This window comes from Tiliqua scincoides, chromosome 3 (assembly GCF_035046505.1).
Source record: "Tiliqua scincoides isolate rTilSci1 chromosome 3, rTilSci1.hap2, whole genome shotgun sequence".
NCBI classification, from domain to species: Eukaryota; Metazoa; Chordata; class Lepidosauria; order Squamata; family Scincidae; genus Tiliqua; species Tiliqua scincoides.
The window spans coordinates 15,705,442-15,777,530 of NC_089823.1; the positions used below are offsets into that span (position 1 = coordinate 15,705,442).

The 72,089-nt window shown below is 45.6% G+C and overlaps 2 pseudogenes; one reads left to right on the forward strand and one right to left on the reverse strand.

Annotated features, from left to right (window-relative positions):
- Positions 1-7,410: 7,410 nt before the first annotated feature.
- Positions 7,411-7,524, reverse strand: LOC136646465 (5S ribosomal RNA; annotated as a pseudogene).
- A 3,647-nt stretch (positions 7,525-11,171) lies between these two features.
- On the forward strand, positions 11,172-11,290 carry LOC136646563 (5S ribosomal RNA; annotated as a pseudogene).
- Positions 11,291-72,089: the final 60,799 nt, after the last annotated feature.

Consider the following 72,089-nt stretch of genomic DNA (forward strand, 5'->3'; position numbering starts at 1 on the left):
TCCAATGGGATCTATGGAGTTAGGGAAGAAATCAAATTGGCACAAATGCGTTCAGAAGGGCACAGATAGTTTGGAATGGCCCAGATAGCTTTAAAATGGCCACTGCAAGCTTCAAAATGGTGGCCACGGATTCTGGGATTGCTTTCCAGGTTCAAAAGAGAGCGACTAAGATGATTACTGTGCTGGGGCACCTTCCTTATGAGGAAAGGCTACGGCATTTGGGCCTCTTCAGCCTAGAAAAGAGGGGGGACATGATTGAGACATACAAAATTATGCAGGGGATGGACAGAGTGGATAGGGAGATGCTCTTTACAATCTCACATAACACCAGAACCAGGGGACATCCACTAAAATTGAGTGTTGGGAGAGTTAGAAGAGACAAGAGAAAATATTTCTTTACTCAGCGTGTGGTTGGTCTGTGGAACTCCTTGCCACAGGATGTGGTGATGGCGACTGGCCTGGACGCCTTTAAAAGGGAATTGGACAAGTTTCTGGAGGAAAAATCCATTACGGGATTCAAGCCATGATGTGCATGTGCAACCTCCTGATTTTTGAAATGGGCTATGTCAGAATGCCAGATGCAAGGGAGGGCACCAGGATGAGGTCTCTTGTTATCTGGTGTGCTCCTTGGGGCATTTGGTGGGCCGCTGTGAGATACAGGAAGCTGGACTAGATGGGCCTATGGCCTGATCCAGTGGGGCTGTTGTTATGTTCCAAATGGCCTGGATAGCATTGGAATGGTCATGGAAAGGCGAAAAGAGACTGCAAATGGCGTGAGGAAAGTCACACTCTATTCATGTGGACAAGCAAATCTGTGGGAACAGAGTGTGCGGATACTGAGAATTGACTGCATTTACTGCTGACTTAAACACAGAAATCATCTTTAAATTTCCTTTTGCATATTCATTCTACCCTGACGTTTTGTTGCACCCGCTGCACACAGTGGCACCTTCTCAGTTGTGCTGAGACTTTGGAATTCCTTTCCCTTTCAACTCTGTCTTTCCTCAAATTTCAGAAGAAATAAAGTTATGCGCTTAGTTTGTCAGGCATTGGCTAACAGTCAGAGGAACGATTGTGAAGCTTCTGTCTACTCACATGAAAATCTTTTAAACATGTATTTATTGACAGTATTATGTTTTGCAGTAGTTTCTTTGAACTTTTATGAGTCCAGAACATGATGTTTAGAAAGGCAGCTATAGATGATAATAAGAAATCTCACATTATATCCAAGTCATCTGTTCCTTCCTGAATGCCAGTTGACACTGAAGCATTCTATTCTGTTGCAAACATGTTGTTTCCATTGCTGAGAAAATGTTAATAGAAATTTATTTGAATAAATATAAAGGCACTAGAAAACTGAGAAGGCACCTACTGGAGAGAGTCTAACATTATCTTGACTTACATTCCATATTCTGAGTTATTTGTTGGTATATTTGAATGCCCCAAATCATAGAAGCATAAAATGTATCTGTTTTTAAACAATTAATTGATGTCCCTGGTAGCTTTAGCTGGCTAAAAAATGCTTTCTGGTTGTATCCTGAAAGGTTAAAACAAAGGGAAATAAAAGAACCAAAAAATTGATTTGAATGCAAGTGCTCCTGTTTTCAGCCATGCAATCCTAAACAGTACACACCTCGCTTACTGCCGGCGCACACGGTTGCAAACATGCTATGAGGTATGTCTGCAGCCTTCAGCACTGGTCCATGGCAAGTGCTAGCTCAGTGCGGGCAGGCACCAGTGGACCGCTGCTGCTCTGCCGTTTCATGGTTGCCTGAACCGCCAGATGGCAGAGAGGTAGGTGGGGGCATGGAGGTAGGCAGGGAGGAGGTGTTCTGGGGTGGGGGGGTAGCAGGGGAGGGTGGGGAGTGGGTGGGGAGGAGGCGTGCTGCAGGAGGGAGTGGGGTGTGAGGGAGGCGGGACTGGTGGTGCTTTATTCCACCAGGTCCTGAGCCTCTGCGTCAGGCCACCGGCCCAACATGGAGGTGCTTGATTCTATGGCGACCCTTGGGTTGCCATAGTATCAAGTAGTCCCTTGCAGAGCTACTTGTCTTGCCCAGGAAAAGGGGACAAAAGTCCCCTTCTTCAAAGGAGCTGCAGATGCTGTTTGGGTAGCACTCAGGATGCAGCGGCAGCCATTTTCGGTGCCACTGCAGCCCCAGCCGCCAGGTAGCTCAGAAGTGGGTTGTAACTCATCAGAGTGTTGGCAATCAGTTTTACCTACCATATATGGTCAGAACAATGCAGTTTTTAACCCTGCAATATGTCAGAGGTCCTTGTGCCTGTATGGTCAAGAGCACTGTTTCTCAAACTGTGGGTCGGGACCCACTAGGTGGGTTGCAAGCCAATTTCAGGTGGGTCCCCATTCAATATTTTATTTTGAGTATATTGGACTTGATGCCAACATGGTATATGACTGCATTTGGGGAGTTCTGTACTTATAATAGGATACAATGTATATGCTTTAAACCAGGGATCTCCAAACCCGGCTCGGGGGCCAAATGTGGCCCGCAGCAAGCCTCTTTCTGGCCTGCGGCCAACCTCTTGTCCCCTGAAACCGTCTGGCCCACTCAAGTGACCATGACCAGAACTGTGCTCTGATTGTGTCTGGAGGGAGTTCTGAGGGCCAGAGAGGTTGAATGAATGAGCCCGTTCATTCATTTATTCACTCATCTAAGCTCCATCTTTTATTTATTAAATATTATTATTATTTATTAAAAATATCCTCCACACCATGCCAGATATTTGATGCAGCCCTCTGGCCAAAAAGTTTGGAGACCCCTGCTTTAAACAATGATAGTTAATGGGCTTGCTCCTGGGTAAGTGTGGATAGGACTGTAGCTTAGAATTGTTAAAAATTTTTCCTGCTTGATGATGTCACCTCTGGCCATGACATCACTTCCAGGTTAATGACATCACTTCTGGTGGGTTCTGACAGATTGTCATTCTAAAAATAATAATAATAATACTGGGTATTTATATACTGCCATTCTGGTCATCTGATTACTGCTCTGACTTTATTCAAGGCGGTTCACATAGGCAGGCTGTTTCTAAATCCCCTAGGGGATCTTTACAATCACAGAAAGGTTCTGTCTTTCAAGAACCACACAACCTTCATCTCTACTTGAAAATGCTCTGAGTCTCACACAAAACACAATGGCATTTATTATTTCCACATACCTGATTTCAACTTGTAAAGATATATAAAGAGACAAAAGGGAAAGCTTAATGAGTTGCTTAACCAGTTTAAATCACAAGACAATCACGCAGCCTAAACGCATTCCTTTTATGAAAGGTCTCATTCTGAACATAGGAAATCACAAACTGTGACAACTTCTCTCCTTGCTGGAACAGTCTTGGCAAGCGTTCTATTATTATTTGAGTTAATTTGCTTTAATTGTGTTGTAATTAGCTGCATTAGCACAAACCAAATTATAAATTCCTAGGCCAGGCATGATATTAGATAGCACATTAACTTGTTACATTTGATTCTGAATAAATAGTCATCGGTGCGATTTGGAGATAAGCACGGATCATGTTGTCAGCCCCAGATCAGTTTATCGGTTCTTCGATTCAGTAGGACTTCCCCGTTGTCTGCTAGGAAAGAGGAAAGAATTCCACGTGCCCATGGAGCACCACCAACTATAGGTCGTTGTGTGGCTGTAAAACTCTAGAATAGGTTGGTCCAACTTTGGGCAACTTTATATTCGAGTTGGTACCGAAATTGGGAACAAGTGAAATTTGAAAGAAAGGGAAAACATGTTCAATGTTCATGGGAAGGCACACTTGTTTCTATAGGACATGACATTTCTCAGGGTCTATTACATCTCCATTTTAGAGATACGCTATTTTGGATAAGCTATTACTCTCACCTACTTGCTTTCCCCACTTCCCCATATTCAAATACGCAGTCAGTCTTGCTACTTTTCCCTTTTGAACATTTCCATTGTTCTGTACTTGCATGCCTCTACATATTCTTGCACAGGCATCTCTGCATTCTTCAGCACTGGATTGGAAAAGGAGCAGGGGATAGAGTGGAAACGGGAGCAGAGAAGTGGGGTAAGCTAGACCATCTCCCCATTACCCTCCTGTCTTCCACTTCCTTCTCTGTTCCTCCTTCCTCCTCCTCCTTTTCAAGTCTAGCAATGAAGAGGAGGAGAAGCAGGAGTGATTTTTCAGACCTGCAGGTTGGGTGCCGCTGGGTCAGGGGCGAGATGAACTAGATGTAATAGGCTGTGACTTTCCTTATGAAGTTAGTGGGCAGGTGGAGAAGCAGCAGCTTCATCCACTGTGAGGCCCAGTCCTAACTTGCGCTGGAACAGGCAGGCCAGATGGCCTGCGCTGTATCCAGTGCAGGGTCTGTGGTGGATCCCGTGCAGCTTGGAGTAAGGAGATTTACCTTACCCCACGTCGCCTGGCAGCCACCACAATGGGGCTACTTGGATCTGTGCAAGCAAATCGAGCAACTTAGCATAACTCTGGGCTGCTTGGGAGAGGGGTTAGGATCTGCCCTAAGTGCCAGAGGCTGTACCCACCCCCCTCCCAGGCCCTCTCCGCCCACTAGTCTGCTATTCCCCCATCCTCCACCTGCCCTCCCTTCACCCAAAAGAAAACCGGGTCCACTCTCCCCAACCCCCTGTGCCGGCTGCCCTTGGCTGGTGCAAACTCACCTTAGCTGGGACCAGATTCAGCTCAGGGGGCCAGTGCACCTCCTTGTGCTGCACTCCCCAACTCCTGAGGTGGCACGAATGAGCTTTATGGTATGGTTGTGACACCCGGAAGACGGTGCAAGGTACTTGCGCCAGTTTAAAGGTAGGTCTAGATTGCTCTGTGAATCTACTTCCTGGGGCAACTTGTGAGGCCTTTTCATAGTAGTAACAGGGCACAATGGCAAGCATTGCCATTCCTCTCAGCGACAGGCCTCTGAATTCCAGAATTAGTGACACTCTTCCGTTTAGCAACTCATCACATAAACCCATTTGCATATTTGAAAATGAATTCATACAATGTAATTTTAAGATATTACTGTCTGGGTTTTTTTTTCCATAAAAAATATGACATTAAGGAAAGCAAACAATATTGTTTTGTATAAATGCCAGCCTACACCGTATACAACCGAAAAACCAATAGGATGATGCAATTAAAACCTCATGCAGAGAAGGGAACGTCTTTCAGGAACCTTCATAATTTATGCAAAATGGTTTGAGGGGATTTTGTATTTGGGGGGAAAAAAGTGCGGAAAAACAAAGGGGAATATCTCGGAATAGATAACAGAGCTGTTTGCAAGTTCTATTATTATAACTTCTCAAGGTCACATACTCATAAGAGACAATTATCATATCATTAGCCTTCCCCTATAAAACTAATTTCCTGTTTCAACATTGATGTGAACATCCTTAGCTGATTGAAAGGGATGGAGAAAATTCAGGCTTAATTTTCTTTAATGGGTCGAGTCTAGGGAGTTTACTTTTCATAAGAGAGAGAGAGAGAGAGAGAGAGAGAGAGAGAGAGAGAGAGAGAGAGAGAGAGATTGGAGTGAAGCCTGCTGAAGATATTCCAGGACTCATAACATGGAACTTGATCTTACAAGAGACCCCAAGTCATCACTATTCTGTGTCTGTTTCCCCCGATTCAAGTTGTGTATAGTGATGTCACCAAACAGTATCACAGCCAAAGTTGGATCCAGTAAGAAAGCAATCTTAAAGCACACTCTGAGCGCAAGAAAAGCAATGTGACTCAAGAGCTTAACATCTGAGCTGTAAAGGAATTTAATTCCTGCTGCCCTTCCTCCTGTCCATCAATCCAACCACCACTTCACGGGTCCTCCCGCCCACTCTGACCTTTCCCACTGCCTTTGCTCTAGCAGGAACCCCCTCCCACTTCTGCAATCTCTGATAAACTGTGACAGCTTCATGCAAGGTATAAGGGGTGCTGAACACTGACCCATGTCTCAGTAACACTAGAGAAACTACAATCCCCAGTGCTCCTTGCGTCTAACATGCCACCATTGCTGTATGCCAGGCATTGGAAGGAGACAGAAATCACGCAAGTCTTCTTCTGTCACTACAGCAACAAGAAATGCAAGTGAGGAGCTTGTGGGTTGGCGGGCAGGTCAGATGTTGGAATTTAGCTCCACCAGATCCAGAGTCTCCATGTCAGGCTGGCCACCCAACACAGAGGCTCTGAATTCTACGCAGACCTTCGGGTCGCCTTAGAATTGAGTAGCCCCATTGCGGGGCTACTCAGTTTACCCTGGGGAAGGGGACGAAAGTCCCCTTCTCTCGAGGAGGAGGAGGCAGCAGGTGCTTGGAGCATGCAGGATGCAGTGTCAGCCATTTTCGGTGCCACTGCAGCTCCACACACTGGGCAGTTCAGGATTGGGCTGCCCATTGGCTGAAATCCACCAAAACGTATGGATGCATCTTTAAGTTTCTGCAAACTTGAGTTATTTGCCACAACAGACAAACACAGCTACCCTTCTGAAAGTTACTATATTTGACTGTGGTTTGGGTGTGCTTGCTCACTGTTGCATTATTTATGAAAAGATTTATGTTATTTAGATTAATGTTATTAACTTATGTTATTTATAAAGAAGTTTTTCATTTTGTCAAGTGGTTTGATGTGGATTTTCTTCAGACTTCTGGATTGTCCTCAGATCCTTTCATTTGAAGGACTGAGACTCATGAGGGGCAGAGAAACTGAATGGATGAATGAATGAATGAATGAAACAATGAAGAGGCCATCCAATTAGTGATGATAATGGGCAAGCCATACGGAACAATTGCTCAGATCTTAGTTGCAAAAACCACAGATCTGCTCTTGCACATCAGTGTCCCAAGCACGTGATGGCACCATGTGGAAAAGTTGAATGGGAATGAAAGGAACCGGCTTTGCACACCCCTGTTCAAAGGTTGCCTCTCAAATTATGTTTGATTTATATCTCGGTTATTGTATTGTGAGTTTAATTAAACCCCACTAGCTAATCGAGAAGAGGCACATACTCGAAGTGTTCCGAGGAAAAGGATGGACTGCGCTCCTCATGCAAATGAAGCCGCAATCCTGCATCCTCTGAATGCTTTCCACTCCACGCAGCTGGTGCTATTTAGTCTGACAAATGAAACTCTTCAGACAGTTTCTCAATCCTTGTAATTAAAAAACAGGAAATGGTGAGGTAAATAAAGTAATCATGGGATCAATAAAACATTATTATTTTAATGAAGATCTCACCAGCAGAGAGCTAGGTTTAGAAATACAGGGGGAGGCACTGCGAGTGTACATTGATCTCCAGAGGTGCACTTCAGTGGGGTGCCAAGGAACAGTGGCGCTTAGAGGACTGACTTGGAAATAACCAGGAAATCCCCAGAGGAGTTTAAATGGTTGGCAACCTTCAGTCTCGAAAGACTATGGTATATAAGCCTACAGCACCTGGTATTCCCTGGTGGTCTCCCATCCAAGTACTAACCAGGCCTGACCCTGCTTAGCTTCTGAGATTTGACGAGATCAGGCATGTGCAGGGTAACAGTAGAGGAGTTTATAGTCATTCTAAGGAGGAAAAGACAGATCCAGGAAAGAGGTATTACTGATCGGACACGTGGGTTACTGAATAGTTAATGTGAAATGTGTTGCTTCAATTGAGAAATGCACATGCGCGCTCTCTCTGAATGCAGATGCATGCAGGTCAGGAGTGTGTCTGTCTGTGTCTGTGTCTCAAAAGTCCAGTCCTAGCCCAAAGCCCCGCACTGATGCAGCTTTACAGCACGTGTGCGACAATGCGCACCTCTGGAAAGCTCACTTAGCCAGTGCAAGCCTTCAGTAGGATTGTGCCCTGAAGCTCCTAGCAGGTTCTGGAAAACTACTTCCTGTACCACTTCCTGCCCTGTGGTCTGAGTGTGCCATCTAGGCTGTAGTGCCAACGTACGCACTATTCAGTTAGCCCCATGAAGCACTGGGCCCTGCAAAACTCTAACCTCAGAACTTGCTCTTCCAGACTGGGGAAACTTGTCCCTAGTGTGAGAGCACTGTCTGTGCTCTTGATGGTTCCTCCCTGGTGCATTTTCAACCGATTGGTTGGGTATTCCATAGGAATATTCTAAGACCACCAATTATGCCATTTCAGGAACAAAGATTAAATACTAGTCCAGCTCTTGCCAGTGAATGAAGGCAAATGGAAGACTTGTGAGAAGAATTCAGATTGCAGTAATATTAATAGTGAAGAGTGAAAGAAATAAAGGTTGCCTAGCTTCTTATCGATCCAACCTCCAACTGAGGTCTTTGTAGGCTGAGTCTATTTGAAGGTAAATGTTTTCTGGTCTAATAGGAGGCTTGGGAACTCCTGGCCTTTATAAGAAAGAAGGGATGGAGAATGAGAATTCATTTTTTTTTTCATCATCCATTTCCGGTCTTTCTCTGTCAACCAATTGATTTTGAACAGCTCGTGCTATTTGGAAGAGGACTAATCTTCTAAGACTCATTAATCTTAATTAGGTTTATTTTCCCAAAGAAAGTTGTTAAATGACCTTACTTATGCAAATTAGGCCTAATTACTTCCAGTAAAGGATCCAAGTTCAATTATATGGCATATTGGAGTGCAGCCAGTGTTTGCAATTTGAAATATTTCAACTTTTTTTTTTCTTCCAGTAAAACATATTTGTGGCAACCACTGACCACGTTAGCTTCTGTTCATCTTGCAAGTTACTGGAGATCTCTTGCATTTTCCTTCATACCATTACTACTAGAGAGACTAAAAGCAATGATCAGATCTGCGGCAGACCTGGTGCTGGCAAAATGGGGCAGAGGCCCTGGCACTGAGCCTGCGTGCTTCCAGGACCGCATGAGAAGCCTTACTGAAGGCCCAATCCTAGCCAACTTTCCAGCACCGGGGCAGCCACAATGCAGCCACAAGGTAAGGGAACAAATGTTCCCAGACCTTGAGGAGGCCTCTGTGACTGCCTCCCCACCACAGGATGCAGCGCTTGCCCCATTGGCACAGCAGCACCCACACTGGAAAATTGGATAGGACTGGGCCCTGAGGCTCCCAAAGCAATCGAAAACAGTACTTCCAGTTTTGGGGAAGTGCTCTTTAAGACTGTGGGGAAGCCTCAGAATGCTTCCCCAGTTGGTCCTGGTCTGTTTTGCTGGTAGGTATGGTGGGTAGTGTGGTACGGGGGGGCATCATGGAACTTTGTCCCATGGCGCCTCGAGGGCAGGTCTATTACTGGATTGGATTGACGTAGGCTGGAACTAGATGTTAACAGGAGATGCACAACTACAGAATAGCCTCACTGTGTCTCACTCTTCCCCTCTTCTTGGCAACATCTAATAACGTAAATTATTTAACGTAAGCAGAGTAAGGGAAACGTGCAGTGTATGACCTCATTTCATCTTACTAGGCTTTTACTAGTAAGACCTAACTTACTAGGGAGGAGGTACAGCAAACATGGGGGCATTAGTTTCAGTGGCCTCCAAATATCTGCCGTAACACCTATGTGGTTCTACATGGAGAAGAACTGAGAAAAAATAACGTCTTACTACACTCAGTATATGACCCATGTTCAGAAGGAGCACCTTCTCATGTCTGCTGACTGGGTGCTGCCAGAGAAAGGGGCAGGAATGGCACTTCAAGCATCCAAAGACCCTAGGAGATGACCTCTGATTAAGAATATGCAGAACCTCTGTTCATAATTAGTGTGGTTAATTTTAATTTCTCCTGAAGTGAAAGTCTGAGATAGGTCTGAGGAGATGGGGTAAGGAGGAGGATAGATCAGACATGGGAAGGGGGCAAGATTGGCGGCAGTACCACCCACCAAATCCTAACCCTCTTCGCAGGCCTGATCCAACTTTATAGGTCAAAGCAGATCAGGCCTGAGAGCAATCTGTTTGGCTATAGAGCTGGCCAATGTCCGAGCTGACCCTTGGCAGCTGCTGGAGATTATCCTTGGGCAAGGGAATAAATAAGGGGTTCCTTTATCCCAAGGCGGCCTCAACATGTCAAAACTCCTCCGTGAAAAATAGCAGAAGCCATGTTGGTACTACCGCATCACTGTGCAGCATGTTAAAATTGGGCAGTTGGTTATCTCTTGCCCATACATTGAATTCTTGATGGACTCTCTCCTGGAAGGCCATCTCTCTGTTCTATGGTTCCTAGGAAGCTGGTTAATGATTAAATCCAAAGCAGAAGTTAAGTTAAATCAGATAGTTATACATCGACTGCAAACTGACAAGCTAAATGTCTGAGAGTAAGGTCCATTGAATTCAAAGGGACTTACTTCTGAGTAGATATATATAGGTTTGTACCCTTAGGTGGTTTCATTTCAGAGCGTTCAAGGAATGATAAGCATATTGCCCTCTATTATTCTTGGCATTTTTGTCTCTTACGCGCTTTATTAGTTCTAGTAGTTTAGTAATCGATTTTAGTCCATTTTTAAAATTCTACTAGCATTTTATGTGCATTTTAATGATTTTGATGTCTGCATATTTGACCTTGTTTTGTCAAAAGCAAGACTATATTTTTTCAAAGGCAGATAAATAATTTATCCTTACCAAAATATATTTCTGGATTAATGGTTATAACGCAGAGAACTAGGGAGAAGTAGTCATCTTGTGAATGCAAATGCCTACAGGACCGTTCTGAAGGACACATAAGGGGGACTCCGAACAAAGTTTAGTCAAGACTAAAGCCTACTAAAATTAGTGGAACTTAAGATGGTCACCATGGCAAACTTGTCTCATTTATTTTGATGGCTAGTCCTGACCAACTGCCCAATCCAATTGCAGAATTTACAGCAGTGGGACACTGTTCTGCTGTCATAATTTGGCTGCCACTGACTCGCGGAGTGAGTTGCTGGTAGCCATTTCTGAGCCATCACCACAAGGCAGCAGAATCAGAAGGGCTGGAAGCCTGCACAAGATCAAGTAAACCGCCACAGGGGCGGTTCACACAGTGGCATAGCTCAGGGGCTGCAGGGGGTAGCAATTGCACTGGGCAACAAGGCGGGGGAGGGCAACAAACTGCTTGATACTAGTGGCCAAAATTGTGAAAACCTTAGTATGCATCATAATGATAGATACCATTAGAAAGATAATTTAATGAAGAATGCAATGAAACAAACTGCATTAGAATAACTGTATTTCAAAAGAAATATCTATCGAAAGTTATGGTCAATTAACCAGAAAATGAAAACACAACTGCCACCCTGCACATGCCCGATCTCATCTGATCTCAGAAGCCAAGCAGGGTCAGGCCTGGTTAGTACTTGGATGGGAGACCGCCTGGGAATACCGGGTGCTGTAGGCTTATACCATAGTCTTTCGAGACTGAAGGTTGCCAACCAACCATTTATGGTACAAAAATGAATTTACTTAAGTCAAAACTGACCAATTAAACTGATTGTTGTGAGGGCCAATGAGATGTTATTACAATGCAGCATGGAATCAATAAGGAGTTAATATAAGCCAACTCTCATTTCCATGTATCATATACAGTTATCCCTGCTTAACTAGATAAAGAGGCACTTTTCAAGTGGTGCTGCTCTTATTTTTAGCAGGAGGCAAATAACCATCCTTCTTCACCCCATCATAGTGTCTCTAACTAATAAAGGGCCCATTTTTAAATTTACTTAATTAATCAAATTTGGAGGGGGCTACAAAATCTTCTTTGACCTCAGGTAGCAGATAGATGCCTTAGAGCCCAATCCTGAGCTCGGCAGCACCTGCGTGCACTATCACAAACATGCCATAAGGCACATCAGCGACAGTTACCGCCGGGCTACCACCCACTGACTGGTGCTGGGCTAGTGCCAAGCTAGTGCGGGGCAGGCACCCAGCCTCCAACGCTTGGCGGTCTCAGGGACCGCCAAGCCGCAGCATGGTAAGCGGGATCGGGGTGGAGGCATTCTGGGGAAGGAGGAGGCCGGTGTTGGGCAGGGAGAGGGCAGGTGGGAGGCATGCTGGGGGGAGGGAGCGAGGGGAGGGAGCTGTCTGTTCATGCAGGGCTTGGCACCCTACGTGAACAGCTTTACCTTACTGCCGACCTTTTGGTTGGCGGTAAAGTGAGTAGCCCCATTGCGGGGCTGCTTCTCTTACCCAGGAGAAGGGGATGAAAGGTGCCTCCCATGGCAGGCTGAGGCACGCAGGATGCAACGGCAGCTGTTCTCAGCACCACTACAGCAGCGCCCTGGGGAGCACAGGATTGGGCTGCCTGCTATGCCAGTGGCTGGGGGTGGGAGGTGGCTAAGCGAGAAGGTGGTGAGTAGTTGGGTTTTCACTTTTTAAAAAGCCCGGATGTGATTTCACTTCCAGCTGCGACATCACTTCCAGGGCATCATTTTGAGCTCGGCATCAGGCTACATGACCATAAACTATGCCACTGCTTCATGGGCAGGGAGGGGAAGTAATGGAGCGCATTGGGGGAGGAACCAAGGACATGTCGGGGAAGGAGCAGGTGGATGCAGCAGCAGTCCCACACACCAGATCTTATTCCCCACCCCTTTTGCAAAACCCCTCCACCCCTTTATTTTCCTTAAACATATGCCACCAAAATGGTTGGTGTGTGTCCAAGGAGACCCATAGGTGATCAGTCAGGTTACTGAAAAGTTTATATATATATCCTGCAAGCTATCCGATCCTCCCTCCCCCCATAATTTGTAGCATGTTCTCTTTTGGCATGGCTTCATGCTATGACGTGACAGGGAATAGGATTGGGAACTAAATTTCTTAGGGTGCAATCCTAACCAACTTTCCAGGATCAAGGCTAAGGGCAATGCAGCTCTGAGATAAGGGAACGACTATTCCCTTACCTTGAGGAGGCCTCTGTGACTGCCACCCAACTGAAGGACGCAGCCTGTGTCCCACTGACAGAGCTGTGTCACTGCCGGAAATTTGGTTAGGATTTGGGATGTGTTCCTTCATTTAAATGACAGAGCTGTTCCATTTTGTAGAAACTTTGGTCATTCTGAAAACACTGGAAGTACATTCATCTGCAAGAAAGAATATGTCATGTTCATAAGGTAGTTTTGCCCCTAGTAGAAATGTAGGGCAGGGACATGGCAGTCCAGGGGTAGCAAGTGAGGCTGAACTGCCCCTTCATTGTCCGTGGAAAAGCACTACAGCTGCCCCACCTCCTTACACCTGAGTGTTGGCAACCATCAGTCTTGAAAGACTATGGTATCGCGCTCTGAAAGGTGGTTCTAGAACAGCGTCTAGTGTGGCTGAAAAGGCCAATTTGGGAGTGACAATCCCTTCCACACCGGGAGCAAGTGCAGTCTGTCCCTGTTCTTTCTCCCTGGCTATGGGCCTTCCTTCTTTGCCTCTTAGCCTCAGACTGTTCAAGTTTCTCTTCAAACTGGGAAAGGCCATGCTGCACAGCGGAATGCAGTGCAAAAAACCAGACTGAAATATCTCCTTTCCATCAAAAGTTATTGCCACAAAACCGGAAACAAAAATGCATTGAACCCTATGGAAAATGAAACTAAGCCATATCACACGTTTATTCGTGAGTAGGCGAACTTGCCATACTTCATTGGAAGGGGCAGGCTGAGAGGAATCCAATGACACCAGAATGGTTCCTATCCAATGAAACCAGCCCCCCAAAAACAGCCAAGAAGGAAGTCCCTCCCTCCAAGCAGACGAGTGTATTGAGCCCTATGGAAAGCGAAAGTAAGCCACAGGGTCACGTTTACTCACGAGTAAGCAAATGTGCCTTGGCTCCTGGTCAAGTCAGGCAAAGAGGAATGCAAGGCTAGCTGCATGGTCCCCATCTAATGAAGGTGGATCTCAACAAATGCTCCAGAAGGCAGCCTCCCCCCCCCCAAGAATAAACCAGAGGCTTGAGCTGGTAAGGTGGGCACTGGAGAGGGCTGAAAATCTCAGTGATTTATTTGTGTGTGTGTGTGTGGGGGGGTGTTATTGCAGGCAGGCTACAGAGAAAATTCATTTGGTGAAACAGGACTGGCTTCCCCTTATTTATCTGTTTTTCTTTAATTTAATTATTTATAATTATTTTATTTTGCTTGATGATGTCACTTCCAGCCATGACATCACTTCCAGTGGGTCCTGGACAGATTGTTATTCTAAAAAGTGGGTCACAGTGTTAAAAGTTTGAGAACCACTGCCTTAACTCAAAACAGGCCAGTGAGACATCCGGGGGGGGGGGTGACACCCTAGTGACCAAAATTCTGGAAATCGTGGCTTTTAGGAATAATCCCATCATGTTATATACCATTTGATGCAGAATTTCATCCATTACTTGTGGGGAAATATTCACTGCATTTATTTTTATGGCCATTATTTTTATTCATTCCATGTCATGACTATTACTATCTCTGTCTCACCTACCTCACAGGGACAAAAAAAGGGGAGGAACCATGTACACCACCCTGAGCTGCTTAGAAGGATGGTATAAAAAGTGAATTAAATAATTAAGCAATATAATTAATTATCAATTAATTATCAATTAATTAATTAAGTCATATGGGGTGACAAAAATTTATGGGCCCCGGGTGTCAAATGACCTAGCTACGCCTCTGACTTGAACTGATGGTTGTTGCAGCTGGAATCACTGTGGATATTTACATTAAATATAATTGTACTTCCTGTTCTGAATGAGAAATTGAATTTAAATGGATTTACAGTGCAAACCTGTGCATGTCTACTGAGAGGTAAGCTCCACTGATTTCAATAGGACGTACTGTCAGGTAAGGGTGTATAGCAGTGATCCCCAGACTTACCGGGGTCATGGCACCCCTGTGGACTTCTTTTCCCAGCTCAACTGGGTCCCACACTCTTACATCTTATGAGATCCAGGATGGCAGAATCCAAATCTTGTGAGATTTTGCAAGCCCCAAGATGGTGGTGCCCAAATCTTGTGAGATTTTGCAAGATCCAAAATGGCAGCATCCAAGTGAGATTTTGTGAGACTTCGGTCACAATCCTATCCAATTTTTCAGCACTGACATAAGGGCAATGCAACTCTGAGGTAAGGGAACAAACATTGCCTTACCGTGAGGAGGCCTCCATGATTGCCCCCCAACTGCATGATGCAGCACGTGCCCCACTGGCACAGCTATGCCAGTGCTGGAAATGTGGTTAGGATTGCACCCTTCAGGATTTTCCTAAATTTCATAAGGTCAAAGATGGTGGCACCTAAGAGAACAGGTAAGAGGGGCCTTTGAAAACATCTCATGGTACCCCTGTGAATGTGCTCCGACCCCCAAAAGTGTTACAACCCTCAATTTGGGAACCTCTGGTGTATAGGTTTGTAGCGTTAACTGGAGTAATGCCTGGTATTTAGTGAATATGGTCCTATGTCTTACGCTTGTGGTTAATTTGACCACTTGCAAGATTGTGAATTATTTTTAAGTTAGCTGACTCTCACGCTGAGTCACTTAAGCAACTTTCTGGAGTGATTCGCTCAAGATCACTTCCATTCACTCCAGGCTCACTCTGTTGACAGACCGTTTTCCTCTTCATGAAATGATTCACTGATGGTGTAGTGATGCCTTTGCATTCTGTATTGTTTGCTAGATAGCATCTAATGCAAATGTTGTCACAACAAGCACTTGTTCTGGTGTGACGGCTGGTATGCCTGTTTAGTGAGGGTGCCATCCTTTGTTTGTATTTCTGTTGCTTATCATTCTCATCTAAGTGCTGACTGTCCTGCTATTGATTATTTTTGTTTCCCATCAAAATGCTGACTGGCTTGCTGTTCCACATTGTGGCAGGCTTCTGCTCACCCTCCCTCGTGCTGTGAAACAGAGCAATCCTATGTACGCTTATTTGGGGGTAAGCCACAAGCACCTAGTGTGCTTTGCTTCCAATTAAACAGGCAGAGGACTATACCGTTAACGGCTCAACCACTCATGCGATAAATCACTCTGGAAGGATTGCTGTGTTGATACATCTACAATGTCTGATCAGAAGCTTGTTACTTTAATAGGCACTTGTATTTGTGAATATCTGATTTTTTTGCTTTGGGAATAATGCCTCCACCCCACCCCACCCCTCCACACACACACATACAGAGGGCACAATCCTAACCCACTTTCTAGCACCAACATAAGGGCAATGCAGCTCTGAGATAAGGGAATAAACATTCCCTTACTCCCTGAGTAAGCCTCCGTGAGTGCCACCCAACTACAGGGTGCAGTGCATGTCCCATTGCCACTGCTATACCAGTGCTGGGAAGTTGGTTAGGATTTGGTCCGCACACTCATAATCAGATATTCTTTGCATTTGTGCTTCGCACACAGTGGAATATAATGCACTGAGAGCCAAACTAGTTGTAATGTCCAACATGTCTTGTTAGAGCAGTGATTTTCAACCACTGTGCCACAAATGGTTGGTAGGTGTGCTGCAGGAGTTTGGGGGAGGGTCATTTATTAGTAGAGCCATTAGTTATTTATTGGGAGAGATTGGAGCCCCCTGCAGTGCGGTGTGACTTGTCAATTATTTTAAAAGCTGATGTGTCCTTTGACAATTTTAGTGCCTCGTCAGTGTGTAGTGACAAGGTATTGAGAACAAAATGGCTAATATTATAATGCCGTTTTACAAATTGATGGTAAGGCTACACCTGGAGTATTGTGTCCAGTTCTGGTTGCTGCATCTCAAAAAGGACGTAGTGGAAATGGAAAAGGTGCAAAAGAGAGCGACTAAGATGATTACGGGGCTGGTGCACCTTCCTTATGAGGAAAGGCTACAGCGTTTGGGCTTCTTCGGCCTAGAAAAGAGACGCCTGAGGGGGGACATGATTGAGACATACAAAATTATGCAGGGGATGGACAGAGTGGATAGGAAGATGCTCTTTACACTCTCACATAACACCAGAACCAGGGGACATCCACTAAAATTGAGTGTTGGGAGAGTTAGAACAGACAAAAGAAAATATTTCTTTACTCAGCGTGTGGTTGGTCTGTGGAACTCCTTGCCACAGGATGTGGTGATGGCGACTGGCCTGGACGCCTTTAAAAGGGGATTGGACAAGTTTCTGGAGGAAAAATCCATTATGGGGTACAAGCCATGATGTGTATGCGCCTGATGTGTATGCGCAACCTCCTGATTTTGGAGGTGGGCTATGTCAGAATGCCAGATGCAAGGGAGGGCACCAGGATGAGGTCTCTTGTTATCTAGTGTGCTCCCTGGGCATTTGGTGGGCTGCTGTGAGATACAGGAAGCTGGACTAGATGGGCCTATGGCCTGATCCAGTGGGGCTGTTCTTATGAAAAAAGTGGAAAATTGCTGAGTTAGAGACTGACAGCCCAATTCTATGCATGTTTACTCAGAAGTAAGTCCCATTAGTGTCAATGGGGCTTACTTCCAGGAAAGTGTGGTTAGGATTGGGCTGTTAAACTAAAATAGAAGTCATGGTGGTCATGAACCTAAATTAGGAATATGGCCCTTCTGTGCCCTTTGCTCATTGAAAACTGGCCACCAATGTGGCTATTTAACCCTGAAAGTACCGTTGTTGCATGTAGCACCTTTGGGATTAACAGCTGGGGGGGGGGAGGGAAGATTTGGAATGGAAAGGATTAAACATCCTTTTACTCTATGCCACCTTTCAGATACGGTCTCTGCATAGCTGCTCTCTTTGATGTAAAATCAACCACCTAAGCAGGCAAGGGCATTTTAAACATCCTGTGTAATTTACCCTCCAGTCTTCAGTGACAGATGAGGAGAAATTGGCAATTATTCTTTAATTCATGCTTGAACAATGTTTCTTTGAGGGTTAAAATGACTAACCCAACCAATTAGCAATCATAACAAAGAAGAAACAAACACCCTAATAAATCTCACCCCAGACTACTGTGGCTTTTGTGACAATGGCCTCAGGGCCCAATCCTATCCAACTTTCCAGCACCAGTGCAGCCACAACGCAGCCGTGAGGAAAGGGTACAAACGCTCCCATTCCTTGAGGAGGCCTCTGTGACTGCCCTGCCACCACAGGATGCAGCACACACTGCATTGGCATGGCTGCACCACCACTGGAAAGAATTGGGCCCTCAGTCATCTCTCAGAAGTTGGATAGCAGGTTCGGTCACAGCAAAGTCCTTTTCATTAGCTAGTTTCTCCACTTCCATATCTTCTCTCCTCCATTCTGTTATGCTTCCTTACCTTCCTCAGGTCTCTCTTGCGCTTCTCCTTCTGTGACCAACATACTCCCCCCATTTCTTGTCTTTTCCAACATCTTCCACTCCTAACATGCCATATATTCTAGTTTACAACCTTCTAGAAGTTAGCACTATTGACGTTATGGCCTCCTTTCATTCAACAGGACTCACAGTGGTTGCCTGAAGGTTTCCCATTCAAGTATTGTTTAGCTTTAGGGAAGCTTATTCAGCATGTGCCTTCAAACCATAGACCTGGCATCACAGGAGATCTAACCCTAGATTACCTAGTGGGCAGACTGTTCATGATAACATAAAAGAAGAGCCCCACTGGATCAGGCCAAAGGACCAACTAGTCCAGTTTCCTATATCTCAGTGGCCTCACAGTGGCCAGCCAGATGCCTAAGGGAGCCCTGCACCCTGGTGCCCTCCCTTGCATCTAGCATTCTGAGATAGCATAGAATCAGAAGGTTGCACATACCCATCAGGGCTTGTAACTTGTGACGGATTTTTCCTCCAGAAATTTGTCCAATCCCAAAGGTGTTCAGGCCAGATGCCATCACCACATCATGTGGTAAGGAGTTCTACAGACTAATTACACACTGGGTAAAGAAATATTTTCTTTTGTCTGTCCTAACCCTTGTTGCCCTAGGCTAGGGCAACAAGATGGAAAGCCTGAGATAGTCCTAGGAACTTACCAAAAACACAATTGCCTGGCTTTGCAGGTGGCTTTCCTGTTGAATTTCCAACAGCTTTTAAAGCCAGTAACTAGGCAACTTCATCATGAAAAGGATCTCAAGCCTTCAAATCGTAGACAACATTGCAGCAAGATGTGCTAGATTATGTACATGACAGAAATTAGATTTCATTCACTCCAGTCAGCTCTTTCAAATGCATTTCTGTTTCAATAGAATGAATTTCAGCTCACTGTCAAATCCAGTTCTAATTGTAGGCGATTCTGGAATGAAGATGGACTGAAAGGTTCAAAGGTGATTTCTTCAGAGGTTGAAGAAAAAGAATTGCTTCTGGTAATCTCACAGTGTCACAGTGTTTGTGGTACATGGGTCAATGCGTGTCGCTTTGGCCAGTGGGAAAAGGGTTAGATGCTTTGTTGGAAATGGTCCTCCCTGGACAATTGACAAGGGAAGTCAGAGTGGAATAATTATAAATAAAGCCTTTTAAAAAGCAGCAAATATCCCTATTATATTTTGAATGACAGACATGAACGGTTTGGGCTGCAGAGAGTAAAAACTGTATCAGGTAACAAAACCTACTGGTGAGAGCTGAGCATAATTTTTGCAAATTTTTGGCCTGTACATAATTGCAATTGTTTATATTCATCCTGGTACCCTCCCCTCTCCTTTTCTTCCCTTCCCCTTCCTAGACTGCCTATCTCCTAGTATCATCTTCAAAAGGACTGTTTAAATTCATTTTTTGTAACTGACCAAAGAGAAGTTAGCAGTCTGATTCCTAGTGAACAGCTAGCTAGATATCATTATAATTATGTTTATTGCCTATATTTTGTGCTCCACTCTTCTTCCAAGAAGCCCAGGTGAGTATGCAAGGTTCTCCTCACCCAGCTTATCAGAAATGGTAATTGATCCCACCCCCAGGTCATCCAGAGAGCTTCATCATGGCTCCTTGGGGATTTGAAGTTTACATCAAAGCTAGAAGCACCAAGTCACCCAACCCTATCCAAATTCCCTCCCATCAACGCATGCATGACAAGGAGACATTTACTGTGTCCTATGGTAAGGGGGCAGTTGCAGGGAATTCCTCAAGATAAGGGAACTTTTGTTACCCCTGCTAATTGGGTAAGAGGCACTTTTCCAGTGGGTGCTCCTTTTTTTAGCAGGGGGAGAGTAACTGGCCCATCTCACCCCAGCAGTGTCTGTTCTAGTGGCTGCCTGCTGGCATTCCTTGGCATCTTTTTAGATTGTGAGCCCTTTTGGGACAGGGAGCCATTTAGTTATTTGATTTTTCTCTGTAAACCGCTTTGTGAACTTTTAGTTGAAAAGCGGTATATAAATACTGTTAATTAATTAATTAATTACCCTGAGGGAACCTTCCACTTTCCCTATGGGCATCCTCAGTTCTGCACCAGCTATTTTGCTGGCATAGAACCAAGGAGAGTGGAGGAGAGGAAAGGGAGAGGGAGTGGGGATAGAAAATCAGTGATGTGCAGTGAGATCAGTGGGCTAGGGTGGCACTGCAAGGCATTCTGGAGTGGTACCCAAAAACCACAAGGCAGTTTGGGGCGCTACAGTGGGAGGGGCTGAACTGGCCACTGCTGCAGCTCTCCTCTCTCCCTGTATAGGAACGGGCATGCTGCATGTTTGCCTCGGATTGCACAACTGGGTGGAGCATGTGTGCAATCACAAGGGAAGCTGAGGCTATTTTCATTAGAATATGACATCCCTGATCTGCACATGAATGCCACTGCTTCTGTCCATTCCCACCCTCCCTGTCTCTCTCCCCATTTTCATCCTGCTCCCCACCCAAACACCCTCCTGCTCCCTCCCCATCCCTCCCATCGCCTTCCCCCACCACTACCTTACTTATTGCCAGCAGACGGTGCCTTCCCTGCCGGTGAGCTCACGCGGCCTCCAGCGGCTGCACTGGCAGCCTCACCAGCAGTGTTGGAGAGAGAGACAATGTCAGACATCGTGTGCTGGATCCAAGCGCTTCTGCCTGGATCTTGAGACTTCCACTGACAGAACGTGCATTCCGTCATCCGACACTTCCAGACAGGATTGGGCCTTAAGGTACATTCTCTCCTTCCACCCTGAGATCAGCCAGCCAGGCATTCAGGGAAGGGTGGAGATCCTCTTCAGCAAGCAGAGCTCTTCAGTCAAATGCTGAGTCCTTGATCTTGACAGCAATTCAATACTTGCAATGGTTTATCAAATCTTTTTTTTCTTTTTTTGTGTGTTTGGGAGCATGATAATTTTGCAAAGAAGCTGCTGAAAACGTATTTTATTCAGACAATGATTTCACGTGCCCCACGTAATTCAAGCTTTAAAACTTTATGAGCTCTAGAAAACTCTCCCCCTTATCCTTTTTTTTTTTTTCCCTTCATAACTTCTGAGGAGACACCAAAGACTCTGGCAGGATGCACAATTTGCTCACCATGTAGAATGAATCATCTTTCCTCTGTGTGTGTGTACTTATTAGCCTTGAGGGAATGACTTCATCCCTTGCCTAACTTTACTTGACTGCTCATGCTTGCCTACTTGAAAGTGACCCCTTTCTAAAGATTTCCTCATTGTCAAAATGAACCTCTTGGTAACAGAAATAACTAGCAATGGGATCCACCAGAACTACATGATGACTGTTAAACCACCCTGGATGGACTCCCAAGGCCATTTTGCCTGTTCATTCTGGGTTGGTTCAGAGACATGTGTGCTCCTCATTTGATTCTCCTCGCTTTCGAGTTCTAGGGGTGGAGTGGAGTTCTGCCTTCACTGAACCTGAGTGGGAACTATATTTTCTGGTAGGAGGGAAGACATTTCAGGGGTGGGTAAGGATGCAGTTGTCCCTGATAACTGGACAAAGAAGCAGCATAGAAATGATAGTTCAATTATATCTAGCAGCAGTGGCATCTGTAGGGTTGGTGTCACCCAGTGCAGGAGACACTCATGGTGTCACCCCGTGGATCTTCTTCCATTTTCACACAGCCTGTTTCAGCCCTGCCCTTGCCCCTGCTGTGTAAAAGTGGCCTTTGAGGTGAGAATTGGCTGTACCTCTGCGATGAGCCTTGTGGGACTTGGGGTACGATAAGCCCTCTGCCCACCCACGCACTGTTCTTGGCCTTCATGGATCTTCTTTCTTGTTCTCTGGCAGGTGAGAGACTTGGTCAAACCCTGAAACACTGCACAAAAATGTTATAGGAAGTCATTTTGGTGTTACTTCCTGATAGTGTCACCCGGTGTGGTCTACACCCTCATAGTGATGCCACTGTCTAGCAGGGAGAGTACAACTATCATGTTCATACCAAAAAGGCCACCTATTTTGAGTTGCTGTTTGCTGGTGTCTCCTTTTGGGGACAGTGAAACATTTCACAAAGTGTCTTGCCATGATGTGAAGGTAGCACTTGCGCTGGATCCTGACGCTGGGCAGCATGGCATGACTCCAGGCTGCTTGGATCTGTCGGAACTGCATCACCTCTTTAGGCGGAACATGTCGGAGTAGAGCTATTGGGGCTGCAGCAGCTCTCCCCAGGGTAAGGGGAAGCATTTCCCCTTGCCCCGCACTGAGCTGCTTGCAACCCAAAACTTGTGCTGGATTTCGGGCAGGCTCACTGGCCTCCCTGTTCCAGCGCCAGTTAGGATTGTGTTGTGACTCTCACACTGACAGCGCAATCCTATCTTGCTCTGGAACAGGCAGGCCAGGAGGCCTGCACTGTATCCAGCGCAAGATTGGGGCCAGAAGTAGCTCAGCCAGAGGCAAGGGGAAACTCTTCCCCTTACCCCTGGGTAAGCCACCATGGTCCCAATAGGTCTCCTTGGACTTGTGCCACCTCAGGAGGTGGCGCAAGTTCAAGGAGAATGGAGTGTCTTGAAGCCACTCTGTGCTGCTTGGGGAACAGGGTTGGGATCCGGCATAACAGCTGGGTCCCAGCCCCAACTCCCACTCCCTACTGCTTGCCCCAGGACTGCCCTTTGCCCGCCCTCCCCCTGACCTGGAACGTCTCCCTCCCGCCTCCTCCCTACCCTTCCCAGACCCCTGCATTGGTTACGCTTGGACAAAGCAACCCTTCCTCCCCAAGTCGGCATGGAGGCTGGATGCGCTGGCCCAGCCAACTTCCAAGGAGGCACAAACTTACTTTATGGCATGTTTGCCACCCTCCTGGGCTGGCACAAGGGACTTGCGCCAAACTAGGGTGCAGTTAGGATTGCGCCCCGAGTCACTTAAGCATCTTTTTGGAGTGCTTCAATCAAGATCACTTCCATTCACTTCAGGATCGCTCTGTTGACAGACCGTTTTCCACTTCGTGAAATAATTCACTGATGCCTTCACGTTCTATATTGTTTGCTAGAGAGCATCTAATGCAAATATTGTCATAACAAGTAATTTTGCTAGCACAAGTCCAAGGAGAGAAAGCAGGCGGGGAGGCTGCTGCTGAAGGGGATAGAATCTGTCTTGTGCCATCCACCTTCAATCACAGCCTCTCTGCCCCTTGTACCTCCCCCCTCCCAACCCAGTTTTGCCCCCTCCCCTCCACCCAGACCATTACCTGAACTCTTGCCCTAGTCACCCTTTCCTTGCTGAATTACATAGACCGGCCATTGGCCATTCACTGGGTCCCTCCATTGTTTTCCCCCATGTGCACATGTAACTTGTTTTTCAAAAAGCACTGTCAGTAGCAAGGGGGAGAATGTTATATGTTGCCTGGATAAAAGAAAATATTTCTTTACTCAGTGTGTGGTTGGTCTGTGGAACTCTTTGCCACAGGATGTGGTGATGGCGACTGGCCTGGACGCCTTTAAAAGGGGATTGGACAAGTTTCTGGAGGAAAAATCCATTACGGGTTACAAGCCATGATGTGCATGTGCAACCTCCTAATTTTAGAAATGGGTTATGTCAGAATGCCAGATGCAAGGGAGGGCACCAGGATGAGGTCTCTTTGGTGGGCTGCTGTGAGATACAGGAAGCTGAACTAGATGGGCCTATGGCCTGATCCAGTGGGGCTGTTCTTATGTTCTTATGAGAATGTTGTATGTTGCCTGGATAAAGGACGAGGATGTCACTACAGCTAATGCATTGCGTCGCAAGGCTCTGGCAGAGGCTCCTGGACCTAGTAGTGGCTGATACGTGTTACAGGGCCTTCGAGAAGCATATAGCAGGGAGCTTGTTTTTCTTGAAGCGAGTTTATTTTGCATATTCCACCCTCAGAGGCAGATTGCTGAGGCTGATTAAATGCATACTAGGACGGGTACTAATAATAATGCTGCCTCATCAGGTAACCGAGTTTCACAGGAAAACAGACCAGAGTTTGCCAGGAAGGTAGAAATTACAGTCAAAATCAATAAAAGGTCAGCTGGAAAGGAGATGTTAATGAGGAAATAATTTGTAGTTTTAAAACCCAAGATACCAATTATCATTATAACACCTTCACTTCAGTAGGCACGGCATCTTTCAAGGTCCCAGCCCCTCCCTCCCCCTCCTTGCTTTCAAAAGGGTCTCAGATTAATGCCGTGCTTTCACTCCTCTTTTTCTACATTTGTGATGTATTTATTTTTTAATTCTTGCAATACATAAAGTAAGAAAAAGAGGATATTTAAATAAAGTGTTCTCCAATGGCAAGTACTGAATCATATAACCCAGTGTTTCTCAAACTGTGGGCCGGGACCCGCTAGGTGGGTCATGAGCCAATATCACATGGGTCCCCATTCATTTCAATGTTTTATTTTTGATATATTAGACTTGATGCTACCATGGGATGTGACTGCATTTGGGGAAATGTGACAGACCTGTACTTTTAACAAGTTACTATATATATTCTTTTAACAATGATAGTCAATGGGACGTACTCCTGGGTAAGTGTGGGTAGGACTGCAGCCTAGGATTGTTAAAAAATTTTCTGCTTGATGATGTCACTTCCGGTCATGACATCACTTCCAGTGGGTCCTGAGAAATTCTCATTCTAAAATGTGAGTCCCAGTGCTAAATGTGTGAGAACCACTGATATAAATGATTTATGTAGAGTAGCGCAGCACCAGTAGAGTCCCAAATATCAGACGTTCACACTCTGTCTTAAGAACTGTGTGGCATTATAGGATATTCCATCTCTAATGCCGCTATCTTCCCTGTCCAGTTTCCTGCTCTTTGGAACAGTGCTACCCAGTGATAACACTAAGGTTTGTGTCAGGAAGCCAGCACATCACCCTAAGATGGATCTCCTCCCATGCAGTAGGCGGGGTAATTCCCCGGGTAGCGGACATGGTGATGTACCATTTCCCCACCCCTGCAAGCTTTCAGCTATAACTTTTGATAGAATAGAGCTATTTCAACCTGGTTCATTTCATTGCATTCTGCCTAAAATTACGCATCAATTGATATATAACATGATGGTATTATTAGAAATAATAATTTCCCCTGGGGGCTGGGGATAAGAATAGGCCCTCCGTTTGGCTGTACTTGTCGTAAGAGGCGACTAAACAGCCACCGGGTAGATGGGGCTCGTCAGCCTGGGAAGGCAGCTCATCTGAGAGAAGGAAAACTCTGATCCCAAACCTCCACTGCCTTGTGGCTACATCCAGTTATGGAAAAGGCTTCAGGAGTCAACCTCGAGGCAAAATCCGGAGCCGGAGTCCCTGAGGCAGTTCATGGCTGAACACAGTCACGTTCTGGCAACTCTGTGACGTCGCTGGAACCAACCTTATTGTCCTCTGCTTTTCCATTGGACCATTTAGCGACGTGGAGAGGGGGGATTTGCTGCATGGGTAACAGTCTATCCTCCATACCTACTTTACCCAGGCTTCGCGCACTGGAGAGGACACTCTGTTCCAGAACTATCATTCAGAGCGTGACGCCATGGTCTTCCGAGACTGAAGGATGCCAACTCAATTATTAGAAAATATAAAGTTAATTTTGGCCAATAGTGGTGTCACACACACACACCCCGTGTGCATCACCCTGTGTGGCCCATACCCCATGCACCTTCCTAGTAATGCCACTGGCTCTGCCTTATCTTCCTAACTTCACCATTGCTTGAACTGCAATCTTTGAACAACTATCTCTTTCTGCAAATACCATGTGAGAACCTTGCTTTTTCATGCAAAGAAAAGCCACACCATCCTATCCCTCTCTCATCTCCCAAATGGAAAAATCCAAGTGTGCGTTCAGGGACCTGTCATTCTGTGTTTGTACCTTTTTGATTACCATGTATGTTGTTGGCTCTGTACACATAATCAGTAAAAACTCAGGAATGCCAACTGACAGCCCAATCCTAGTGTCACTCCATCAGTTCCACCTGTGGATAATGTCTTATGGTTCCATCTCCAACAGTGCAGGAAGTTGCATGTTGCCAGAGCGCTGGTAGATTGGCTTCAGAAGCCCACCATGTGCCAGAGGATAATGAAGGTGTGCAAGCTGTCTGACAACATTGGCCAGTCTCCTTGAAATGTGATCTCTATCTTTTCCCTGCCTGGGTAGGAGCTAGCAGTGACCTGAGACATTCTTGGGTTTTCAGTAGGAAGTGAGACACAAATGAAGTTTCAGAACATGAAGAATCTCTGGAAAGCTTTGGTAGCTAGAGGCGGGGGGGGGGGAATACCCCAAATCATGAGACACAGAGATCCATAAACAGGCAAAACTCCACAGAAAAAGGAACTGAACACACATAAAATATAGTGATTTCATGACAAATGCCATCGTTCCTTCCCATACCAACATCACCTGAGTGATAACCCTGTGATGGGATAGAATCAGATTATTTGCCCAACCTAAGTAGCTCCTAACAAACATCACCAGAATGGTGTGGGCTCCATCCATATAAACAAAAATTCTTCTGATAATATTCACTGAATGGTTTGTTTGTTTTTCACATTTTTGTACTGCCCTTCGTCCAAAGAGCTCAAGGTGGTGTACACAGCCGCCCCCTCCATTTGTCCTCACAACAACCCTGTGAGGTAGGAGAAGCTAAGAGAAAGTGACTGACCCAAGGTCACCCAGGAAGCTTTATGGCTGAGGGGGGATTTGAACTTGGATCTTCCAGGTCTAAGTTCACCTCCCAAACCACTACAGTAACATGGTCAAAACTAAAGAGATGTAGACCTTCTCCTTGTCTGGATAGCAGACCTTCTTGAGGCCGTATAAATTGCTCCCAGCATTCCAAAGCACAAGCAAAGTATTTTCAAATAAATACAATCAGTTCTCGTTATCCATTGAGGTAAGGTTCCTGGAAACCCCAGTGGATAATGAATTCACAGATACCGAACCATTGATCCTATGGGATCAAAAGGGTTAGAGGGGAGGTGCCAGCAGAAGACCTGCTGATAACTTACCTGCCAGGCCTTCAGAATCCAGCAGACACCCTCAGGATTGCAGTAGAGACCCTCAGCAGGGCAGCAGAGACGTTCAAAATGGCACCCACAAATTGAGTGGAGCCCTTTAAAATAGCCATGGGAAGGTTCAATATGCTAGTGAGTACTGGGGAAACCATGGATAGCTAAGAACATCCAGCAAATAGGTGAAAATTCTGCTCTCTACGGATAAGCAAATCTGTGAGTAGCAAATTTGCAATTAGCAAGAAGAACAGACTCTAAGCACAATGGGTTTTTTCTTGGAACTATGGGATATACCAGGAGAAGAAATTGATGGCCAACTTTTACTTTGTTAAAGTAACTTTTGTGGTTCTATTTTACATGAAAACGCTTTTTCCAACACTTGATGTCTTTTATAGCTATGGTTCTGATTGATTTCCTGATTTGGAACACACTGATCTTAGCCTTGAGAACAATGAGAAGACATCTAAAGGGAAACAAAACTTTACTGATCACAGAGCACATAGGCTAGCTACGCATGATGGACTTGGAAAGTATAATGATTCTTACCTCACAGTGTGTGTCCTCTGCTCTGATTGGTGGAAATCATAATTCATCACTGGTGCAGTGAGCAGGTTTTTCCTTGGAGGCATTCAATTGTGTTCCATTTTCCATCTTAAAAATAAGACAAACACAAACAAAACCCATATATCTTATTGCGGTGATAAATCAGAAAATAGCAGTAGCTTTCTCCAGTTCTGATACTCCTACAGTTAACAGTGAGTTACTTAACTTTGAACCCACAGGTCTGAAAAAACAAACACACATCAGTCATTTTATTGATAAATCAAAGGCCTTTCCCACACATTCATTCAGGATGTGGTAGCCACAGGACACGCGCATGAAAAGCTTCAGCATGGTGATGAGCCATGGTGCGACCCTGCCACATTGCATAGAATTTGGTTTTTAGCAGGCATGAGGAAGCCCCTGAAAAATGACACATCCCAATGCCTGCTGAAAGCCAGTTCCTATACAGGATGGTGGAGATACATGATTATCAACATACAGTGAATAAAGGTGAGGGTTACCATGTGCAGATTTTCCCCATGAATGCCATGAATGTTGATGGTTTTATGAATCCTAGATACATTCCAGGAATATCTCACAAAGAATTTTTCGCATCCTCACACATTTCCACTTTCCAGGGTTGATTGGGAGACTCTCTGCCCAATCTTATCCTTTTCTTCTGCTGGTGGAACATGCTTTCCACTGGTGGAAGAATGAGGATGCTGGTGGAAGTGATGTTCCACTGGCAAGGGCAACAATGACCAGCACAATGGTCACTGTTCATTGGCACTGGTGAGTTGGCAGTGGGGGTGAGTGGTGGGTGGAATAAGGGTAGGGGGAGGAATGAGGAATTTTCTGGTCAGGGAGAGGGAGGGTGGGAAATGGAATGGAGTAGGAAGGGGTGCTTATTGGCAGCATTCACATACTTCAGTATCATATTCACCTTCTCACTCCCTTACTCAGTTCTGTGTCAGCAAAATGGCTGACACAAAAACCAGGGAGACCCGTTAGGGAAGTTGAGGCTTTCCCCAAGGTAAGGGAATAAAAGTTCTCTTATGTTGAAGAGGTCTCTGTGATGTCCCCCACCATAAGCAACAGCACACACTCTGTTGGTATGGCTGTGGTGGTGGTGGAGGGGGAGTTTGATAGGATTGGGCTGTCTATGGTGATGAAATCCTTTGAGGTCTTCATACTGTTGCCCTGTCACCCACTGTTTCTCTAATACAGGGGAGTCCAAAGTTTTTGGCTGGAGGGCCACATCATCTCTCTGACACTGTGTTGGGGGCCGGGGGAAAAAATAATTAATTTGCATTTAAATTTGAATAAATTTGCATAAGTTTACATAAATGAATATATTAAAGATGAACTTCTATGAATGAATGAAGGTCTTGCAATAGCTCAAGGGCTATAAAAGGCCTTGCACAAAGCAAGGCTGGCCTTTCCTTTGCTGCCTCTGCTGCATCACAGACATGAAACAGCAAGGAGTGGAGGGAGCCCTCATCCCACAGCTCACACAAGAGGTCAAACAGTCGCTCTCACTCTGAGAGCAGTTGTGTTGCGCCAGTGTGGGCTCCAACTAATCTCTGGAGGGCCAGAGGCTCATTGGAGACTGGGGGCTGCCTGAGGGCCGCATTGAGAAGCCTCGAGGGCCGCATGTGGCCCCAGGGCCGGGGTTTGGGCACCCCTGCTCTAATACATCAATTATTGTTGCTATATCCTCCCCAAAATAAGAGACAAATCACGTTGGGTTATAAATAACCCACAGTTAAATCAAGTCAATTAAACCTACAGAGTGTGTGTGTGTGTGTGTGTGTGTGTGTGTGAATGAAAGAGAGAGAGGAGCACTGTTAATGACAGTATAAGAACTTTCCACCCACATATTATCAATATCCTGTTCCCAAATTTTTGCCTTCCCTCATACTCAACAGGAATGAAACAAAGACACCCCCTATCATGTTCATTCTTGTCGGAAGGGCAATATTCTTTTCTGAAATGAAACTGAGAACAAACTGCAGTTCAGACCTTCTGAAGGGAGAGGAAATGGTTTCTGGTCTCTAAATCTGATACCAGTTATTCAGTCCTTTCTAGCTGGAACTCTTGAATTCCTTCAGAATCAATACATCAACCACCCAAGGCCATGTAGTTCCCTTTCAAGCTTTGTTTCAGGTGGCAGAAGGCACAGCAAAAAGTCACACACTAGCATTGCTAGACCCTAATCAGACTACTGAAGGTTTAGCTTACTCCAGACATCAATCCAAGGACAGAGGTTGGGCAATCATCAAGCTTTGATCTAAGTACTTAGTAGAGCTTTGCTTGAAGAACTTTGTCCCATGTAAGAACAACAGCTGTGCTACATAAGAGCTCTCCATGGTCCTGAAGATCCTGCCTCTTTCATCCCTACCCTCTTTCATCCTGCTACTCACTGCTGAACTGCCTGCTATTGAGCTTGTTGCTTAAAGCTGACAGCTTTAACTGCTACAAGTCACTCGGATCTCCAAGACTTGCCCAATGTCCCACTAGCCCACCACTTGTTGGAACAGGACAAGGTTGCTATCAGAGCAACAGGGTATGTTCTCCATATTGCTACAGCATTTTATTTTAAGGAGTGGCTGGTGCAATAAAATGAAAAAAAAAAAAACTAATTACATGAAGTAGAGAAAAGCAGCTTGAGCTGGTTATTGTCGAGTTTGTATGCCTGCTGAGCTGCTGAGAGAATTATTGACAAATGCTGCATTTTCATATGCATTATTTTTCTAATATAGTCCACTTGCTTCCGTAAACCTCCCAGAAAGGCTGGTCTGACAGGTTATTCACGGCTTCAATATCTTCTACTAATTGAACGAGGAGGAAAAAAGGAGAACACTAATCAGAACTGATTTCAAACTCTGCTCACTTGAGGGAGTGCAAATGGTATCCTCTCCCAAGAGGAGAGATTGAAACGGCATTAAACAGACAAGACCTGTAATATCCCACGTCTCACAGGAAAGACAGGAGTCTAATAAACTGCAAAGCTTTTCCCTGTCGAGTTAGAGCATGAAGAGAAAGGAACACATTTTAATGAAATGACTCAATGCAAAGTGTGCCCGATAATGGCTATCTCACTGTCACCTTCAGCTCTGGTGTTAACCTTTTCTTCAATTGTCAATGGGGGTTTTGACAAGTGAGGGGGTCACTTGATGCCTCCTTCACACTGAAGCCCAGATCATTTTATTCAATCATTTTTCAAATGATATGGCTGCATTTGGGATTCTCTCTGGCTTGGTCTTTCAAAGGCCTAGCGAACAAACCTGTAGTAGGATCCGACTCACGAACCATTGCGGCCAAAGGACAATTGTGTATCATACAAGAGTATGCCATGAACTGGGACTGGGGCTGTTGGTGCAGTTTCATAGAGCAATGCAATTCTGTTGGTAAGAGCCAGCATTGGCACAAGTGATTCTATTGTCAGGGACTCTGCAACTTGCACTGGGCACCTCTGGGACCTAACCTAGTAAGCTAACCCTAGGACTATGCACACTTAGGCCTCTGAGCCAGTGGTGTCACTAGGGGGCTGCGGGCCACACTCAGTAACATGCATGGGGGAGGGTGACATGACTACTGGTCAAGACTTTTTAAAATCTTGGTATTTTCAAATAATACCATCGTGTTGTATATTAATTGATGTATAATTTCATGCAGAATGCAATGAAGCAAACAGTGTTGAAATATCTCTATTCTATCAAAAGTTATAACCCCCCAAAAACAGTGGGGGCAGGTCAATGGTACATCACCATGCCCAAAACACAGGGTTTTGCCCCACCCACTGCATGGAAGAAGGTCCATCATAGAGATGATGAGTTGGCCTCCTGCACCGGGTGACACAAACCCTAGTACGCCACTGCTCAGAGCCCCTTTCAGGCACAAAAAAGAACAATAGTGTGCTATGAAATAGCTTATGTGATTGGAGATAATGCTGTTGTCTTAGCCTCACTACACCCCTGCACTGGACTTGCCTAGGGTAGCGGGCATCTCGACAAACACTGGCATGCGCAGGAAGGCTCCAGGCTTCCCACCGGCGCGCCAGCTCTCTGTGCTGTTTCAAAGCACTTTATGGCAGTTTTGTGGCAGTGCGTGCTAACGGAATGTGTGCACCACCTGTGCACCATCTGGTTCGGATTGGGCCATTAATTAGGCATTGCCAACACCTAATTCATAGATCACTAGGAATCAAAAGACATGCAGATAAAATGGGGTGAATCAACAGGAGTGCGTAACAATGATGTGCAGCCTTTTTAGGCCATCAATAGCTAGAACTGTCCAAAGCATGAAGTCCAGGAGAAAGTAGAAAGAGATGCCTCAAAGATGAAGCATCAATATCCCTTTAAAAAAGATCTAAAAATTCAGTCCTGGAAGAAGGTGGATTCATCAGAAACAGCTGCTAATTTCCTTTCAGTATGGAATGCAAGGCTCCTCGCGGTCTGCACACCAGCTGGAGAGCCAGCCAGTTCGGAGCAGCAAACAAAATTATGAAGATGCACAACCCAAATGATGCCAGCTTAGAAGAGAGTGTTTGTAAATGGTGCCAAGTAGCATGAAGAATGGCAGCGAATTGCCTTTTATATTAGTGGCGTGATTGGCACAAAAGTGATTTTCTCCGAGATCCTTCCGCTGGCATTGAGGTATAGAGAAAGCGGTGGGGGAAGAATGATAGCTGAGAGCAGCTAATGAATGTGTCAGTTGCAGAACGAGGAGAGATCTTCATTTGTGGAACATTGGAATGGCTTGTACAATGAAGTGGCCCTTTTGGAAGAAACCAATTGCATTTAAGAATGCGGAGTGACAATTGCCTTGTAATAAAAGTAGAAAGCTCGGGTAAGAAGGGGGGAGATGAATTGCTTTCATTTTAGTCAAACAAAGGAATCTGTGCTTTCAGTGCCTAGAGTCAAATAAGAGATTGTGGTTTTTTTCTTCTGCCCTTCACACCTAGAGAAGAACCATTCTGTAGACAGGGATTCTGTGTGTATCCGTGAAAATGGAGATGTTGTCCACATACGTTGTGTTCCAATGTACACATATGATAGCTGTGTGACACAGGAGGAAATAAAAGGGCAGGTGAATTTGTTCAGACTTTAGGGATGTGAAAAATATTATTTTGATTGAGGGGACATAGCAATTTGGGGGTGGATGGTTGAAAATACTGCCTGAGAATATTCACCATTCCTATTTTCAGCCTTGTTGCAACGCAACACTACTTGGGAGGCACCCAGGGTTTAGAACCTTGGTGCCTGAGTGAGAGTGCTAAAAGCAGAAGCACTCTGAGGGTTTGAAAGTTAGAATTAGAGCAGAAAGAAGTCAGAGCAATGAGAGACACAACAGACATTCAGAGGGTTGATGCAGGGAGAGCTAAGCCAGAAGTAGGACGGTATGAGATTGAGAGAGAAGTCTGCCCTCCCGCTAGCTTCCTCTGACTTTTATTCATTCTCAAAACACATGATAATACTAGGGAAAATTATTGAAAGTTGCTGAAATCTGCACTGCTAAGAAACCTGCTGGCTCTGGCTTGACCGCAATACACATTCCTAGATAAAGGCTTCTTCATAACATCTTCTGTTTACAGGCTCTGGGCGAAGACTCAGCAACTGGCCCACTCTGGCGTGCCTGAGTGGGGGGGGGAACCAGTAAATTTGCCTGCTGGTTGCCATGTTACCAAGGCAAAGCTCAGCGCCTGTGTAGATAACCACTACACAGCCTTCAGTGTAATTTTTTTTTTTTTTTTACTGGTTCAGTCACAAGGGCAGTTCCAACTCATTGAGATTCATGTAGCTCAGTGAAGGAGCATCTGCTTTGCATTCAGAAGGTCCCAGGGTCAACCCCTGACATCTTCAGGTCGGGCAGAGAAAAATTCTTCTCTGAATCCTTGGAGAGCCACCATCAATCCATGTTGACTATACTGACCTAGCTGGATGGATGGTCTGACTATAGGCAATTTCTTATGTAGTGAATGTAATCTGGACCCTGAATTGGGTCCAGTCCAAACTGGATTCCTGCCTTCACTTATCTGCAAATCACAGCTGTGGGAGGGCTTGCAGTGGGCATCGTAGTAAGGTGTTCATTTGAGCCTAGATGCTGGTGAGCTACAGTCCCTCCCATAGCTTCACCTTGGAGGAGGAAATTAGTACTAGCCACAAGTTCTCTTGCCGGAATGATTGTCTATCACAGCATTTCTCAAACTGTGAGCTGGGACTCTTCGCTCACAACAGTAGAGGAAACTGAACGCTTTCCACATGCGCTGCCTCTGACGCATTCTCGGCATCACCTGGCAGGACAAAGTTCCAAACAACACAGTCCTGGAACGTGCTGGAATCCCTAGCATGTATGCACTGCTGAAACAGAGACACCTGCGTTGGCTCGGCCATGTCGTGAGAATGGATGATGGCCGGATCCCAAAGGATCTCCTCTATGGAGAACTCCCTAAAGGTAGACCACAGTTGCGATACAAGGACATCTGCAAGAGGGATCTGAAGGCCTTAGGAGTGGACCTCAACAAGTGGGAAACCCTGGCCTCTGAGCGGCCCGCTTGGAGGCAGGCTGTGCAGCATGGCCTTTCCCAGTTTGAAGAGACACTTGGCCAACAGTCTGAGGCAAAGAGGCAAAGAAGGAAGGCCCACAGCCAGGGAGACAGACCAGGGACAGACTGCACTTGCTCCCAGTGTGGAAGGGATTGTCACTCCCGAATCGGCCTTTTCAGCCACACTAGACGCTGTTCCAGAACCACCTTTCAGAGCACGATACCAGAGTCTTTCGAGACTGAAGGTTGCCAACAAACAAACGAGTCGGGACTGACTAAGGGTGCAATCCAAACTGCGCCGTATGCCATACAGCCGTACAGCATGTTTGCGCCTCCGCAAGGGGAAGCCAGACCAGCGCTCCAAAAAGCGCCTGGCTTCCCCTCAGTCACGTGTGTCAGCCCGCCTGTACCAACACAAGCGGTAAAGGTAGGTGTGGGGAGGTGGGGAGGAGGAGGGAGGGAGGAGTTACTGGGAGGGGGAGGGCTGGCGATAGGCGGCCCTGGGGGTGGGCAGGGAGTGGGAGGCGGGGCTGGGATCTGGTGTTATGCCGGATCCCAACCCCTGTTCCTGGGGAGAACAGAGCAGCTTCAAGTCGCTCTGCTCTCCTCAGACTTGTGCCACCTCCAGAGGTGGTGCAAGCCCAAGGAGACCCATTGGGGCCAGCAGCCCTTACCCAGGGGTAAGGTGAAACGTTTCCCCTCACCTCTGGCTGAGCCACTTCCTGCCACAATCCTGCGCTGGATACAGCGCAAGCCTCCTGTCTTGCCTGTTCCTGCGCAGGTTAGGATTGCGACCTAAGTGGGTTGTGAGCCAATTTCAAGTGGGTCCCCATTTATTTCAATGTGTGTTTTATTTTTAATATCTTAGACTTGATACTACTATGGGATGTGACTGCATTTGGGGAAATGTTATGGGTTTGTACTTTTAACAAGCTATTATGTATATACTTTTATCAATGATAGTCAGTATGGCCTACTGCCAGGTAAGTGGGAATAGGATTGCAAACTTTGGAATGTTTGGGAAATTTATATATATATATTCAGATCAGCAACTACTTGGGAGAATTAGGGGGCTTCTTCTTTATTTTAAATACATCTTTAAACTTATACTTGTTTTCATTGTCAACTCCACTAAAATTGAGTGTTGGGCGGGTTAGGACAGACAAAAGAAAATATTTCTTTACCCAGCGTGTGGTCAGTCTGTGTAACTCCTTGCCACAGGATGTGGTCCTGGCGTCTAGCTTAGACGCCTTTAAAAGGGGATTGGACAAGTTTCTGGAGGAAAAATCCATTACGGGGTACAAGCCATGATGTGTATGTGCAACCTCCTGCTTTTAGAAATGGATTATGTCAGAATGCCAGATGCTAGGGAGGGCACCAGGATGAGGTCTCTTGTTATCTGGTGTGCTCCCTGGGGCATTTGGTGGGCCGCTGTGAGATACAGGAAGCTGGGCTAGATGGGCCTATGGCCTGATCCAGTGGGGCTGTTCTTATGTTCTTATGTAAATTATCATCTCATTCTTCAGAAGTTCTGAAGAAAAAATGTTTGGCAATCTATTTTGTAACACGCACACGCACACGTACAGAGTTTTTCCTGCAAGGTTTTGTTTCAGCTTTTACAATGAATTTCACACTTAGGTATTTTTGAGCAAATGGTAGCTGGGTTTTTCATCCAAAATCTTTTTTTCTTGTGCATGTGTGTGTTTTAGAAAATTGAAACCATTTAGAACAAATGTTCAAAGGCAAGAAATCACACTGTGATTTGCTATGATCTCCTTTGTCAATTCTGAGGTACAAATTTAAGTTTTTTGTAGCAAAATTCATACCCACAGTGTCAATCCCTAATTGTCAATGCCAGTTATACAGTATTCGATTCTATCAAAATAAAATGGGAGAAAATACAAAAGCATGAGTATGGGTTATGTTCGTTCAAATTCAGTACAATTCTACTTCTTGCTAGAAATGTTGTTAAGCCTCATATTTCCTGGCTCAGTTATGTGAATCTTGAATGCTTATGAAGTCTGAGAGGACCCAATCATATCCAATTTTCCAGTGCTGGTGCAGCCGTGCCAATGGGGCATGCACTGCATCCTGTGGTGGACAGTCACAGAGGCCTCCTCAAGGAGGAGGAGGGAACATTTTTTCCCCTTTCATTGGGGCTGCATTATGGCAGCACTGGTACTAGAAAGTTGGATAGGATTGGGCCCTTAGAACCCAACCCAACTCCCAACCCAACTCCCAACCCAACTCCCTCTATGGGCAAAATCCAAAGGCCTAGTTGGGCCAACCCAGGGGTGTCACAAAAATACCATAAGGCACTTTTGCACCACCGCAGGAGGCGGGCCTCCAGAGGCCAAATTCTTGCCAGCACCATTCCAGATGCCAGTACCATTCTGGGGCAGGGGAAGGGTGGGTGGCAGGTGGGCCTGTGGGCAGATCGGGCCTGGGAGGGGGGTGGAGCCAGGACCTGGCACTTAGGTTGAATCGTAACCCCGCTCCCAGGTGGTCCAGCCTAGTGGCAGGTTGCTTTAGGGCGCAATCCTAACCTCTTGTGTCAGTGCTTTCCAGAACTGGCACAACAGTGCCAATGGGACATGTGCTGCATCCTGCAGTTGGGTGTCACTCACAGAGGCCTCCTCAAAGTAAGGGAATGTTTGTTCTCTTACCTCAGAGCTGCATTGCCAGTGCTGGAAAACACTGAGATAAGGGGTTAGGATTGCACCCTTAATCTACGCCACCTCGTTATGTGGCGCAGATCCATGTAGCCCCATTCAGGTCAATACCACATTAACTGGGGTATGGGGAATTGATTCCCCTTGGCCTGGGTTGCACTTCTGACAGCCCCAACCCTGTGCTGGATACAGCACATGCCAGCTGGCCTGCCTATTCCAGTGCTGGAAGGATTTGGCTGCCTGTAAACTAACAGCATAATTCTATAAATGTTTACCATTTATTCAACAGGGCTTGCTCTCAGGTAAGTGTGTATAGGATTGCAATCTAAATTTGGATGCTAGACTGGCTTCTTTAATCCCCCACTGGTGTTTGATACAAAAGAAAAATAAAAGGAACAGAAAAACAAAATTCCCCAAAGTGCAATTTTTACTTGGACAGATGATGTGGCATTTCTATAAGCTGAGCAATACAAGATAATCCTTACAGGTTAAAATCACAGAGGATGTCACGATCTCCTTGTCAAGGGGTAGCTGAGAATGCCCCCCTCCCCTTAATCAGCAGCTGCGAAAAGTGCGGGCTCTCTGCAGAAACGGGCCTACAGCAGAGAACGAATGCCTTTTTGTCATCCTGAATCATCCTGTTACAACACCATACAATTTCACTTTATAACACATTTTATCACTCGGTTGTCCTGTGGGACTGTAACTTGGAAACAGACTTGAGAAGTTCAGCCAAAAACAACACTGAAGCAAAACAATCAGCCAAAAGTCTTGGACTGGGATCCTCCAGCCGCTGAGAGAGTTGGAAAGAGGTGCAACCGAGGGCAAGACTACCCATGGTGTTCAGTGCTATTACCGCACATGCTCAGAGAGCATTAATGTGCTCACACAAGTGTAGCTGGACATGCGTGCACGTCTTTGATATGTTGGTGAATAGTGCACCACTAAAGAGACAGGTATTGCTGATGTACAAAGGAGTCCAGTATAATCTCATATCCAATGCTATTTATTTAAGGATATAATAGTACTATCAGAGGAATGGGAATCGGAGGCAAAATGCAATTAAAAGACGTAAATGTTAAACTTATTCTGCAAACTGCAACTTTTTTATTTGTCTTTCGTGTAGTCAAATTGATGGCAAACATGCCCCTATCTCCCACCAGTCTACACTGCACAGCCATGATGCTGCAGGATTCATTGCATACTGCGGTAGAAGAAGGAAAAGAAATAGCCTGGAAGAAATAAAAATATTCTTACTTACCTCCCTGGAGGTTGCTTGGCTGCCTATGGGTCTCCTCAGAACTATGCCAGTTATTTAGCTGGCATATCAAAGCAGCCTCAGGTGGTGTTTCAGGTCAGGAAAAGGGGGATAGGTTGCAAAGATGTCACTGTGTCCTCCATTTCCTGCCTCCAAACCGCCACTGGTTTGGCTTGCTCCCTGCCCCAATCCTCCCCTGAACCACCCATGAACCACCCTCTCGCTACCTTACCTGCTCTGCTTCAATGTCTGGGAGTCACTGGTGCATGCATGGGACCTCCAGCCATTTGTACCAGTGTAGCTGCAATGTGCAACAGCATTGTGCCTTTTGGTACAGCAGTGGATCGCAAAATCAGCTATCTTTGGCCCTATATAGACTTGGGCCACTAGAGTCACTATTATTTTCTTTCTTTGAGTGCTGCTTGTGTGAATGTATTCCTAATCCATGTTTGTGAATCTGTGTTCTAGTAGGAAATCAGACTCCAGCCTCCTGCCCCGTATGGGCTAATGTACCAGCTTCTGGCTGATCTAGTACTGCCTGTGGAGGTTGCGGATTTACTCACCAAGCTTAAATCGATAGGACTAGACACAGCAAGCCTGGGTATGATTGGTTTAAGCGAAGCCTACAGGACTATCAAGGAAAGATTGCTCGATATTGAGCGTCAAGAGCTACTCTGTGCAGCTAACACCATTTGCTCCCCTCTCCATCTGCACATCCCAGTCAGCTTTGGGAAGCCGGCTTCTTTCCTTTATCATCTGCAGTGCCCACAGGCTCGCAGAGCATTCTCCCTTGTGAGATGCAATGCCTTTCCATCAGCTCTGCTAGCGGGCAGGTTTAGTGGCATTCCCTACTCAGAAAGAGGATGTGACAAGAATTGTGTGGAGACATTACATCATATATATTTTTACTACCCACTCCATGATACCCTTCGTAAGATCTATCTGGCTCCACTGCTGAACAAAATGCAGGGCTGGGAGGATTCATTTAAATTACAAACTCTTCTTTCCATAGAGGAAACTGACTTTCTTGACAAGGTTGCCAACTTTGTTTCTGGGATTCTGGCAGGACGGAATTCTGGGTCTTCCGCTATATTATGGTGAATGGGGGGAGGGGGTATTGGATGATTACGAGTGTTTTATTTTATTGTGTGTGTGTTCTGAATGTTTAATGTTTGGTTGTTGTTTCGTATTTCAATTATCTATGCCAATAAAGGTCTTATGTATGACTCCAGCCTCCTGTCCAGACAAACCCCTCTAACCATCACTCCAGGGACTGGAAGGTCCATGTGTATGCGCAACCTCCTGATTTTAGAAATGGGTTATGTCAGAATGCCAGATGCAAGGGAGGGCACCAGGATGAGGTCTCTTGTTATCTGGTGTGCTCCCTGGGGCATTTGGTGGGCCGCTGTGAGATACAGGAAGCTGGGCTAGATGGGCCTATGGCCTGATCCAGTGGGCTGTTCTTATGTTCTTAACTACAATTCCCAGAATGCCTTGCAGGTCTCTTGTTATCTGGTGTGCTCCTTGGGGCATTTGGTGGGCCGCTGTGACATACAGGAAGCTGGACTAGATGGGCCTATGGCCTGATCCAGTGGGGCTCTTCTTATGTTCTTAACTACAATTCCCAGGAAGCCTTGCAGGTCTTCTTGTTATCTGGTGTGCTCCCTGGGGCATTTGGTGGGCCACTGTGAGATGCAGGAAGCTGGACTAGATGGGCCTATGGCCTGACCCAGTGGGGCTGTTCTTATGTTCTTAAGGTGAGCTTACTTTGAGCTCAGAGGAACACCACAGGAGCAGGGGTCAAAGCCTGGCATTTCAGCAGGGAGTGTGCAGCACAGCTGCAGCCACTAGAGCAGTGGTTCTCACACTTTTAGCCCCAAGACCCACTTTTTAGAATGAGAATCTGTCAGGACCCACCAGAAGCGATGTCATGACCGGAAGTGACATCATCAAGCAGGAAAAGTTTTAAGGTTGCAATCCTGCCCACTTACCCAGGAGTAAGTCTCATTGACTATCATTGTTAAAAGAATATGCATGGTAGCTTGTTAAAAGCACAGGTCTGTAAACAAACAGCAAACTGGCACACGGGCTGATGGACTAACTAATGGAGTAATCAGACAGAGACTGCTGAGTGGTGGAGAGCTGCTATACCTGAAAGGGCTGCTGCCTTAGGAACTGGGAGGAGGGGCCCTGCAGCCCCACAGGCAAGCTACCCTTTTTAGCTGGTGCTGGGGTACAGGGGTAGTGTTTGCAGACTGCTAGAGCTTGCTGTGCTTAAGCTAGGGGAGCTGATTAGTTTAACGTGGGCATAATTTGTTTAGGCAAAGTGTAGAGCAGGAATTTGGCAAAACACTGGGGAACCCACATAATTTCTTTACTTTCTTTTCTCCCATCCATGCTTGTGCCATTTCGCACAATCGCTTTCATGGATTCCCTCTCCCTTCTCCTTCTTTTGCTGTATGTAGCAACCACTTAGGACCCAACTATGTGAATGACTAAGAAAGATCGAATTGCTTTTATTTTGATTCCCCCCACCTATTCTTGTTAAAGTATCCCCACAATAAAAGTTGGCTTCTTTTACGTGTAACCTACATCTCCCTCCTCTTTCCCCACTGAGCCATTGGCCACTACACAGAAGCCCTGCACACAAGCTAGTTTTCCCCCATGTGTGCCTGTTAATGCATGTTTAAAAGCACATCTGGTTACAGAGGGGGAACAAAACGCACATGAAAGGATGTGAACTTTTTATGGAAATGAGAGTATTACCCAGAGACAGGAGGATCTGTTGAGAGGAAAAGGGGTTTGGTGTGAATGGGAAGGAGAAGGGAGGAAGGAGAGACTCACAGCCCAATCCTACTATCTAAATCCCCATGCAGTAATGTAGAGACACTGTGACATGCTGTGGGGGATTTTTGACTGCTGGGGTTCCCCTTGGAGTACATTTGTCCCCTTGCTCCTGGGGAAGCCTCAGCAGCCGCAATGAGTCAACCAAGGCCTGCACCAGCAATATTGCTGGCACAAGTCTGTGTTAATCCACGCAGGCAGATCAGACCCAGGAAGGGGGTTTGGATTCAGCATACACTGACCCTGCCGATCCTGCCCCCTCCCAGACCCAATTGACCCACTCCCATTGCTGCCTGTTCCCTTCCCTACCCATTCAATGCCACCTTGCCCTCCCCCACCCTTCCTGGCCCCTCCTCCACCCCTGTGCTGGACTTACCTGCTCCAGTGGTCCTCCTGATAACTGCCAATGGGAAGGCTCTGGCCTTTCTGCCAGCACACCTGGGCCTTGCATTGTCACAAAGAGCTTTGTGGCGATTTTGCAACAGTGTTTAGCAGCGGAAAATGAGTTCTGCTGATGCGGGTCCTCCTTAGGGTTGTTGTTGGCATCCTTCAGTCTCGGAAGACTATGGTATCGCGCTCTGAATGGTGGTTCTGGAACAGTGTCCTCTCCGGTGCGCGAAGCCTGGGTAAAGTAGGTATGGAGCATAGACTGTTACCCATGCAGCAAATCCCCCCTCTCCACATCACTGAAATGGTCCAATGGAAAGGCAGAAGCCAATACAGTTGGTTCCAGCGGCGTCACAGGAGTTGCCAGAATGTGACTGTGTTCAGCCATGAGCTGCCTCAGGGACTCCGGCTCCAGATTTTGCCTCGAGGTTTTCTCCTGAAGCCTTTTCCATAACTGGATGTAGCCACAAGGCAGTGGAGGTTTGGGATCAGAGTTTTCCTTCTCTTAGTTTTCCAATCCTCTTTAGGATTGGACCATAAATCAGAATTACAGGCACACGCTGCTTAACAACAGTTCGCTTAACAATGGATCACATATATGACAGTGGTCAAAGCACAATAAAGATGCTCTTAATCGCGTCTTCCGTAGCCTGCAGCAGAGTGTCTTTTTTACACAATAGAGAGACTCCTAATGCAAAGAATAGGTAATCTATCTCCAGTAGCCTGTGCAACCAGCTAGTGTCTGGCAGGGAGTGGCTATATATACAACAAAGACGATAGATTGGACTGAATGTTCACTTAATGACCTAATCACATAACAACAGGAATAGGAGAACATATCCCTGTCATTAAGTGGTGCACACCTGTAATTGGGACACAAGCTGAGACCCAAGATGCAACAGCAGCCTGGCCCTTTATAATTTAGAGAAAGGGTAATTGACTTTGTTAATTCAATTTTAAAAAATTGAGAAGAAATGGGGACGTAGTAATATGCTTTTTCAGGTACAAAAAGAAATATGCTTTTTCAGGTACATATCATTAGGATTAGTCCCTGTGATATAGGGACTAAAAGCTTGTATCAGAGTTCTGCAGAAAAATGTGGACATAATATCCTTTTAAGGCTTGCCATATAATTATACAGTAAAATTGTTTGAAAGGTGAAAAGATGTTTGCAGATTTTGAATGGAGGGCAGTGGCCTATTTTAGTCAATAAGTATATGAAACATCTTTATAAGGAGTCAGAGTATTGATCCATCTAGGACAGTATTGTCCACACAGACTAGTTGTGCTATCTGGAGAAACCAGTAACTGGACCTGAAAGCTTCTGCATAGGAAGCACCTGCTGCACTACTGAGCTACAGCCCCTTCCATAATATGGAAATGAATCCAGTATTCATTACAGAGTTAAGAATATAAGAACATAAGAACAGCCCCGCTGAATCAGGCCAAAGGCCCACCTAGTCCAGCTTCCTGTATCTCACAGTGGTCCACCAAAGACGCAGCAATCACTGAGGTGCTCTGCTAGCAAGGGACTCCCCATTCACTTTAGTGGAACACACCACTTTGAACATGTGCAGGAACGTAAACAGGAAGCTGTACCCCCACCGCCAACCCCTGAAGACCAAGGGAAGTCCACTTCTTTAAGAGCTCTGTATCCGGGGATCTGGACCTGGGAGAAAACGTGAAACAGCCCAATAATCAATTCACTAGGAACAACATGATTCAGTGGCCAAGAGTCTTCTCAAAAGCTTGCACCAGTGTCGCTGATTAGAATCAGGTAGCACCGCTCTCAATTCGATTCCATTCTGGATAATTGCAACCTGTTTTCAGTGCATTTAATCAATGTAATTTGTAATGCTGAGGTTCCAAATTGACAGGGCATCTTTCTTCCCCTTCTGTTGCAAAATGCTGGGTAGTGTTCTGTACACTATTAAACAGCTGTGTGCTCCGTCCTCCCAATGTGAGAAATTATTCTCCTTCCTTCCCCCCTGACCATTCATCTCTTTAGATGATGCTCATCTGAGGAAACCGGTCTACATCCGTCATTCCACCCAAGGAGTCACAGAAATTGATCAATACAGCTGCTCTCCTTTGGATACAACTCAAAGCAGCCGTTCACAGAGAAAAATCAATGTTTCATACATGCCTCGTTGGGCCAAATCATAACCCTCTATATTGATCCATTATCTCCAAAGCCATGGGGCTGAGAAAATAGTGGAAGCCCCTAAACTGAAAGGATGACTGAATACAGAGGAATGTTTACCACGTATTGTATTTTATCCAGGACAGCGGTTCCCAATCTTTCTACCCTATGAACCACTTCATCTAGCCGATGATCCTGGTGGTGCCAGGGGAGGCCCCAAGAGGCTGGGTCATACTGGTCATACTGGTGACCCACACTCCAAGCCTCCGCATTTCTCAGAATGGCCTGCAGAAGCCTCTGAAAGCTAATTCCATTTTTCAGAGGCAAACCGGAAGTTGCCTTCCATAATGCAGAAGTAATTTTTGGAGGATTCTGCAGGCCACTCCGAGGCCTGTGGAGGCCTGTAGTTGCAAGCTGGGCACAACCCAGAAGAGGCCTCTGGGGTCTCCCCACACTTCCGGAATGACTCCGGATTGGAGCCAAATGGAGACGAGTGCAGGTGAAACGGCCTAGGTTGCGACCTACCGAGTATGGGTTTGTGACTCAAAGTTCTGGGCAACATTGATCTAGGACATAGAATTACACACACACACACCCTCTCCATGTGGTATCCTAAGGAGATCTCATGTGTCAGCTTCTCATTGTTTACTTGTTTAATCACTTGGCTATATGTATTATTCTGACAATGGCAGGCTGGAATATTTTGGAGTGGGATTTCTACTGTTTGAGGATGTTCGTCTCAGCGGTATGAGTAGTTAGTTTATAGGGGGGAAACGACCCAAATCATCCAGAGAAAATTGAGTTTTAAAATAGATAACTTACAAGATCAGTATGCCTCCTGTGGGGGAATTTATAGCTGCTGGAAGTCTCTTTGGGGTAAGGGAACATTTGCCCCCTTGCCCTGCGGTAAACTCCAGCAGCTGCTATGGGTCAACTCAGATGTGTGCCAGCTCTAAGCTGGTGCAAGTCCATGTTGACTCAGGAAGCAGTGGGGAGCAGGTGGGGAAAAAGCCCCAGGTGCTGCACCCATGGGCCTTGTGGAGGTGACACCACCTCCACCTGCCCTCCTCCTGGGAGGGCAGAGGGGGTGGGGTGGGTGGCTCCCAGGATGGGGGTAAGATCAACTGCGGGTCCCCAGCCCCCTACTTTGTTTAATTGGGGTCATGGCACAAAAATAAGGTTAAATACTGCTGTTATATGGCGTTCCTCCCTAAATAATCCACTGGTCCTGGTTTTGACGGATGCTTCTGGCTTTCTACATTTGCAAGTGTAACTTTTCCTGCAAGTAGAATGATGATGTTTTTAGGGCCTTGGTGTCCTCACTGATGATGGCTTTGCATTGGTATGACATCATTCCCAGCTCGAAGAAGAAGAAGAAGGAACACAGCAAAATGAGTTTCCGCCTTTGTACTGCAAACGTCTGATTTAATCAGAGGGACTTGCTTGTGCTAATCAGTTCTGCGAAAGAGCGCAGACTCCGGTTTTTATAACTGCAGACCCCTTTATGATGAAAATGAAATGTCACAAGCTAATGTCTTCCAATTTCGTAACCCAGCACTTCTTTAATTACAGCATTTGTACTCCAGTGAAGCTCATTTAAAGCGGCAACTCTCTTGCACGTGACCTCTGTTGACTGCTGAAAAGTGGAAATAATACATTGTCATATGAACTTTCATGCTGAATGAATAATGCATTAAAAACTAATTTTGCAGGCATCAATTCAATCAAAGCCAACTTTAATATTTAATTCATAGGAATCAATTCTCCCCAACCCCACTCCTTCAATATGGCATGTTCCGAAGCAAAAGCTTGATGCTGTGATTTCATTAAACATCAACAACACTCTTGAATTCTTTTTAACACCTCAGAGTCTTGCCCTGGAGAAAAGGCCAGTGAAAATGATATTCATTTTGGCTGATCGAGGGTTGAGCTGAAATCACACTTGCCAGTTCTAGAGGGAACAAAAGAACTGCGGGGCTGCCAGATTTTGAATGGAACCATTGGTCTATCTAACCCAGAACTGGTGGTAAAACTTCTCCAAGACCTGAAGCAGAGGTTGTTTCCAGTCCTCCTACCTTGGAGTCTTGTAACTGGAATTGGTGGGGACTGAAACTGGGACCTCCTATCTGCTAAGTATGGAGTCACCCATAGACCTATGGCTGAGAGTAGGAATATCAGGGGCAGGAAGCAGCTTGTAGAGAGGAGCAAGCCGGAAGAAGAGAACCAGCCCTAATCAGGTTCTACAAAACGTGAGAAACCTGCCATGTTAGGAGAAATGTCCAGAGCTCAACCTGATATCTACAGGGAAATCTTGTCAGCCTTTCCCCTCATAAAAAGTTTTAAGAAACTTACTAGACCTGGCACTCTGGCTTGAAGCTGTCCATTGTACTGTCACTGAATGCCTTGATTTGTGCCTTTAAATTTCTCCAGCTTTGGATAAATATCCAGATTCACCACCTGAAGTGGTGGGAAAGGTTGCTCCTAGAGCAGAAACTGAATAGCTCTTCCGCTTTCTTCAATTGTTATCATTCACATATTAGCTCTGATGGATGTATGGCCCAATCCTAATGAGGGCTTGAGCTGGCGAAACACACGTTCCACTAGTGTGTGCTGTCACAAAAGTCCTGCAAAGTTCTTTGCAAAAGTGCACATCCCAGGTGCATCAATGGGAAGGCTGGAGCCTTCCTGCTGGAGTTGGTCATCAGGAGGTCTGTCAGAGCAGGTAGGTCCGAGCCAGTGGCAGGGTGAGGGCGGGAAGGGGGCTTAACTAGGTGAGGTTAGGGTGATATGGGGAGGTGACAGGAGTGGGGGGTGGCAGATTGGGCCCAGGAGGGCGGCAGGATTGGTGGCACAAGCACACACTGTATCCAAACCCCCTTACCAGGACTGATCCTCATGCACAGATCAATGAAGGCTTGCGTCAGCAATATCTCAGGTGCAGGTCTGCGCTGACTCATTGTGGCTGCTGGGACTTACCCTGAGTCAAGGGGACAAAATGTACCCTTACCCTGAGGAGACCTCCACCAGTGCTGCATCCCCATGCACCGGGTTACATTGGATTGGATTGTCAGAGTCTGTGACGTTCCCTGGGTGGATGATTCAGTACACCAGAGCAGTGCAATGGGTATCTGCTCAGCAAAGCATCAATACTGTGCATACAGCTTGATACACAACACCAAGCATGATTAGTTTTGTGTTCTAGGAAATCACACAGCAGGGATCAATGAAGTCTGCAAAATCCATGTGGCTGGCCAGAACCCCTGACTTCCTCAGTATTTGTTGCAGGACACATGCAAGCTGGAACAGGGGGATGTGCACAGCCAAGCACACAGGGAATGGTAGGGACTGAACCAAATCTCATATGCATGTGAGATGTGCTCTTCTCTTTCTCTGCTGGTCCCTTCCCTGAGTGCATGTGTTTCCTTCGCACTTGAAGTATTTACTGCGGCAAGCAGCCATGGCTGGTGCCATGGAATTAGAGAAGCGGCTCCATGACACCACTGAGCACAAGACATCTGAATGCCACTGTTTTGTATCTGCACAAATTTATAAACTGATAAAGCAGTGGTTCTCACACTTTTAGCACCGGGACCCACTTTTTAGAATGAGAATCTGTCAGGACCCACCGGAAGTGATTTCATGTCGGGAAGTGACATCATCAAGCAGGAAATTTTTTTTTAACAATCTAAGGCTGCAATCCTACCCACACTTACCCAGGAGTAAGTCCCATTTACTATCATTGTTAAAAGAATATATATAGTAGCTTGTTAAAAGTACAGACCTGTAACATTTCCCCAAATGCAGTCACATCCCATGGTAGCATCAAGTCTAATATATCAAAAATAAAATATTGAAATGAAGGGGATCCACCTGAAATTGGCTCACAACCCACTTAGTGGGTCCAAACCCACAGTTTGAGAAACTTTGTGATAAAGAAACCGATTTAGATAGACAAATTTGCATTGAGGGCTTCCTCATGGATTTCTTCGAAACATCTCTCTCCCTTTTCTAAAAATTCTTGCAACCAGATTAATCTATCTACATGACTAAGTATTCAGGCATGTAAATACCTATAACGTGAGCTGAATTTATCTGCTGTGATTTTGCATTTGAGCTCGGCAACTGTGACTAATAAAGACAGATGGCAGAGTCAAAAGTTTTTGATTCACCTTAATGAGCTTATTGGTGCATTTCAAGCAATTCGCCCGGCAAATCTTTGTTAACACATGTATTGGAATCTTTCAGCCGGCAAAAACACTGAGCATTGACGTTTACATTTACAATTATGCCTGCTTTAAATATCTGGATTATATTTGACATCACGCTTTCTCCGCACTTGTTTTGCCTTTGGCCCAAAATACTTCATGCGCTTTGCAGAAGGGTGAAACAGAGAGAAAATACACGCGCTAACACATAACTGAGAATGAAAAAGTTATCGTATAGGAAGGGTTCTGCTATCAGGCAAAAGGTACATCTAGTTCTGCATTCTGCTTCCCCCATCAGTCATCCATTCAGATGCTTCCAGAAGTCCATGACATTAAGGGAATAGCCCTGTCCTGGTGTTGCTCCCCAATATGCTCCCCTCTTATGCATGGAGGTTCTACAACCCAATCCTTATCCATGCCGTAGCATGCAACAGTGCCAAAACAGAATGTGCTGGGATGGGGGGAGCTGATCAGGAGGCTTGAAAACAATAAAGGTAAATATTTTTTCTTGCCTCCCAATCGCCAATGGGTCTCCGCAGATCTGCAAGTCTGTGAAGAGAAAGGGGGTGCATCAGGAAGTGAGGAAGGGGATAGCATACTAGTGCACACTGCATATAGCAGCTCCTCCTGCCCTGACACACCTCCACTGCTCTCCTATCTCCACCCTGTCTTGCCAACCTCATTGACTCAGCACCATCAGTTGGTATTCCTCCTCCTGCTGCCATGTGTGAGGTCTCCGCGGACTCCCTGGTGGCGGTCTAGAAACACACAGCTGTAAGCGCTTCTGGATTGCCATTTACAACAGCAAGAAAGTGCATTCTACCCTGGAATGCTAGTTACAGAAGCAGATCATGAGTATAGGTTTCTACAAAGCCTGTGCCACTGAATCCTCTGAATCAGTGGCATAGCTAGAGGGGGGTGCAAAGCACTAAGTTTTGCAGGCACCTGAATGTGCCATACAAGCAGCTGCTCCCTTCCCCTTTGGAGCCATTCCAGGCGGTGGGAGCAAGACGGAGGCGAATGTCTCCATTTTGCTCCCACCGCCCAGAATGCCTCTGAAGGGGAGGGAAAGGAGGCACTTTCACAGTGTATTCAGTAATCTGCGAAACTTAGTGCTTTGCACCCCCTCTAGTTACTCCACTGCTTTGAATCAAAATTGTGCCTGCAAATCAGCAGCCAGTGCAGACAACTGCTGTTGTCTTGTGTGCTCTCTGGAGCATTTGGTGGGCCACTGTGAAATACAGGAAGCTGGACTAGATGGGCCTTTGGCCTGATCCGGTGGTGCTTTCCTTATGTTCTTATTACTGAGGTATGTTTCCCTTCACCTGGTGCTATCAAGTTGAGATCCAGCGACTGAATTTTGTCCTTAATAATTAAGGACTGGATGCAGTGTTCTTACAAATCACCAGGACAGGATATAGCATTCACTTGGACACATTTGTGTTTAATTTTAGTGGCTGCCAAGGCCAGCTGAGCTACTTTATTGGTATTGCCTTGTGTTTATCATCCAGAGAAATCTCAATTTCTTTTGTTTATTTTTTCCTTCAGTTTTTAGGATACTTCTTAGCCAAGTTCTCCCAAGTAGGTCTATTTGGTAGAAAATAGCTTTCTGCTGTTCTGTGGGGGGGAAAACGATCGTGTGTGTCAACTCAGTAATCAGAAGATAAAAAGTCAGGGTGGCCCAGGAGGATTTGCTGATCAAAATGGTGGTTGCCCTCTCTTGTCAGTGCACATGCCAGTGCCCCTATGTGCCGGCACCAGCACATCCTGCACAAAGCATCACACACACACACACAGAGAGAGAGAGAGAGAGAGAGAGAGAGATTTGGGTAGTTAACGTAACCTAGAGTCTTCTTCTGAAGTGCTGCTACTTGGCTGATGATTTGGGGGGTGGGGGTACCCTACACATGAGGAAGGGCAAAAGGGTGAGCACCTGATTGGGGCTTGGGCCCAGCCTGGGGTGAGGTTATAATGATTCTATGAACTCTGTGCCTCCATCCCCAGCAGTGCAACAAAAAGGTAGTCTGCGATTAGCTCATAAGTAGACTGGATAGGAATTTTTTGTTCCCTGCCTGATTGGCTATGGCTCTTGACGTGTTGTCTGTTCTTGATGTGTAGTATGTAACCAGAATGGTCATGAGAAACAGGTTAGTCTGGAATGACCATTCTAGGGTCAGGTCAGACCCCAGAATCATGCCAGACCCCACACCAAAAATGGGGATTTGGTGTGAACCCTAAGGTAAGCAAGCAGAGGGAGAACCAGAACTGATCTCAGAGGCTGTCAGTCTTGGGATCAGCAAAACTTGGCTGCTTCAACCCCCTTTCAGGGGTTGGCATGGAAAAGCTGGGGTCATTGGGAGGTGACCTCAGGTTCCAACCAAGAGAGGTTGATGCCCAAAAGGGAGGCACCACTCCAAGGTAGGTGTTGGAGAGGAGTCTCCAACTAAAAGGGAGAGGAGTATTGGTGCTATTAGGACCCCCTGTGGTTGATATTATGTTGTGGAGATAGTTCAATAAATGTGATCAATTTATCCAAAGCTGATCTTGTATTTGTGTGAATTGTTGGTGGGGGGGGGGGAGTGCCAGGCAAGTGATATCTGTTAAGCTGTCATGAATTCAAAATGATTGATTGTTGACTGCATTGATTGTCACTTTAATTTTTTTTCCTGAGAGTGCAAATGAATGCAGGACATATGCAGTGACATTCCAGAATTAGACTGAAAATTCTGCGCTTTCTTAAATAAACGTTTCTGTATAAACTGCTTCCCCGTGTTTGTCACTGAGGAGGGAAGGGAGAACTTTTTTGTTTTCATCTCAAACTCTCTTAAACATGTCAAAGTTTTACAGTTGCATTCCTGAAACGATACTCCCTTTTCCTATATGATATGCAGGCTGAAGTGAACATGTGTTGGCAGGGAGGGGCTCCTGCACTGAGCCCCTTCCCTGCCAACACACGTTCAGGCCAAATCTGGAACATCACTGCATATATTCTGCATTCATTTGCCTTACCTATTTCCTGTAAAGAGGAAGAGGATTGCACTGTTGCAACACAATCCTAAACACCTTTATTCAGAAGTAAGCCCCATTGAATTCAATGGGACTCACTCCCAAGTAAGCATGTATGGGATTGCAGCTTTATGGCCCAATCCTATCCCCTGTCAGTCCACAGCATGCAGGTCTACTGACAAACCACATGCAGTACGATATGATGTGGGTGGAGGGCAACCAGGAAAGGTAAAAATCATTTTTACTTACCTTCTTGTAAGCCATGTGACCTCCAAAGGGTCTCCTTAGACTTATACCACATATTTAGCTGATCTAAGTCTAACTCTTTCTCTCAATACCAAGTTAAACAAACGCATCGGTAAAGCAGCTACCACGTTTTCCAGACTCACAAAGAGAGTCTGGTCCAACAAGAAGCTGATGGAACATACCAAGATCCAGGTCTACAAAGCTTGCATCCTGAGTACACTTCTGTACTGCAGCGAGTCATGGACTCTTCGCTCACAACAGGATAGGAAACTGAACGCTTTCCACATGCGCTGCCTCCGACGCATTCTCGGCATCACCTGGCAGGACAAAGTTCCAAACAACACAGTCCTGGAATGTGCTGGAATCCCTAGCATGTATGCACTGCTGAAACAGAGACGCCTGCGTTGGCTCGGTCATGTCGTGAGAATGGATGATGGCCGGATCCCAAAAGATCTCCTCTATGGAGAACTCGTGCAAGGAAAGCACCCTACAGGTAGACCACAGCTGCAATACAAGGACATCTGCAAGAGGGATCTGAAGGCCTTAGGAATGGACCTCAACAAGTGGGAAACCCTGGCCTCTGAGCGGCCCGCTTGGAGGCAGGCTGTGCAGCATGGCCTTTCCCAGTTTGAAGAGACACTTGGCCAACAGTCTGAGGCTAAGAGGCAAAGAAGGAAGGCCCATAGCCAGGGAGACAGACCAGGGACAGACTGCACTTGCTCCCAGTGTGGAAGGGATTGTCACTCCCGAATTGGCCTTTTCAGCCACACTAGACGCTGTTCCAGAACCACCTTTCAGAGCGTGATACCATAGTCTTTCGAGACTGAAGGTTGCCAACACACACAAGTCTAAGGAGTCTCAAGGGGCATGTTGGACCAGGAAAAGGGGGATAGGATCTTGACATGTACTGCTGCTACTGAGATTGGCCCTTGCCATCCTCCAAACCGCCCACAGTATGGCCCTGTCCTTACCCCAATCCTTCCTTGAACCACCCTTACTGCCACCTTACCTGTTTTGGTGTGGAACTGGAAGCTGCTAGCACATTGGGCCTCCTACCAGTTGCACAGGTGGCACTGAAGTGCTTTTGCAGCACTGGGACTGGGCTTATGTTTATGATTGAGAGATTGAGAGGGCTACCAAAGTAAGCCCGGCTTTGGGTTTGGCTGCCTGTGAAATACCTTCAGGGCCAATCCAACCATGAGGCTGAATGAACCAGCTGCATCTTAGAACAGGCTGAAGGATGCAGCAAACTCTGATCTTTTCAAAGCAGTTTTAAGAACAAAAAAGCTAACACTTAAACATAAAAACATAGAAAAGGTTTGGCCTGATACCTCAATTACTGCTCATTGTATACCAATACTATAGAACTGCCTATATTCCAAACTGGATCCCTTTAATGAGGACATTCACCTGAGCCCAACTCTCAGTGTGGATTGTGCCATATGTTGGCACCACAGCCTGTTATCAGAGAGTGGCTGAATGACTAGAAGATGTTATTCAGCAAAGAGATTACAATCAAGCCCCATCTGCTTCTTTGGGATGTTGCTGAAAGTGATCAAGACCTTGTGGTTTTCAGCTTAAGAGTTACACAGGGAATATTGTGCTGATCCAGCTGGCAAAGTCCTCTTTCATTAAATGTTATCGCCCCAAATTAATCTGAATGTTGCAAATGGCCGTGAGATGTATGGCATACAGCTGGAACCATTTGGCCTAAAGCATTCTTTGGTTGTTGGTGGCAAATATTAGATAAACATTTTCCTGGGGTTAATGCTATCTGGGTATGCAGGAAAGAGATTACATTCAACATGAGCGTTTGACCTGAAATATTCTGTAGTGGCAATAAGCCATGCCATCAGTATCCAGCAGGTAACTCACACAGGCCATCAGAAATGAAGATGGACAGTCATTACTTGACAACTGACATGCGGTTGCAATCAGTATTTATCAGTCTCTGACATGCAACAGTCAACTCCTAGTTTGGAACTTTTCATCATGCATATGTTTGAAGGAGTGGTGGGCATGAGCTTGGACTAAGGGCCAAATCCTATCCAACTTTCCAGCTCTGACGCCACCATGTCAATGGGGTGTGTGCTGCATCCTGCCATGGGGGAGCAGTCAGAGAGGCCTTCTCAAGGTAAGGGAATGTTTGTTCACTTAGCTCTGGGCTGCAGTGGTGCAGGAAAGTTGGATAGGATCGGGCCCTAAAGTTCAGGTCCAGCAATGAGGTGCCCATTTGGCAGCCTAAGGCTGGAATCCGATCCTCACTTTCCTGAGAGTAAGTCCCATTGAACACAAAAGGACTTACTTCTGAGTAGACCTGCTTAGGATTTTGCCCTTAGTGTCCCATCCATCTGACCTACTTCAGTAGGAGGAGGGAAGCACCACATGCGTGCTAGATCCAAGTCTTGAGCAGACACAGAAAGAAGCATGGATATCAGGCACAGTATAAAGCCTCTTGGTCCCTAGTTGCTCAGTGATGGTGAAACAGCATGAGGGAGGCCTGAGGCCTACATGCCAGCTTAGGCACAGAGATCTCCTTGGGGTAAGAGAACAAATGTTCCCTTGTGCTAGGGAAAGCCTCCCAATGGGTCTTTTTGGTTCTGCTCCAGCCATTTTACTGGCACAGAACCCAGAGAAGGGAGAGGGAAGGGGAAAAACATAGGACACTGGCACAACTTAGTGCCACCAGTAACCACCCCCTTCTGCCCCACCTCCTGCCCTCCCCACCCCAAAACTCATCCTGTTTCTCTCAGCTCCCACCCTATTCTTCCCACCACTTTCCCCATCACCAACACACTGGCACTGGGGAACAGTGACCTCTTTACCAGCTGGCATATACAGCTGCCACCCATTGCATTGGCTGCCTTGGTGAGCTCTCTGGTAGGACCTTCCAGCATCCTTCCACTAACAGAACTCGGAATAAATTCCTACAATACATCTAATTGGTTCCAGGAACCTGATAGCAAAAGGAAAACATGAACTGAAGGTGCCTTGAGACTAAAGATCTAATTCTAACTTATGATTTCCCATTCTTCTTAGTTCATGAAATGTTGAAGAGTAGAAGGATAAATGCCATTAATGTATTTATAACTCCTATACACAGATTTCACAACAGTGTGTGACATCGTTCTGGGGTGGGGGGGGGAGATTTTCAAGGAAACAATCAGACAAAAAGCAGGGAGCAATAATAGTTTAGGCACACTCGTTAATTCCTCCTCCATGTGATTAGTATGCTGATTCCCAGAACTTTTTTTTTTTTTTACTATCAACAGTAAATACAGTAGGAGCCTCATTATTCCATTTCCATTGCATAAGGCAGTGGTTCTCAAACATTTAGCGCTGGGACCCATTTTTTAGAACAAGAATCTGTCAGAACCCACCAGAAGTGATGTCATGACCAGAAGTGACATCATCAAGCAGGAAATTTTTCAACAATCCTAGGCTGCAGTCCTACTCAAAATTACTCAGGAGTAAGTCCCATTGACTAACATTGTTAAAAGCATAAGCATAGCAGCCTGTTAAAAGTACAGATCTGTAACATTTCCCCAAATGCAGTCACATCCCATGGTAGCATCAAGTCTAATATATCAAAAATAAAATATTGAAATGAATGGGACCCACCTGAAATTGGCTTGCAACCCACTTAATGGATCCTGACCCACAGTTTGAAAAATACTGGAAATTATCTAACATTCAGCACCAAGGAGAGCAACCATCAATGTCGGTGTGTGTGTGTGTGTGTGTTGGTCCTGTAGATTTTCAAATGGATAATTCTGTTTAATAGTAGCCATGTCTAAATCTTAAAGGGGCGGGCGGGCGGGCATTGAACCCAGGTATAGCCCTGTTCCTGGGATTACTCATACTGAAATCCCTCCCCCATACTTAACAGTATTTCTCTGAAAAGAAAAAATACTATACTTGGGCAGAGTACTCCGCATTGATTAAGAATTCATTTTTATTTCTTCCCGTTCTTTGGATCCAAGCCAATACTTTTAAATGTGACTACTGTTTGTTAATTACCCCTGTAACTTTGCTCTCACTGTTCAGCCTTCTTGAAGATGGAAGGAGGTTTCTTTCTTGTTGAACAATTGAGTGGAATACTGTCTGTATGCGTTTCCTTACAGAGTAATGCCACAAATAAAAGAGGGAAAAATTTATGTCATTTTTTCTAAATCTGAATATGTAGCTGGAGCATTCTTAAGGAGTCAGACCCCCATAGCCTCCCACCGCCCCCAGAGGCTACAGTCCTGCATGATGTTATGAATTTTCTTCTTGGGAAATATAGATCTTTTAATTGCATTCTAAATACAACTCTGAATGTCAATAGCAGTCTGAGGTCAATTACATTGTGCTTCCCAATTATATCTTTATGGACTCCCCTATTTATATAGTATTCCCATGAAACCCCAGGCAATAATCTTTTGCGATTTGGTAGATTTTCTTATTGGAAGATTTTAAAAATTTACATATTAATTGTACGCATAAAAAACAACTCAGGAAAGAAAGAAAGAAAGAAAGAAAGAAAGAAAGAAAGAAAGAAAGAAAGAAAGAAAGAAAGAAAGAAAGAAAGAAAGAAAGAAAGAGTTCTTAGCTATTCCTTACTCCCCCATTGCTTCTTTGGATCCTTTTGAAGTCCATTCCTTGCAGTCTGTTCCAGAGGAAAGATCCTCTGCTCTGACCTGGTTCTCTAGGAAACAAATCACTACTAATTTTTATGGTGGGGACTGTGTCATCTAACAAAATGGGCATGGAAAGTTGGGGAGAACATGGTTAGGGGAACAGCATAATCACATATGGACACAATGGTACTGTATATATAACCATTCAACAAAGGAACCAATTTTTGTTCCTCACAGGAGGTCTTCATGCAGAGGTTGGACATTGGCTACATTGTTGATGATCTAGCTCTGGATGTTCTGCATCACGTTTGGGGTAATGGTCTAAAAAAAGCCTCCGCCAACTCTATGATTCTATAAGTTCACATGAATTCTATGAATCTATGACCATGGCCATCCGGACAGCCCAATCCTTATCTGAGCTGGCAAAGCCAGGCTGCATGGCCTAGCCTATATACAGCACAGGTTAGGAGGCAGCTGGAGATCTCATTGGGGTAAGGAGATATATTTCACCTATGTAATGCTGACTGACGCAGGAGGAGGGTTAGGATATGCCAAACCCGCCTCCCTGCTGGGCCCAATCCACCCCTGTTCCACCCTTCCCCACCTCCCTGCCTTTCAAAGTCCCTCCTGCTACTCCACTGTCATCAACCACAAGTCTTACATTCGCCAGTGGTTGATTGATGGGATACAGCATCGGCAGGGCAGCAGAAGTATCCCCACCTTATCCCCTGCTTATTCCCAGGGTGGTGCGACTGTGCTTTGTGGCACATTCCCAACACCCTCAGCTGGCAGAGTGGCAGCTGTGCTGGAGGACTGTCGGCACTGGATTGCACTCTTACTTTTTCATATGTTCTTACGTTCTTATTGATAAAAACTTCTATATTGTAAATATATCTGACACAAGCCCTGACTGTTGTGTGAGTGGCAATTTCTTGAGCATAAGGACTGCTCCTTCCTGCCACTCCTCACTCTACTGGCATCATTGAGAAAGGCCCCACCCACCCACTGTGAGAACAATCTAGAATTAGCTGGCCACTTGTAGCAGTGGCCAGAATGTTCTGCTCCATGCCTGATTGACTATCACAGTATTCTTTTGCCTGCAGCAGATGTTGGAGACAACAAGATGCTCTTTGCCACAGCTGCAAGGTATTGTATGGGTATGGCTTTAAGAACGGGAATCAGTATATATCCTGAGGTTAGCAGATTGGTTAAAGGGGGTCCAGAATCAACCCCAGAGTGCTTTACATCTTGGGATGCTGGCAGTGACCCCTCTGAACTTCATGACTTGGAGCTGCCTGACTTGGGAGTGTGTGATACAATCTGCAGCTTTTTTAACCTCTTGATTGCATCTTTCCAGTTCCACTATGGCTGCAATCCTAACCACACTTTTCTGAGAGTAAGTCCCATTAAACTGGGACTTAAACTTACTTCTGAGCAGACCTGGTTAGGCTTGTGCCCTAAATCTCTTTTGTGATGTGGCAACCAGAACTGGACGCAATACTCCAGATGTGGCCTTACCATTGATTTTTACAATGGCATAATAATATTGGCCAGTTTACTCCCAATCCCCTTTTTAATGATGCCCAGCAGAGAACTGACCTTCTTCACAGCTGCTGCACACTGGGTGGATATTTTCATCCACTAGTACCCTAAGATCTCTCTCCTGACCTGTCAGAGACAGAATATATTAGCTGTGATTTTTTTTTTTTTTGTCCCAATGTGCATTAATTTACACTTATATTGAAATGCATCTGCCATTTTTCTAGTTTGGAGAGATCCTTCTGGAGGTCTTCACAATCCCCTCTGGACTTCACCACCCAAAAAAGTTTAATCCACAGACTTGACCACCTTGCTACTTATCCTCTAACAGCCCAATCCTAAGGTTCTCCAGCACCTAGCGCCAAAATGGCCGCTGCTGTATCCTGTGAGGCCAGGGAAGCTGCTGAAGGTCTCCTCAGGGTAAAGGGACATCAGTACCTTGGGTAAAGGAACATCAGTTCCCTTACCCCGTGTTAAGCACAACTGACTTTGATGGGTCTACTCCAACCTGTGCCAGTCCTTGAGCTGGTGCAGAATCGAGGAGACCCGTGTCAGGCTCTGTAGCTCGGGAGGGGGGATAGGATTGGTGTCAGCCTCTGCCACTTTATGTTAGTATATGTTTGCTATTTTTTTTAAAGGCAAAATAAAATGTTGGTTTGTTTCCTTAAGTGACTAACTTCAGGTTGGCCTGTGCAATGACAGTTTTGGTCTCAACCCACTGGTATTAGGCTATTACCAAATTGAATAGTTTGGATACTGAAAATTTATATTACCAATGTACACTGTCAACACCAGATTTATTATTTCTATGGACAATGAAATTTGTTCTCAATCTGGGTCAATTTGTTGTCTTTTTTTAAATTAATAATGATGGAAAAGGAAAATTAGGGTCTTGGGGGGGGGGGACACCAGATCAAACCATCACATTGTCTTTCTCATGAAATATGTTGCTGCATTGAGAAGCATCATCATCCACCTTTAGGAGACTAGTGATCAGCTGATAAAGCCATCAGTGGAATTTACAGTTCCTCTGCCTGTCCATCTGTCTAACCATTGATGGCTTTTTGGAGTAGCAGATCTCTGGGTGCATTAAACACTCCCTGCCAAAAGAATGCAGGAGCTGCTGTGAATCTCCTGTTGCCTTCCCAGAATCCTAAAGGTGATCAGTCATTCAAGAGCATTTCAAAAGATGCATTTATTCCATGCGTCTGCACAGTAAATATGAGCTATAGAGATTGTTTGCTCATTTCTTATTGTTTTGATTGTTAAGGAGCTAGTTTATCTCAAAGGAGAAGGAAGCATTTACTCCAGAGCTGAGATTAGTGTCACATGAAAAGACTTTGAAGCTGAATAAAACCTTCATGATTAAGAGACAAAAGCCAGCAAAAAACAAAAACAAAAAACACCGTTTAGAGAGAATATAATCTAGTTCCTCAGTGGATATACTTCAGAATGGAATGCCAGGTAGTTTCTGTTTGAAAGGAACTGACATGGTTGCAAAGCAACTGGATTAAATTTTTTAGATGGTGCATCTGTGATAGGGAGCTTTTTTTATTCTGTAGATACTGATGTGAAGTACGCCAGTATATAGTGCAATCTATTTGTGTGCGCATGGACCCATGCGTATGAGTGAGTGGCTGTACAGAGGAGCTGAGTTGGCTGTGTGGGGTCACAAGCAGAGACAGTGGGTTAACTAGTGTGGTGAAACCCAGTGACATATGAAGAGGGTGGCTGGGGCCCCCAGGCCCTGTGTGCCAGGCTGCAGGGGGGTGTCCAAGAGGCCACACCAACATGGTGACAGTGGTGGTGGCGGCTGCTGCAATTTGGTTAGCCCTGGTTGCAGCCACCACAAGAGAAGCATGTTTATTGGTATATTAAATTTACAAAGTTAGGGCACAATCCGACACACCCTTTGGCCAGCACAAGTCCCTTGCGCCAGACTGGGACTGCTGCAAACGTGCCATAAGGCATGTTTGTGCCGACTTGGGAGTAAGGGAGGCTGGCGCAAAGACGTGCACCATCCTCTCTGTGCCGACACAGGCTCCAGGCCTGGTAAGTTTGTGCCCTCCTTTCCAGGCTGGCATGGGGGTCTGGGGGACTGTGGGGAGGGAAGGGAAGAGGCGAGGAAGAGGCGTTTCGGGGTATTTGTGTCACCTCTTTAGGTGGCACAGATCTGAGTAGCCCCATTGGGGCTGCTGCAGCATGACACAGGATAAGGGAAGTTATTTTCCTTGTCTTGGGCTGAGCCACAGCCAGGCCCAAACTTGCACTGGTTACAGCACAGTCTCACTGGCCTGCCTGTTCCAGCACAAGTTAGGATTGTGCTATTAGAAAGTTATATATAAATGTAGGGTGCAAGCCAAATGCACCCTTGGGCTGATACAAGTCCCAGGAGGGTCACAAATGCGCCATAGGGCATGTTTGCACCTCCTTGAGAGGAAGCCAGGCCGGCGCTCCAAGAAGTGCTGGCCTGCAGGGGCAGACATAAACCTCCACACCGGCTTCCTCCTTGACACTTGCGTTGGCCTGGCTGGGCTGACACAAAGACAAAAGCTAGGCAGGAGGAGGGGGGAGGCATTCCTGGGCAGGGGGAGGGCAGGCGGTGGGTGGCCCTGGGGCAGGTGGGTGGGGAGTGGGGGGCGGGGTTGGGATCCGGCATTTATGCCAGATCCCAACCCCCATTCCTGGGGAGAATGGAGTGGCTTGAAGCTGCTTCCACTCTCCTTGGACTTGCGCCACCTCAGGAGGTGGCGCAAGTTCAAGGAGACCCATAGGGGTCAGAGGCCCTTACCCAGGCATAAGGAAAAAAAGTTTTCCCTTGCCTCTGGCTGAGCCCCTTATGGCCACAATCCTGTGCTGGATACAGCGCAAGCCTCTTAGCTTGCTTGTTCCAGCGCAGGATAGGATTGTGCCCATAGAAATATAAATATACAAAGTTTCAAAGTTAGCATATACACACACAAATACAAAGTTCAATAAAAGAAAAGGTTCACTGTCTGCATTTCTTCTCTGGTCATTATGATGATGATGATGATGATGATGATGATGATGATGATGACTATTACTGAAAATAATTTTGTCATTGGGGCGCTAAAAATTTCTGGCTTATGTAAGCATCATCCACACTGACGGTGCCACATCAATAATGAATAATATTCCAAGAATACTAATGATAAACTTAGGAAGGAATGATACTTGGCAGCCCCTGAAAGTTCTCCAGGTTCCATGGGAGACCAACATGACTTAATCTAGCATGAAATGGAGTACCTGGAGAAAAAAAAAAACAACATTGAGGAAGAAGAAACCCCCGATGGCCCAGCAGAGGATGAGACATCAGCATAAAATGCAAAGGAAATCAAGTCCCAATGCTGACACTAATGAATGTTCACAGGAGGGAGCACGCATTTCTGGACAAGCTTCAGTCAGAACACCAGCTGAAGCCAAGCAAGAGTGTTATGCTTGTCAATTGCTGTCCTATTCAGCTTTTGGCAGGAGATCTTGTAACCCATTTCTGCCCAGCCCATAGGTGTGCACATTTGGTCCCAGTTGCGTATATGCAACATTGGGCAGAAATGGTGAAAAGGTGTATATCTCCCCCTGGAGTCTTACAAGTGAACGCATCTTGCTCAGCCCATATAAGGACCAAACAAGATGCTAGGGGAAACTGGGTGCCAGCTGAGCACATGCTTAGTAGGCCTGGTTTGCCTACTAAGCAAGTGTAGGGGCTCGACTCAGTGAAGTAGCAGTGGGAGGGCAGTGGGGTACAGTCTGCCCTGGATACCAGTCATAACAAGGTGCTAAGCAGGTGCCGGATCACACCCCCTCATACTGCCACAACAAGTTCTTACCAAGAGGTGAAGAAAATGCTTCCGTACTCGGCCACTTGCCACGCCAAGAGCTGCATTTATCTCTGTGCAGCTTCTCACCTATGAAACATATTTGAACGTTCAGCTGGAATAGTACAGGGGTGGCCAAACTTGCTTAACATAAGATCCACGTATGATAAACTTCAGATGTTTGAGAGCCACAATATTTAAGAAACATTAACATTCTTAAATAGATTTCATTCAACATGAACATTAAACGTACGTTTTCATCCAGTGGACTCTCAGTTTATACCTGGCAAATACTTATACGTTTTGAAAATTTCTTATTTACCTTTTACCATGCATTCCCCAATAAATACAGCCGACAACAGGTATGGGATTAAAATGGGCCACTTTATTAAATTACAACCAGAGCAACAAGGCAAAATAGGGTAAACAATACCCATCCCAAGTGCGGGGCTCTAAATGGGGGAAACGGCCCTAGCCATCTACGTCCCCCAATCTCATAGGGCGTCCACCCGACTCCAGGCGTAGCTCAATAGTTATTAAGCCCACCTTTCACCGTTGCCCGAAGAGGGTAAGCCAGCCAAACTGCTATGCCTTCAGGTCACCCCTGCAAGGCCCCAAAGTTCAGACCAGGGGCTAGCTAGCCTGAAGCCAGTCAAGCATCTTGAGAGCGGTTCTGGTTCACCCCTGCCCTTGCTGGCTTAGATTGGACACCGAGAAGGTCCTCTGCCTACCCACCCCGCACTTCTACCACCAGTGACCAGGACGTTAAAGTGATATTTTACAGACCCAAACGCGCTCCATAGCCAGTCTGAGGTAGGCAAAAACAAAACACCATCATGGTGCCAATCAGATGATGCTCAAAAAATTCCTACCCGGTCCTCTGGAGAGTGACCAGCTAATCCCAGACTAGATACAGTGCGGGCAGGTGGGGTCGCTTCCAGGAACAGAACTGAGCCAGGTCTAGCGCCTGCGCACTAGATCGAGCTCAGTTGCCCTGCCCCCTCAGGTCAACCAGCCAATCAGCTGGCAGCAAAGTCCTGCTGCCGGCTGATAGGGGGATAAGCCTGGCAATCTTGACTAGCGTGCCATATAGGCACGCTAGCTGCCTTTATATGAATTGTGATGCAAAAAGGAGCTCAGCCAGCATATTTCTGAGAGCCACACATTATGTGTCAAAGAGCTGCACATGACTCATGAGCTGCAAGGTACTGGATGAGTACCTTGGCATCAATAGGCAAAAATCCATATGTTTGTTGGAATCCAAACAAAGCTCTAAGGCAAACCATGAAACAATTGCAGAAATATCAGGAACATGTTTGCTAAAGTTGGGAGGTTTCTGAGTCTGTAAGTATTGGGCCAAAATAGCCAATATCCAGGGGGGATTCAAACTGCCGAATACACGGCATTAGCTAGCATTTTGAGAAGCTCGCTGAGTTGAAGAAAGGTCCCTTCTGACTAGAAGCTAGTCAGGGAAGCACCAATATCTACAGGAAAGAGCCCTGGAACCCAGCAGAAAATTATACACTAGTTAATTTGGCTTCAATTTTACCGAAAGTGTCAAAGCTATTTCAAAAAACCCGGAGGAGGTTGGAGGAACATTGTCACAGCAAAGTACATGTTTGCAAAAGGCAGGTAATGCAACTTAGCAGACCAGTGGCTGGCTCAGTTATCAGAATAAAAAACTCTCATAAGTTTTAAAAGTATTATCAGGTTGGAATCCGATACACACTTTCCTGGGAGTGAGCCCCACTGGATGCAATGGAACTTGCTGCTGAATGAAAAACAATTAAAAAACATGGTTAGCTGTGATCAGCATTCTCAAGGGAGAGAAAAGGTGCTGCAGGCAAAGCTAATATGCTCTTGGCCACAGCTTCCACCTACCCTTTTAGAAGGGCTGCATCAAGGAGTACCCCCAATCTGCAATCCCTGGTCTGCCAAACCCAGTTGCTGACTAAAGATCAGGAGAGAAGGGGGGAAAAAGGGGGGGGGGGAGAAGGGAAAGAATTTCAGGCTCAAGATAGTTACCTGTCCTGTAGAGCAGTTGGATGGGGGGGGAGGAGTCATGTGCAGAGGACCCTCTGACACAACACAGATGTGTTGGTCCTTGGAGGGAGAGCCAGAGAGAGCATGTGGCCGGAAGCCCTCTCTTAAAACGGTTTTTCACAGTGATGAGCTGGATGGTAGCTTGCTTACTACCACACAGCAGGGAAAACATTGAAAAGATCAGGATGTCCCTTATCAGCAAAATTCAATGGGGTCTAATGGCTGGCTTCCTAGCTGGGGGAACTTAAACAATACCAACACAAGAAGGCAGTTCAGGTTTGCATACAGTACTTAAGCAGTGATTGGGTTAAAACAATACAATGAATACAGTAATGTAGGAGACACTTAAACAATGATTTACTATTCCAGACTTCTTAATAGGGAGGTGGATTTAACATGCCTATATGTGTAACCACAGGGAGGTGGAGGTTGTGTAAGCTTGTGACTTGACCTGATTGTTGAATGTAGGAGACACTTAGTCCATAGTACATAACCAGATAGAGAGAAAGTCATAACTAAAAGGCAAAAGGGGATTTTCACAAATAGACATGAAAAGGATTGCACTGTTAAACTCCAACAAAGGGATTGCATCTCGCGGTGCCCTATTCAGTCTGGTCATGCTTGTCTCAACACTGCAAAATTTGCTAAGCAAAAGCTTGAGATAACAAAGAGCAACAGGGCTCTGATCTCATGGTGTCTTCCCCCTGGCACGAACCTCACCCCCATAGTTTTCTGTCTCCATTTCAGTTGGTTCCAAAATAATCTCTTATGTGTACTCGGATTAAATGGTTAAGTTTTATCTTATTTTCCACCCCTTGAGGTGTATCAATCAATAATTATTTATTCTAAACTTCTGTTTGGGGTTACCTCTTTTATACCATTTTGCATGCATTTATAGTGGGCTTGTTGCACCCACTGGCCACCCATTGTCTCAAGGCCTAGGCAGACAAGTGTGTTCTAGTACACATAAGAAGTGTACCATATGTGTCCTGGAGCATTCAAAGTAACAGGGCTACCCCATCAAGAACAGGCTAAATGCCTTATGCCAAAGTGCTCAGTGAAGATGACTCCGGTAGGTCTACCTGTTATTTCAACGGTTTCCTAATTTTCCCAACTACAGCATGTGTTCTCAGAACATACATTTCTCTTTTCTCTAGCCCTGCAGTTGTTAATAAAAATCCTGGTCTTTATCAGGTATAGGATTCTTTGAAGACACTTTAAAATCTTGTTGCACTGAAACCATGGAAAAAGAATTGGATTGTAGCCGCTGCATCTATAAGAAAATGCTGCTAAATGGAAAACAATGAACAGATCAATAGGTAGATTTATTAATCCTTTTGTGGCAGAAACCAAACTTAGTTCCAATAGGTGAGAGCAGAGTAAATATCTACAATTTGCTTACAGTGCAAGCTGAGTAGAGCATGTCTACTCAGAAGTAAGTCCAGTTTGGTTTGATTTAGCTTACACCCAGTTTGGAGTGAACAGATCTGCTTTCTTGCAGAAGGAGCTGGAGTCTTCATTGCAGTGGCAGTCCTTCCTGCCATCAGGCTCATAACAATTTTCTCTGACTATAATCCAGTTTTATTTATGGAAAACCAGTTGCATGCATGCATTTTCATCTGCATCAAAAGTTGCATCCATCCAGTTTAGTAGGGACATCATGCTATAGATGGGAATATATATCAGCATTGACAGATTGCTGGGACGTGAATCTCTTTTGGGTAAATATGCATAGGATTGCACTTAAATGACTTATGTACAAGCTAGCTATTTGAGAGGAGGGGAATTTCCCCTGCAGCTTTAATCTGTCATGGACTTAAAACAAATGTGGTGATCCAATTAGAAAATAAGATTGCTCTGCAGAGTTAGGGCAACCCAGTTGCTGAACACATTTATTTTTGTGTACTTCTAGAAATTTATGGAGACTTTCCTTTGACAGTCAGCCTTGATGTGGGTATTTTCAATGTCACACATAATGTGAGCTGTACTCTGTAATGATCTCAGTTACAACTTGTCTCTGGCATGTGGGATCTGCGCTGCATGCTTATTTGATGAGGGCTGCAGTCTCTTAGATGAGAGTAAGCCCCACCGAATTCAAAAGGATCTACTCCTGAGTAGACATTACTAGGATTGTGCTGTTGATGCTTCCACAGAGAGTATTACGGGGGTGTCAAACGCATTTTATACAGTGGACAAAAGAGCATTCATGATGCCAACTGAGGGCCAGAAGTGATGTCATGAAGCAGGAAGTGATGTCATTAAGTGAGTCATGATCAGAAGTAAGCCCTTTTTCTCACTTTGCAACTCAGTTGGAAATGACAGAAGAGAAAATGTGCAAATCTCGATCATATTTTCAAGATACGGTGTGCCAAATTGTCAGGGGGACTGTCCTTTCAGCAATGACACCTCAGCCCAGCTCAGTAGCTGAGAGCAGTTGATGGTGCTGCTGGGGGCCAGATAAAGAACTTCCGGGGGCTGCATCCACCCTCCAGCCCTTATGTTTGACACTCCTGGAGTATTACATGTCATAAGGATTCTGTGAACATGAGACGGAGAATTTTAATTAGATTCATACAACCATCAATGTCAAAAAGTAGGTGCTTAATGGACTGATTTCTCTCCTTGGATTCGACATTTTTGAAGGCACCCTGTACACACATTTTACTGAGAATTATTCATACATATTTCATTGTAGAAAACCTGCAACACTCGAACGTCTAAGGGAAACTGTTGAAGAGATGTGTGGAAACTTCCCAGCACACAAGCTGCTGGAAGTCCGCAGATTCCTTAGTCCACAATGTCAATGGTATACACCAGGGTCGTGCGGTGCGGGGTGGCAGGTGAGAAGAACTGCCCTGTCATTGTCCATGGAAAAGCACTGCAGCTGTCCCACCTGCTTACTCTTGAGGATGTTCTCCTTACTCTGTGAAATGGGAAGTGGCACAAAAAACTCAATATCTTTCAGTCTGACCGCTGCAGACACAACGGATGAATGCACACTGCCTCTAGGAAGCTCAGACGACCCTCCGGAGCGCTTGATGACATTGACGGTGGTCCCTATACCTGTCGTTAAATAGCGCACCACTGTATATGCTTTTAATAATGATACTCAATGAGGCTTACTCCCAGCTAGGCATGCATAGGATTGCAGCCTTTTGGATATTTGGGATTTTTTTTTTTTTTTGACAGATCAGTGACTGCTAGGGAGGGTTAGGAGGGTTTTTGTTAATTTTAAATAATTTTTAAACGTATATTTATTGTAAACTTTTAATTTGCTTTGATTTAGATGTGTAGGGGGTGTTAAAAATTTTCCTGGTTGATGATGTCACTTCTGGCCAATTCACCACTTTGAGGTTAATGACATCACTTCCAGTGGTCCCAACAGATTGTCATTCTAAAAAGTGGGTCCCATTGCTAAAGAGTTTGAGAACCACTGGTTGGGCAGCCAATTCCGAGCTGCCCTGAATGCAGGGCTACTGCAGTGCTATAACATCCAGTGCGCCCCAGGCAGCTGCCACCGCCTCCTCAGGAGAAGGGGACATTCACCCCCTTCCCCTGAGTAAAGGAAATAGTTCACTTATTTACAGTTTTCAAATTCCCCTTTTCACTTTGGAACAGAAAGCAAACGGAGATAACCTAGACTTGAAGCTGCTAGAAGAATGCTATAGGAGGCGATAGTGAGAATGCTAATAGGAAGTCCTTTTGCAGCTATGAATCTATCTGCTTCCTGTCCCAAAACGAAAGAAAGAAAAATCTCCCTTTTGCAAAGTGTTTGCAAATGAAGAGAGATGAATCATGAGTGTGATGGGGGTAATTTGAGTGGGGTTTGCTGCTATCCATGGTTTCAGATATGCACCATACCAGCATGAAACCAACCGCCATGGATTCTGGGGGATGCCTGTACAGATGAGAATTATAGTATAATAAATTTGACACTATAAAGTGTGTGCCCATTTTCTTGAGATGCCCTGTATCTCAATGGGCACATATTCTGGTGTCCTAATAAGCATTTTTCCATAGTTGCACACTACTGTTTTTGTACAATGGAATGCACAGTGGCTGCACCAAACATTGTCCAGTTTCAATGTTGCGGTTAGATTTTGGTGGGGTAGAACTATCTCTCAAAAAACTCTTCGTGTTCATAGTCCCCCCTTTACAAACCTGTCCTGTCTCCTAACTCCTTAACTGCTTTCTCCTTTTCAGATTAGACTTGAGAAGACCAATCAGGTACCATGAAGTGGATGGGATTCTATCCCAATGCTAAGTAGCCAATAGGTCGATTTGGCTACATGAGGACATTCCTGACAGTCAATTGAGCATGAGAGCATGTCTTGATAATGTAAAACGAACAAACAAATATTTTCCGCTAGAACTTGTGAAAAATTATTCCAGCGAGGGGGTTTATCAACACTCTTGTAAAGCTCATGAAAAAATTATAAGTAGTTTCAGCTCATCCTGATTTGAGTGTCACCATCTAATTTGATTTTTGTACTCGGACTATCAATTCATGCCCCTTGGAAAGAAAACTGCCGTTTCATAATAATCAGCTAAATGAGCAATAACTTTCCATGGAAAAGAAAATATTGAGCAGCAAATGAGGTCCACTTTTAAATTTGTTTAACTCATAGCTGTGATCGTAATAAACTTATGAATTAGGAATGTGCAACTTCCCACCCCCACATCTCAATAAATGTTTCTTCTCTTATTAGAACTCTTTTTATGTCCCTCAACATCTCTCCCCAAGCATAAAACAGAACCTCCAATTTTGTCTTGACATTTCAACTTGGATGAAATGGGAGGGGGGAGACAGTTATCCTCTCAACTATGCCCTTTCTATCAAGGATGCTGCCCCTCCATGACGATTTGTTGGGGGTGTCCTTTGCAGAAGTGTAGCTAGAAGGGGGAGGTGCAGTAAGCCTGGCATGATTCATAATTCATAATGCACCATTTAAGCAGCCCCTCCCCTTTGCTTTCAGAGCCATTTGGGGCAGCAATGACAACATACAGCATCTTGCAATCGCTGCCCTGAATGACTCTGATGGCGAGGGAAAGGGCAGCTTACACAGCACATTGTGGAGCCTGCCATACTTAATGTGGTTCTAGCTATGTTTTCTGGTCCTTTGCTTGTTCTGCCACCTGTACGAGGGAGATCAGATAGGGCACTTGATTGGTCATCTCAAGTCAACTGAGGCAGGGCCAGAGAAGCCTTTCCACACTTAGTTCCAGCATTCTGAGCATGGGCTACATTGTGTCCTCTACCCATCCACCTGATAGGATATTCTGAGTGTAGCTGGTCATATTTTGAGGTCAGGTAATATTTCTTTTTCTTCACCTGGGGCCTGGAGACTTTTCACTTACCCCAGATTGTCTTTGATGGTGAAACTTGTTAGATGGTCACACTGGCAGAAATGGTGAGGGGTAAGGGGATTAGGGATCTGGTATGCACCCTGAGGTAAGCAAGAGTCATTGTGGGGAACCAGAACTGCTCTCTAGTGCCTGTCTAGCTCAGGGATGCAGGCTGGTGACCGCCTTGGACTTGATTCATGAAACCTATCTCAAAGGCTGTCAAGCTTTGAACAATTCACAGCCCAACTTCTACTGGAGCAGACAGGCCGGCGGACCTGCACTGTATCCAGCGCAAATTTCAGTCAGCCAGAGGCTCAGTCAGGGACAAGGGGAAACTTTTCCACCTGCAGAACTACTGGCTGGGCTACTTCCGGCACTAGGACGGTGAGCCGGCGCACTGAGCTCAGGATTGGGCTCTTAGGCTGCAATCTTTTCCGCACTTACCTGGGAGTATGTCCTACTAACTATAATGGACTTGCATCTGAGTAGACATGCCTTGAACTAGCTTTGTAAGTATTTTTTTCTTTCTTTTGAAATTCCTTAGATGTTAAATTTGCCTCCCCCCCAAAAAAAATAAAATAAAATAAAAATTCTGTTTTGCAGAAATGTGGTGGTAACTATGAAGCACGATGTCCCCAGAATGAATCAAAGAGGGCATTTCTCAATCTGGTTAAATTATGGCTTCCATCACAGATGGTCTTTTCATATAAAGACCAATCCTTCTATTAATTACAGCACCGAGGGATGAAGCAGCATGTGCAAGCTGAATTATAGTTATGATGTACCTTTCCATAGATGACGCTACAAAAGGAGCCCATTCAAATAACCTCAATAAACCTGAGGAGGAGGAAGCAGGCAGTACAGCCAGAAACCCATACTGAGGACAGAAGTCATGGTGAAAGCGAAGTCGCTAGTGAAGTCATTTTTCACTCTCAAATCTCTGTGATATTATCTTGCAACACTGCTGTCAAGCATCTAGGATTTCACTGTACTTTCTTTATTCAGGCAAGCTGATAGCAATTTGCCTAAGTGCATCACACATGGGGCTCTGCCCCCAACCCAAATGAATTATGTTTAAATGTCTAGTAAGGCTAACGTGTGGACTTGTATCAGTGGTGTTGCTAGGAGGGTGGGGGTGCAGGCCGCACTGGGTGACACACACACAGGGGGTGGTATTTTTGAACAATACTCTTATGTTATACATCAGTTGCTGTGTAATTTCATGCAGAATGCAATGAAACAAACCACACTGAAATATCTCTATTCTATCACAAGTTATAGCCAAAAAACCAGCTGGGGGGCAATGGTGCATTGCCACGCCCACTTTCTGGGGCATCGCCTCGCCCACTGCATAGGAGGAGGTCTATCATGGGGGTGACACTGGCCTCCCGCACCAGATGACACAAACCCTAGTGACACCACTGACTTGTGTAAAACCTTGGTTCCGACATATGAAAAAAAAATGAAATTTGGAGCCAATCTCGGGGTTCCTTGAATGGAGAAACACTTGAGAATGTTCAAAAGAAGCTGAATGAGTTTATATAAGACCAGGGACATTTCTGCACAACTCTGTTGTACACATATAGGCTCCCATCAGACACTCAAATTAATGCACATGGAAGGGGGTGGAGCTTCACAGAATGTTGTCATTCAAGCATTTGTTCTCTGTGTTTAGAGTGATTGTAACAGGACAGACAGCCCAATCCTATGCTTCCCAGCACCCAGAGCTGCAGCAGCACTGAAATGACAACCGCTGCATCCAATGAAGCAGGGAAGCAGCACCAAGTCTCCACAGGATACGGGTACTTACATCCCTTACCTCATGTCACAGCCAGGCAAGCCCAATGCGCCTCCTCGGATCTGCATCCACTATTGTCTGGCCCCTCTGTTTTGCTCTGTTTTGCAAGCATGCCTCTGTTTTGCTCTCCTACCAGGAATGGCTCTGAAAGGGAGGGGCTGCTTGCATGCTGCAGTGAGGCTCCCTGCAAAACTTAGTGCTTTGCACCCCCTCTAGCTACGCCACTGGGTCTATCACTATCAACACAAAGCTGATGTGAGAATAAAGTGGGGGACAGCAAGTACACCACCCTGAGTTCTCTAGAAGGAGGAAGGGATACAAATATATTAAATACAGTTGTTGGACCCCTACATTTGATTTCTCTTTCTCCCTGCAAATCTTTGCAAACTTTTGAGGCAACGAAAACATTTACCATGCATTCCCCAATAAATACAGCCAACAACAGGTATGGGATTAAATGGGCCACTTTATTAACTTACAACAAGCGCATCAAGGCAAAATAGGTAACAATACCCAAACTAAGTGCGGGGTTCTAAATGGGGGAAACGGCCCTAGCCGTCTACGTCCCCCAGTCTCATAGGGCGTCCACCCAACTCCAGGCGTAGCTCAATTGTTATTAAGCCCGCCTTTCACTGTCGCCTGAAGAGGGTAAGCCAGCCAAACTACTCTGCCTTCAGGTCACCCCTGCAAGGCCCCAAAGTTCAGACCAGGGGCTAGCTAGCCTGCCTCCCGGAGCCGGTCAAGCATCTTGAGAGCGGTTCTGGTTCACCCCTGCCCTTGCTGGCTTAGATTGGACACCGAGAAGGTCCTCTGCCTACCCACCCCGCACTTCTACCACCAGTGACCAGGACGTTAAAGTGATATTTTACAGACCCAAACGCGCTCCATAGCCAGTCTGAGGTAGGCAAAAACAAAACACCATCATGGTGCCAATCAGATGATGCTCAAAAATTCCTACCCGGTCCTCCGTAGAATGACCAGCTAATCCCAGACTAGCTACAGGGCGGGTGGGCGGGGGTCGCTTCCAGGAACGAAACTCAGCCGGGTCTAGCGCCTGCGCGCTAGATCAGGCTCAGTCGTCCCGCCCCCAATGCCAGCCAGCCAATCAGCTGGCAGCAAAGCCCTGCTGCTGGCTGATGGGGGGATCAGCCTGGCAATCATTGCTAGCGTGCCCATACAGGCACGCTAGCTGCCTTTGTTTGTGTCCATAAAATATCAGCTTGCCAGTTTGTTTGTTTTTCATGGATTCATGTTCATTCTCTTCTGACAGGAACAGTATCCCCATTTCATAACATACATCAGGTTCAAATTATCACTCACTAATTACTTTCCATATTTTATAACCTTGCAAGTTTTAGCTTCAGGATTTGTTGTTCCTTTAGGAAGGAAAAAAAAGTGATATTATTCTGCATCATGTCTCCTTGTCTTGCATGGCGGTTGTCTCATTATTGCTTCCAAAGTGAACCATATGCTCAAGCAAACAGAGAAGTCATTTGGGTAAAACAAGAAGATTCTTCCTGGGATTTCATGAACTTCTTTCTCCAAACATGTCAGTCTCTTGAGACATTCCATTGGGCTGATGGAGGGTGAGGTTGCCAGCTGGAGCTCATAGACTGAGCTGATACAATGTGATCTCACTCAAATTACAACCCAAGGTGCAATCACATCCCTGAGAGTAAGCCCCATTGAATTAATGAGGCTTACATCTGAGTAGAGCATGGTCTGGAGTCAAATATATATATATTTGACTACATATATGACTACATATCATATCATAAATATCATATATTTATTTATATGTGATTCATATATTTATATATATATTTATATCATGACATAAATATCATATATTTGACTCTCTCTCTCTCTCTCTGTGTGTGTGTGTGTGTGTGTGTGTGTGTGCGTGTGTGTGTGTGTGGGAGAACATGAGTGTCAAAGTGCTGTTGGAGTTCCA